At 48.9% G+C, this 71,661-nt stretch overlaps 1 pseudogene; it reads right to left on the bottom strand.

Annotated features, from left to right (window-relative positions):
* Window positions 1-51,267: 51,267 nt before the first annotated feature.
* LOC122897404 lies at window positions 51,268-51,464 on the bottom strand (annotated as a pseudogene).
* Window positions 51,465-71,661: the final 20,197 nt, after the last annotated feature.

The raw sequence follows: 71,661 nt of genomic DNA, 5'->3' as shown, positions 1-71,661 counted from the left end.
GTTGATCCTCCAGTTCTTTAAGGTGTAGAGACAGCTGGTGTGTTCTGGATTTTTCAATTTTTTTGAGCAAGGCTTGGATGGCTATATATTTTCCCCTTAGGACCGCCTTTGCTGTATCCCATAGGTTTTGGACCGAAGTGTCTTCATTCTCATTGGTTTCCATGAATTGTTTCAGTTCTTCTTTGATCTCCTGGTTGATCCAACCATTCTTAAGCAAGGTGGTCTTTAGCTTCCAGGTGTTTGAGTTCCTTCGGAACTTTTCCTTGTGATTGAGCTCCAGTTTCAAAGCATTGTGATCTGAGAATATGCAGGGAATAATCTCAGTCTTTTGGTATCGGCTGAGTCCTGATTTGTGACCCAGTATGTGGTCTATTCTGGAGAAGGTTCCGTGTGCACTTGAGAAGAATGAGTATTCTGCTGTTTTAGGGTGGAATGTTCTGTATATATCTATGAGGTCCATCTGGTCCAATGTGTCGTTCAATGCTCTTGTTTCTTTATTGATTTTCTGCTTCGATGATCTGTCTAATTCTGAAAGAGGCGTGTTAAGATCACCTACGATTAGTGTATTCATATCAATATGACTCTTTATCTTGATTAACAGTTTTCTTAAGTAATTGGCTGCTCCCATATTGGGAGCATAGATATTTACAATTGTTAGATCATCTTGGTGGATAGTCCCTTTAAGGATTATGTAGTGTCCTTCTGTATCTCTGACTACAGTCTTTAGTTTGAAGTCTAATTTATCTGATATGAGAATCGCTACCCCAGCCTTCTTTTGAGTCCCATTGGCATGAAAGATGCTTCTCCACCCCTTCACTTTCAGTCTGCGTGTATCTTTAGGTTCAAAATGGGTCTCTTGTAGACAGCATATGGATGGGTCCTGTCGTTTTATCCAATCTGCAACCCTGTGCCGTTTTATGGGTGCATTGAGGCCATTCACATTGAGAGTGATTATTGATAGATACGTTTTTATTGACATCGAGTTACCTTTGAAGTCTTTCTTTCTGTAGACTGTCTCTATATTTCTGTTCAATGCTATTCTTGGGATTTTTCCTCTTTTATAGAACCCCCCTTAATATTTCCTGCAGTATCGGCTTGGTGGTTGCATAGTCTTTTAAGTCTTGCCGGTCTTGGAAACTCTTTATCTCTCCATCCATTTTGAATGTCAGTCTTGCTGGATAAAGTATTCTTGGCTGCATGTTCTTCTCATTTAGTGCCCTGAATATATCTTGCCAGCCTCTTCTGGCTTGCCAGTTCTCTGTGGACAGGTCTGACGTTATTCTGATGGGCTTCCCTCTGTAAGTAAGGAGCCTCTTTGCCCTGGCAGCTTTCAAGAGATTATACCTACAATTATAATTTCTCAATTTGACTATCAGGTGTCGTGATGTTTTTTTGGAGTGTATAATCTTGGGTGGAGACCGTTCAGCCTCTAGTACATGAACGCTGGTTTCATTCGCGAGATTCGGAAAGTTTTCATGAAGGACTTGTTCCACGACATCTTCTAGACTTCTTTCTTTCTCCTCCCCTTCAGGAATTCCAATAATTCTGACGTTGGAACGCTTCATGGCATCACTTATTTCCCTAATTCTGCTTTCGTGGGATCTAAGCTGTTTGTTCCAGGCTTCCTCCTGATCCTTTCTCTCTATCTGTTTGTCTTCCAGATCACTAATTCTATCTTCTGTCTCAGTTACCCTAGCTTTGAGAGAGTTTAGATTGGATTGGAACTCATTGAGAGCATTGTGGACCTCCTCCCTGGTAGCTTTAAGCTCCGCCCTAACATTGTGAACATCCTGTCTGGTCGCTTTCAGTTCGGCTCTAATCAATTCTGTTTGGTCATCCATGGCTTTCTCCAACCTAGCTATTGCCTGGATAATTGTTAGCCTGAATTCTCTTTCCGACATATTGTCTATGTTGATAGCCGTTAGCTCTGTTGCGGAAGGTCCATCCTCTGTATTTTTCTTCTGTTGGGCATTCCTCCTCCTAGTCATTTTGGTGGGAGAAGACTGAACAGATGTAGCTGGATGTATCAACTCTGGTGCAGTCAAGGTGCACCCTGGAACACTTCCTGATCTCCGTCTCAGAAGCCTCAGTCTGGGTGCAGAAGCTGAATAAATTCCCCCTTGGATGCTGGCAGTGCAGGTTCCAAGTTAAAGACCCTGGGGGCGCAGGATCTTTTGCTCGTCCCCAAAGCCAAGGCAGTGGCGGCTGTCTGGGAGCTCCTGACCGCCAGAGAGGTTCCAAGCAGCGATCGCACACTGAGATTTTGCCGCTGGCCGGGGCTGGGAGTGCCCGGCTTGCGCGCACCTCTTCTCAGAGGCGGCTGTGGGTCGGGCGCGCGTCTGGGGCACTGAGAACGGGGCGCTGGTCCGTAAGCCGCAGGCTGGGCTTTTGCGCGCCTCTGTCCGGGGAAGAGTTTCGCGGGCGCGAGGCTTAGACTTTGAAACAATGGCCCGGGTCTAGAAGCGCCCCAGGGCCTTAGAAACCCAGGAGAGCTGGAGCGACGTGCACGCGCATCTCAAGCTTTGTGGTAGGGCTAGCGCGCGTTCTGCAGACCGGCTCCCATCCCCTCACAGGAGCCGGAACCCCGCGCTCTGGGGCACGCTGGCGGCTTAGGGACCAGGAGCCGGTTTCTCCGCCGCACTCTCTCTGCCTCCGCGCCGGGGAGGCCGTCTGGGACCGGGGACTCAAGCCCCTGTCCCTAGCCGCCCCGATTCCCACAATTTGCCCCCGCGATCCTTTGATCTTTTGGAGTGCTTTCAACCAGTCTCCGAGTTAATGCTGGTCCCCAGACGCAGGGCACTCTCGCTCGTATCGGGGTATTACTTTCCCACCGGTCGCCTCTGGTGGCTCCCTCCCCCTTTTGTTTATCTTCCGATCTCAGTCCGCTGTTCCCATTCCGCTTTACCTGCTCACTGGCGTCTTCTGCCCCTGTAGAGATCCAGACGTGTATAATTCTGATCTCAGGCTGATTTCATGGGTGATCAGAGTTCTTTGGTAGGTAATCAGCTCACTTTGGGGTACCAGCTGAAAAGACGCCTCTTCCTAGTACCCCGCCATCTTGTCCCCCCCTAACTTTTACCCTTTTTTAACGTTTTTTTCCCCCAATTTATTTATTTTCAGAAAAACATTATTCATTATTTTTTCAACACACCCAGTGCTCCATGCAAGCTGTGCCCTCTATAATACCCAACACCTGGTACTCCACCCTCCCACCCCCACCGCCACTTCAAACCCCTCAGACTGTTTTTCAAAGTCCATAGTCTCTCATGGTTCACCTCCCCTTCCAATTTACCCAAATTCCCTACTACTCTCTAACGCCCCTTGTCCTCCATGCTATTGGTTATGCTCCACGAATGAGTGAAACCATATGATAATTGACTCTCTCTGCTTGACTGATTTCACTCAGCATAATCTCTTCCAGTTCCGTCCATGTTGCTACAAAAGTTGGATATTCGTCCTTTCTGATGGAGGCATAATACTCCATAGTGTATATGGACCACATCTTCCTTATCCATTCATCCGTTGAAGGGCATCTTGGTTCTTTCCATAGTTTGGCGACTGTGGCCATTGCTGCTATAAACATTGGGGTACAGATGGCCCTTCTTTTCACGACATCTGTATCTTTGTGGTAAATATCCAGGAGTGCAATTGCAGGGTCGTAGGGAAGCTCTATTTTTAATTTCTTGAGGAATCTCCACACTGTTCTCCAAAGATGCTGCACCAACTTGCATTCCCACCAACAGTGTAAGAGGGTTCCCCTTTCTCCACATCCTCTCCAACACATGTTGTTTCCTGTTGTGTTAATTTTGGCCATTCTAACTGGTGTAAGGTGATATCTCAATGTGGTTTTAATTTGAATCTCCCTGAGGGCTAATGATGATGAGCATTTTTTCATGTGTCTGATAGCCATTTGTATGTCTTGATTGGAGAAGTGTCTGTTCATATCTTCTGCCCATTTTTTGATGTGTTTGTCTGTTTCGTGTGGGTTGAGTTTGAGGAGTTCATTATAGATCCTGGATATCAACCTTTTGTCTGTACTGTCATTTGCAAATATCTTCTCCCATTCCGTGGGTTGCCTCTTTGTTTTTTTGACTGTTTCCTTTGCTGTGCAGAAGCTTTTGATTTTGATGAAGTCCCAGAAGTTTATTTTCGCTTTTGTTTCCTTTGCCTTTGGAGACGTATCTTGAAAGAAGTTGCTGTGGCTGATATCGAAGAGATTACTGCCTATGTTCTCCTCTAAGATTCTGATAGATTCCTGTCTCACGTTGAGGTCTTTTATCCATTTTGAGTTGATCTTTGTGTACGGTGTAAGAGAATGGTCGAGTTTCATTCTTCTACATATAGCTGTCCAGTTTTCCCAGCACCATTTATTGAAGAGACTGTCTTTATTCCACTGTATATTTTTTCCTGTTTTGTCAAAGATTAATTGACCATAGAGTTGAGGGGCCATATCAGGGCTCTCTACTCTGTTCCACTGGTCTATGTGTCTGTTTTTATGCCAGTACCATGCTGTCTTGGTGATCACAGCTTTGTAATAAAGCTTGAGATCAGGTAAGGTGATACCGCCAGTTTTATTTTTGTTTTTCAACATTTCCTTAGCGATTCGGGGTCTCTTCTGATTCCATACAAATTTTAGGATTATTTGCTCCAGCTCTTTGAAGAATGCCAGTGGAATTTTGATCGGAATGGCATTAAAAGTATAGATTGCTCTAGGCAGTATAGACATTTTAACAATGTTTATTCTTCCGATCCAAGAGCATGGAATGGTCTTCCATCTTTTTGTGTCTTCTTCAATTTCTTTCATGAGTGTTCTATAGTTTCTCAAGTATAGATCCTTTACCTCTTTAGTTAGGTTTATTCCCAGGTATCTTATGGTTCTTGGTGCTATAGTAAACGGAATCGATTCTCTAATTTCCCTTTCTGTATTTTCATTGTTGGTGTATAAGAAATCCACTGATTTCTGCACATTGACTTTGTATCCTGCCACGCTCCTGAATTGCTGTATGAGTTCTAGTAGTTTGGGGGTGGAGTCTTTTGGGTTTTCCATATAAAGAATCATGTCATCTGCGAAGAGAGAGAGTTTGACTTCTTCATTACCAATTTGGATACCTTTTATTTCTCTCTGTTGTCTGATTGCTGTTGCTAGGACTTCTAATACTATGTTGAACAAGAGTGGTGAAAGTGGGCATCCTTGTCTTGTTCCTGATCTCAACGGGAAGGCTGCAAGCTTTTTCCCATTGAGGATGATATTTGCTGTGGGTCTTTCATAGATAGATTTGATGAGGTTCAGGAATATTCCCTTTATCCCTATACTTTGAAGCGTTTTAATCAGGAACGGATGTTGGATTTTGTCAAATGCTTTTTCTGCATCAATTGAGAGGACCATGTGGTTCTTCTCTCTTCTCATATGAATTTGTAGTATCACATTGATTGATTTGCGAATGTTGAACCATCCTTGTAGCCCAGGGATGAATCCCACCTGATTATGGTGGATCTCAAGCTTTGTGGTAGGGCCTGCGCACGTTCCGCAGACCGGCGCAGCTCCCATCTCCTCACAGGAGCCGGAACCCCCGCGCTCTGGGGCGCGCTGGCGGCTTAGGGACCAGGAGCCGGTTTCTCCGCCGCACTCTCTCTGCCTCCGCGCCGGGGAGGCCGTCTGGGACCGGGGACTTAAGCCCCTGTCCCTAGCCGCCCTGATTCCCACAATTTGCCCCCGCGATCCTTTGCTCTTTTGGAGTGCTTTCAACCAGTCTCCAAGTTAATGCTTGTCCCCAGACGCAGGGCATTCTCGCTCGTATCGGGGTATTACTTTTGCACCGGTCGCCTCTGGTGGCTCCCTCCCCCTTTTGTTTATCTTCCGATCTCAGTCCGCTGTTCCCATTCCGCTTTACCTGCTCACTGGCGTCTTCTGCCCCTGTAGAAATCCAGACGTGTATAATTCTGATCTCAGGCTGATTTTATGGGTGATCAGAGTTCTTTGGTAGGTAATCAGCTCACTTTGGGGTACCAGCTGAAAAGACGCCTCTTCCTAGTACCCCGCAATCTTGCCCCCCCTTTTTTTAATGTTTTTTAACTAGATTATCTAATATATATATTTTTTTCTTTTTTATACTTTTGTTTATTCATTTTCTTTTTCTTTAATTCTTTTTTTTTCTTTCTTTCTTTTTGAACTGCTTTTTATCCCCAAATCAGAAGAGATCCTAATCTCTTCAATCTTTTTTTTCTTAATTCTTTTTTAAATTCTTGATTGAATTTTTAATTCAATCTCTTCTTTTTAATTCTTTTTTTTCTTTCTTTCTTTTTGAACCTCTTTTTATCCCCAAATCAGAAGAGATCCCAATCAGAAGAGATTGGGAGGTCCCAACCAAAGGAGATCCCAATCAGAGGAGATCCCTCATCCAATCGTGAGGGGGGATTTCTCCCCCCTCACGATTTGGGATCTCTTCTGATTTTGTTAAAGCATATTTTCCTGGGATTCTTGCCACCCTTTTAGTATTTTACTTGCTCCTTCATATACTCTTAGCTGGACAAAATGACAAGGCGGAAAAATTCACAACAAAAAAAAAAGATCAAGAGGCAGTACCGAAGGCTAGGGACCTAATCAATACAGACATTGGTAATATGTCAGATCTAGAGTTCAAAATGACAATTCTCAAGGTTATAGCCGGGCTTGAAAAAGGCATGGATGATATTAGAGAAACCCTCTCCAGAGATATAAAAGCCCTTTCTGGAGAAATAAAAGAACTAAAATCTAACCAAGTTGAAATCAAAAAAGCTATTAGTGAAGTTCAATCAAAAATGGAGGCTCTCACTGCTAGGATAAATGAGGCAGAAGAAAGAATTAGCGATATAGAAGACCAAATGACAGAGAATAAAGAAGCTGAGCAAAAGAGGGACTAACAGCACTGGACCATGAGGGGAGAATTCGAGAGATAAGTGACACCATAAGACAAAACAACATTAGAATAATTGGGATTCCAGAAGAAGAAGAAAGAGAGAGGGGAGCAGAAGGTATACTGGAGAGAATTATTGGGGAGAATTTCCCCAATATGGCAAAGGGAACGAGCATCAAAATTCAGGAGGTTCAGAGAATGCCGCTCAAAATCAATAAGAATAGGCCCACACCCCGTCACCTAATAGTAAAATTTACAAGCCTTAGTGACAAAGAGAAAATCCTGAAAGCAGCCCGGGAAAAGAAGTCTGTAACATACAATGGTAAAAGTATTAGATTGGCAGCTGACTTATCCACAGAGACCTGGCAGGCCAGAAAGAGCTGGCATGACATTTTCAGAGCACTAAACGAGAAAAACATGCAGCCAAGAATACTATATCCAGCTAGGCTATCATTGAAAATAGAAGGAGAGATTAAAAGCTTCCAGGACAAACGAAAACTGAAAGAATTTGCAAACACCAAACCAGCTCTACAGGAAATACTGAAAGGGGTCCTCTAAGCAAAGAGAGAGCCTACAAGTGGTAGATCAGAAAGGAACAGAGACAATATACAGTAACAGTCACCTTACAGGCAATACAATGGCACTAAAATCATATCTCTCAATAGTTACCCTGAATGTTAATGGGCTAAATGCCCCAATCAAAAGACAAAGGGTATCAGAATGGATAAAAAACAAAACCCATCTATATGTTGCCTCCAAGAAACTCATTTTAAACCTGAAGACACCTCCAGACTTAAAGTGAGGGGGTGGAAAAGAATTTACCATGCTAATGGACATCAGAAAAAAACAGGAGCGGCAATCCTTATATCAGATCAATTAGATTTTAAGCCAAAGACTATAATAAGAGATGAGGAAGGACACTATATCATACTCAAAGGGTCTGTCCAACAAGAAGATCTAACAATTTTAAATATCGATGCCCCCAACGTGGGCGCAGCAAACTATATAAACCAATTAATAACAAAATCAAAGAAACACATCAACAATAATACAATAATAGTAGGGGACTTTAACACTCCCCTCACTGAAATGGACAGATCATCCAAGCAAAAGATCAACAGGGAAATAAAGGCCTTAAATGATACACTGGATGAGATGGACATCACAGATATATTCAGAACATTTCATCCCAAAGCAACAGAATACACATTCTTCTCTAGAGCACATGGAACATTCTCCAGAATAGATCACATCCTCGGTCCTAAATCAGGACTCAACCAGTATCAAAAGATTGGGATCATTCCCTGCATATTTTCAGACCACAATGCTTGAAGCTAGAACTCAACCACAAGAGTAAGTTTGGAAAGAACACAAATACATGGAGACTAAACAGCATCCTTCTAAAGAATGAATGGATCAACCGGGAAATTAAAGAAGAATTGAAAAAAATCATGGAAACAAATGATAATGAAAATACAACGGTTCAAAATCTGTGGGACACAACAAAGGCAGTCCTGAGAGGAAAATATATAGCGGTACAAGCTTTTCTCAAGAAACAAGAAAGGTCTCAGGTACACAACCTAACCCTACACCTAAAGGAGCTGGAGAAAGAACAAGAAAGAAACCCTAAGCCCAGCAGGAGAAGAGAAATCATAAAGATCAGAGCAGAAATCATTGAAATAGAAACCAAAAAAACAATAGAACAAATCAACCAAACTAGGAGCTGGTTCTTTGAAAGAATTAATAAAATTGATAAACCCCTGGCCAGACTTATCAAAAAGCAAAGAGAAAGGACCCAAATAAATAAAATCATGAACAAAAGAGGAGAGATCACAACTAACACCAAAGAAATACAAACTATTATAAGAACATACTATGAGCGACTCTACAGCAACAAATTAGACAATCTGGAAGAAATGGATGCATTCTTAGAAACATATAAACTACCAAAATTGAACCAGGAAGAAATAGAAAGCCTGAACAGACCCATAACCAGTAAGGAGATTGAAACAGTCATTAAAAATCTCCAAACAAACAAAAGCCCAGGGCCAGATGGCTTCCCGGGGGAATTCTACCAAACATTTAAAGAAGAACTAATTCCTATTCTCCGGAAACTGTTCCAAAAAATAGAAATGGAAGGAAAACTCCCAAACTCATTTTATGAGGCCAGCATCACCTTGATCCCAAAACCAGACAAGGATCCCATCAAAAAAGAGAGCTATAGACCAATATCCTTGATGAACACAGATGCAAAAATTCTCACCAAAATACTAGCCAATAGGATTCAACAGTACATTAAAAGGATTATTCACCACGACCAAGTGGGATTTATCCCAGGGCTGCAAGGTTGGTTCAACATCCGCAAATCAGTCAATGTGAAACAACACATCAATAAAAGAAAGAACAAGAACCATATGATACTCTCAATAGATGCTGAAAAAGCATTTGACAAAGTACAGCATCCCTTCCTGATCAAAACCCTTCAAAGTGTAGGGATAGAGGGCACATACCTCAATATCATCAAAGCCATCTATGAAAAACCCACTGCAAATATCATTCTCAATGGAGAAAAACTGAAAGCTTTTCCACTAAGGTCAGGAACACGGCAGGGATGTCCATTATCACCACTGCTATTCAACCAAGTACTAGAAGTCCTAGCCTCAGCAATCAGACAACAAAAGGAAATTAAAGGTATCCAAATCGGCAAAGAAGAAGTCAAATTATCACTCTTCGCAGATGATATGATACTCTATGTGGAAAACCCAAAAGACTCCACTCCAAAACTGCTAGAACTTATACAGGAATTCAGTAAAGTTCAGGATATAAGATCAATGCACAGAAATCAGTTGCATTTCTCTACACCAACAACAAGACAGAAGAAAGAGAAATTAAGGAGTCAATCCCATTTACAATTGCACCCCAAACCATAAGATACCTAGGAATAAACCTAACCAAAGAGGCACAGAATCTATACTCAGAAAACTATAAAGTACTCATGAAAGAAATTGAGGAAGACACAAAGAAATGGAAAAATGTTCCATGCTCCTGGATTGGAAGAATAAATATTGTGAAAATGTCTATGCTACCTAAAGCAATCTACACATTTAATGCAATTCCTATCAAAGTACCATCCATCTTTTTCAAAGAAATGGAACAAATAATTTTAAAATTTATATGGAACCAGAAAAGACCTCGAATAGCCAAAGGGATATTGAAAAAGAAAGCCAAAGTTGGTGGCATCACAATTCCGGACATCAAGCTTTATTACAAAGCTGTCATCATCAAGACAGCATGGTACTGGTATAAAAACAGACACATAGACTAATGGAACAGAATAGAGAGCCCAGAAATAGACCCTCAACTCTATGGTCAACTAATCTTTGACAAAGCAGGAAAGAATGTCCAATGGAAAAAAGTCTCTTCAATTATTGGTGTTGGGAAAATTGGACAGCCACGTACAGATAAATGAAATTGGACCATTTCCTTACACCACACACAAAAATATGTTCAAAATGGATGAAGGACCTCAATGTGAGAAAGGAATCCATCAAAATCCTTGAGGAGAATACAGGCAGCAACCTCTTCGACCTCAGCCGCAGCAACATCTTCCTAGGAACATCGCCAAAGGCAAGGGAAGCAAGGGCAAAAACGAACTTTTGGGATTTCATCAAGATCAAAAGCTTTTGCACAGCAAAGGAAACAGTTAACAAAACCAAAAGACAACTGACAGAATGGGAGAAGATATTTGCAAACGACATATCAGATAAAGGACTAGTGTCCAAAATCTATAAGGAACTTAACAAACTCAACACCCAAAGAACAAATAATCCAATCAAGAAATGGGCAGAGGACATGAACAGACGTTTCTGCAAAGAAGACATCCAGATGGCCAACAGACACATGAAAAAGTGCTCCATATCACTCGGCATCAGGGAAATACAAATCAAAACCACAATGAGATATCACCTCACACCAGTCAGAATGGCTAAAATCAACAAGTCAGGAAATGACAGATGCTGGCGAGGATGCGGAGAAACGGGAACCCTCCTACACTGTTGGTGGGAATGCAAGCTGGTGCAGCCACTCTGGAAAACAGCATGGAGGTTCCTCAAAATGTTGAAAATAGAACTGCCGTATGACCCAGCAATTGCACTACTGGGAATTTACCCTAAAGATACAAACGTAGTGATCCAAAGGGGCACGTGCACCCGAATGTTTATAGCAGCAATGTCCACAATAGCCAAACTATGGAAAGAACCTAGATGTCCATCAACAGATGAATGGATCAAGAAGATGTGGTATATATACACAATGGAATACTATGCAGCCATCAAAAGAAACGAAATCTTGCCATTTGCGACAACATGGATGGAACTAGAGCGTATCATGCTTAGTGAAATAAGTCAAGCGGAGAAAGACAACTATCATATGATCTCCCTGATATGAGGAAGTAGTGATGCAATATGGGGGCTTAAGTGGGTAGGAGAAGAATCCATGAAACAAGATGGGATAGGGAGGGAGACAAACCATAAGTGACTCTTAATCTCACGAAACAAACTGTGGGTTGCTGGGGGGAGGGGGGTTGGGAGAAGGGGGGTAGGGATATGGACATTGGGGAGGGTATGTGCTTTTGGGTAAATTGGAAGGGGTGGTGAACCATGAGAGACTATGGACTCTGAAAAACAATCTGAGGGGAGTGAAGTGGTGGAGGTGTGGGAGGTTCGGGTACCAGGTGGCGGGTATTATAGAAGGCACGGATTACATGGAGCACTGGGTGTGGTGAAAAAATAATGAATACTGTTTTCCTAAAATAAATAAATTGGGGAAAAAAAGTCCAGGAAACTAACAAACAAAAAACCCCTCTTAGTTAAAAGCCAAAATAATAAAAATGACTAGTCTTTTTTTTTTTAATGGAAACTTGACAAGTTTCCAACTTAAATATATATATATTTTTTACTTTGTAGGCTGTCTGCTCTTTTCGTGCTAAAAGTCTTTTGTGTTCATTCAAACTGGATTTCAACATGGAAACGCTTTTTAAAACAATCTGTAGAGGCACCTGGGTGGCTCAGTGGGTTAAGCCTCTGCCTTCAGCTCGGGGCATGGTCCCAGTGTCCTGTGATCGAGCCCCACATCGGGCTCTCTGCTCAGCAGGGAGCCTGCTTCCTCTTCTCTCTCTCTCTCTGCCTGCTTCTCTGCCTCCTTGTGATCTCTGTCAAATAAATAAATAAAATCTTTAAAAAAAAAACAATCAGTAGACTTCAGATACTTCCATTTGTCCTTTAGTAATAATTGTGTTTTGTTGTAAAATGGCTACTTAGCTAAAGGAGCTTAGAGCCCTCTTTATATATTACCTAATAAATTCTGATTGAATTCCTTTAAGATGTAATGTTTTTTTATCCCAGTAAATCTGGGAGTGAACGTAGAAGTAAAATGCCTTGCCTAGGATTAATCGTATTATGAAACAGTCATAGAATTATATAACACTAAGCAACTTACATAAAACGGTCTTGAATGTATAAAATTTCAAACATAAAAATATAACAGTGTGATGAATCTCATGTCCCCATCACATAGTTTTAACATTTATCAATTGATGAATAAACAGAGTTTCCTACTAAAGGAAACTGAAAGCTTTTTTTTTCCCAATTTATTTATTTTCAGAAAAACAGTATTCATTATTTTTTCACCACACCCAGTGCTCCATGCAAGCTGTGCCCTCTATAATACCCACCACCTGGTACCCCAACCTCCCACACCCCCGCCACTTCAAACCCCTCAGACTGTTTTTCAGAGTCCATAGTCTCTCATGGTTCACCTCCCCTTCCAATTTACCCAAATTCCCTACTCCTCTCTAACGCCCCTTGTCCTCCATGCTATTGGTTATGCTCCACAAATGAGTGAAACCATATGATAATTGACTCTTTCTGCTTGACTGATTTCACTCAGCTCTGCTTGACTGATTTCACTCAGCGTAATCTCTTCCAGTCCCGTCCATGTTGCTACAAAAGTTGGATATTCGTCCTTTCTGATGGAGGCATAATACTCCATAGTGTATATGGACCACATCTTCCTTATCCATTCATCCGTTGAAGGGCATCTTGGTTCTTTCCATAGTTTGGCGACTGTGGCCATTGCTGCTATAAACATTGGGGTACAGATGGCCCTTCTTTTCACGACATCTGTATCTTTGGGGTAAATACCCAGGAGTGCAATTGCAGGGTCGTAGGGAAGCTCTATTTTTAATTTCTTGAGGAATCTCCACACTGTTCTCCAAAGAGGCTGCACCAACTTGCATTCCCACCAACAGTGTAAGAGGGTTCCCCTTTCTCCACATCCTCTCCAACACATGTTGTTTCCTGTTTTGTTAATTTTGGCCATTCTAACTGGTGTAAGGTGATATCTCAATGTGGTTTTAATTTGAATCTCCCTGAGGGCTAATGATGATGAGCATTTTTTCATGTGTCTGATAGCCATTTGTATTTCTTGATTGGAGAAGTGTCTGTTCATATCTTCTGCCCATTTTTTGATGTGTTTGTCTGTTTCGTGTGGGTTGAGTTTGAGGAGTTCATTATAGATCCTGGATATCAACCTTTTGTCTGTACTGTCATTTGCAAATATCTTCTCCCATTCCGTGGGTTGCCTCTTTGTTTTTTTGACTGTTTCCTTTGCTGTGCAGAAGCTTTTGATTTTGATGAAGTCCCAGAAGTCTATTTTCGCTTTTGTTTCCTTTGCCTTTGGAGACGTATCTTGAAAGAAGTTGCTGTGGCTGATATCGAAGAGATTACTGCCTATGTTCTCCTCTAAGATTCTGATAGATTCCTGTCTCACGTTGAGGTCTTTTATCCATTTTGAGTTGATCTTTGTGTACGGTGTAAGAGAATGGTCGAGTTTCATTCTTCTACATATAGCTGTCCAGTTTTCCCAGCACCATTTATTGAAGAGACTGTCTTTTTTCCACTGTATATTTTTTCCTGTTTTGTCAAAGATTAATTGACCATAGAGTTGAGGGTCCATATCAGGGCTCTCTACTCTGTTCCACTGGTCTATGTGTCTGTTTTTATGCCAGTACCATGCTGTCTTGGTGATCACAGCTTTGTAATAAAGCTTGAAATCAGGTAAGGTGATGCCGCCAGCTTTATTTTTGTTTTTCAACGTTTCCTTAGCGATTCGGGGTCTCTTCTGATTCCATACAAATTTTTGGATTATTTGCTCCAGATCTTTGAAGAATGCCGGTGGAATTTTGATCGGAATGGCATTAAAAGTATAGATTGCTCTAGGCAGTATAGACATTTTAACGATGTTTATTCTTCCGATCCAAGAGCATGGAATGGTCTTCCATCTTTTTGTGTCTTCTTCAATTTCTTTCATGAGTGTTCTATAGTTCCTCAAGTATAGATCCTTTACCTCTTTAGTTAGGTTTATTCCCAGGTATCTTATGGTTCTTCGTGCTATAGTAAATGGAATCGATTCTCTAATTTCCCTTTCTGTATTTTCATTGTTAGTGTATAAGAAAGCCACTGATTTCTGCACATTGACTTTGTATCCTGCCACGCTGCTGAATTGCTCTATGAGTTCTAGTAGTTCGGGGGTGGAGTCTTTTGGGTTTTCCATATAAAGAATCATGTCATCTGCGAAGAGAGAGAGTTTGACTTCTTCATTACCAATTTGGATACCTTTTATTTCTCTCTGTTGTCTGATTGCTGTTGCTAGGACTTCTAATACTATGTTGAACAAGAGTGGTGAAAGTGGGCATCCTTGTCTTGTTCCTGATCTCAACGGGAAGGCTGCAAGCTTTTTCCCATTGAGGATGATATTTGCTGTGGGTCTTTCATAGATAGATTTGATGAGGTTCAGGAATGTTCCCTCTATCCCTATACTTTGAAGCGTTTTAATCAGGAACGGATGTTGGATTTTGTCAAATGCTTTTTCTGCATCAATTGAGAGGACCATGTGGTTCTTCTCTCTTCTCCTATTAATTTGTTGTATCACATTGATTGATTTACGAATGTTGAACCATCCTTGTAGCCCAGGGATGAATCCCACCTGATCATGGTGGATAATCTTTTTAATGTGTTGTTGGATCCTGTTGGCTAGGATCTTGTTGAGAATCTTAGCATCCATATTCATCAGTGATATTGGTCTGAAATTCTCCTTTTTGGTATGGTCCTTGCCTGGTTTGGGGATCAGGGTACTGCTGGCTTCATAGAAAGAATCTGGAAGTTTTCCTTCTGCTTCAATTTTTTGAAACAGCTTCAGGAGAATAGGTGTTATTTCTTCTTGGAAGGTTTGGTAGAATTCCCCAGGGAATCCGTCAGGTCCTGGGCTCTTGTTTTTTGGGAGATTTTTGATCACTGCTTCAATCTCGTTATTAGATATCGGTCTATTCAGGTTGTCGATTTCTTCCTGGTTCAATTTTGGTAGTTTATATTTTTCCAGGAATGCATCCATTTCATCAAGGTTGCTAAGCTTATTGGCATATAACTGTTCGTAGTAACTTCTGATGATTGTTTCTACTTCCTTGGTGTTAGTTGTGATCTCTCCCCTTTCATTCATAATTTTATGAATTTGGGATTTCTCTCTTTTCTTTTGGATTAGTGTAGCCAGTGGCTTATCGATCTTATTGATTCTTTCAAAAAACCAGCTTCTAGTTTCATTGATACGTTCTACTGTATCTCTGGTTTCTCCCTCATTGATCTCAGCTCTAATCTTGATGATTTCCCTTCTTATGTGTGGAGTTGGTTTGATTTGTTGTTGATCCTCCAGTTCTTTAAGGTGTAGAGACAGCTGGTGTGTTCTGGATTTTTCAATTTTTTTGAGCAAGGCTTGGATGGCTATATATTTTCCCCTTACGACCGCCTTTGCTGTATCCCATAGGTTTTGGACCGAAGTGTCTTCATTCTCATTGGTTTCCATGAATTGTTTCAGTTCTTCTTTGATCTCCTGGTTGATCCAAGCATTCTTAAGCAAGGTGGTCTTTAGCTTCCAGGTGTTTGAGTTCCTTCGGAACTTTTCCTTGTGATTGAGCTCCAGTTTCAAAGCATTGTGATCTGAGAATATGCAGGGAATAATCTCAGTCTTTTGGTATCGGCTGAGTCCTGATTTGTGACCCAGTATGTGGTCTATTCTGGAGAAGGTTCCGTGTGCACTTGAGAAGAATGAGTATTCTGCTGTTTTAGGGTGGAATGTTCTGTATATATCTATGAGGTCCATCTGGTCCAATGTGTCGTTCAATGCTCTTGTTTCTTTATTGATTTTCTGCTTCGATGATCTGTCTAATTCTGAAAGAGGCGTGTTAAGATCACCTACGTTTAGTGTATTCATATCAATATGACTCTTTATCTTGATTAACAGTTTTCTTAAGTAATTGGCTGCTCCCATATTGGGAGCATAGATATTTACAATTGTTAGATCATCTTGGTGGATAGTCCCTTTAAGGATTATGTAGTGTCCTTCTGTATCTCTGACTACAGTCTTTAGTTTGAAGTCTAATTTATCTGATATGAGAATCGCTACCCCAGCCTTCTTTTGAGTCCCATTGGCATGAAAGAGTCTTCTCCACCCCTTCACTTTCAGTCTGCGTGTATCTTTAGGTTCAAAATGGGTCTCTTGTAGACAGCATATGGATGGGTCCTGTCGTTTTATCCAATCTGCAACCCTGTGCCGTTTTATGGGTGCATTGAGGCCATTCACATTGAGAGTGATTATTGATAGATACGTTTTTATTGACATCGAGTTACCTTTGAAGTCTTTCTTTCTGTAGACTGTCTCTATATTTCTGTTCAATGCTATTCTTGGGATTTTTCCTCTTTTATAGAACCCCCCTTAATATTTCCTGCAGTATCGGCTTGGTGGTTGCATAGTCTTTTAAGTCTTGCCGGTCTTGGAAACTCTTTATCTCTCCATCCATTTTGAATGTCAGTCTTGCTGGATAAAGTATTCTTGGCTGCATGTTCTTCTCATTTAGTGCCCTGAATATATCTTGCCAGCCTCTTCTGGCTTGCCAGGTCTCTGTGGACAGGTCTGACGTTATTCTGATGGGCTTCCCTCTGTAAGTAAGGAGCCTCTTTGCCCTGGCAGCTTTCAAGAGATTATACCTACAATTATAATTTCTCAATTTGACTATCAGGTGTCGTGATGTTTTTTTGGAGTGTATAATCTTGGGTGGAGACCGTTCAGCCTCTAGTACATGAACGCTGGTTTCATTCGCGAGATTCGGAACGTTTTCATGAAGGACTTGTTCCACGACATCTTCTAGACTTCTTTCTTTCTCCTCCCCTTCAGGAATTCCAATAATTCTGACGTTGGAACGCTTCATGGCATCACTTATTTCCCTAATTCTGCTTTCGTGGGATCTAAGCTGTTTGTTCCAGGCTTCCTCCTGATCCTTTCTCTCTATCTGTTTGTCTTCCAGATCACTAATTCTATCTTCTGTCTCAGTTACCCTAGCTTTGAGAGAGTTTAGATTGGATTGGAACTCATTGAGAGCATTGTGGACCTCCTCCCTGGTAGCTTTAAGCTCCGCCCTAACATTGTGAACATCCTGTCTGGTCGCTTTCAGTTCGGCTCTAATCAATTCTGTTTGGTCATCCATGGCTTTCTCCAACCTAGCTATTGCCTGGATAATTGTTAGCCTGAATTCTCTTTCCGACATATTGTCTATGTTGATAGCCATTAGCTCTGTTGCGGAAGGTCCATCCTCTGTATTTTTCTTCTGTTGGGCATTCCTCCTCCTAGTCATTTTGGTGGGAGAAGACTGAACAGATGTAGCTGGATGTATCAACTCTGGTGCAGTCAAGGTGCACCCTGGAACACTTCCTGATCTCCGTCTCAGAGAGAAGCCTCAGTCTGGGTGCAGAAGCTGAATAAATTCCCCCTTGGATGCTGGCAGTGCAGGTTCCAAGTTAAAGACCCTGGGGGCGCAGGATCTTTTGCTCGTCCCCAAAGCCAAGGCAGTGGCGGCTGTCTGGGAGCTCCTGACCGCCAGAGAGGTTCCAAGCAGCGATCGCACACTGAGATTTTGCCGCTGGCCGGGGCTGGAGTGCCCGGCTTGCGCGCACCTCTTTTCAGAGGCGGCTGTGGGTGGGGCGCGCGTCTGGGGCACTGAGAACGGGGCGCTGGTCCGTAAGCCGCAGGCTGGGCTTTTGCGCGCCTCTGTCCGGGGAAGAGTTTCGCGGGCGCGAGGCTTAGACTTTGAAACAATGGCCCGGGTCTAGAAGCGCCCCAGGGCCTTAGAAACCCAGGAGAGCTGGAGCGACGTGCACGCGCATCTCAAGCTTTGTGGTAGGGCTAGCGCGCGTTCTGCAGACCGGCTCCCATCCCCTCACAGGAGCCGGAACCCCCGCGCTCTGGGGCACGCTGGCGGCTTAGGGACCAGGAGCCGGTTTCTCCGCCGCACTCTCTCTGCCTCCGCGCCGGGGAGGCCGTCTGGGACCGGGGACTCAAGCCCCTGTCCCTAGCCGCCCCGATTCCCACAGTTTGCCCCCGCGATCCTTTGCTCCTTTGGAGTGCTTTCAACCAGTCTCCGAGTTAATGCTGGTCCCCAGACGCAGGGCACTCTCGCTCGTATCGGGGTATTACTTTCCCACCGGTCGCCTCTGGTGGCTCCCTCCCCCTTTTGTTTATCTTCCGATCTCAGTCCGCTGTTCCCATTCCGCTTTACCTGCTCACTGGCGGCTTCTGCCCCTGTAGAGATCCAGACGTGTATAATTCTGATCTCAGGCTGATTTCATGGGTGATCAGAGTTCTTTGGTAGGTAATCAGCTCGCTTTGGGGTACCAGCTGAAAAGACGCCTCTTCCTAGTACCCCGCCATCTTGTCCCCGGAAACTGAAAGCTTTAAATATGATTCCACAGAAACATTTTAGCAACTTTTTATGTGAAGAAAGAACTTTTTTGTGATGCTGATTGTGGAAAGAAGGAGGTAGAACTCATCTGGCTAATTGAATATGACCCAATACCAAATCTAAAGCCAGAAAAAGCACCAGAAAAAGACAAATATGTGATGGTGTATCAGGGGACAACCAGGACACCTCCTACCTTACCCACTCACTCACTTACTCCTTCATTCAAAAATATTTGTTAGTACACTGCATGGTAGATAATTTTCCCCCTTACAATATGCATCCTAATCTGGGGAAGGAGTGAAGTCTGACTTTCCCCATTACCATGAATATCTGTCTGTATCATCATCTTTTAAATGGCTACTTAGTATTTCACCATGCAGATATATCATAATTCAAGCAGTCTCTTATGTTGAGTTTTTAAGGTGGCTTCCCATTTTGAGGTGTTTGAAACAGTACTGAGTGAAAGTGCTTATACCCCATCTAATGATATTAGGCTATTTCTAAAAGTAAAATTCTTGCTTAGAGGATCACTGGCTGGCTCAGTTGATAGAGCACGTGACTTGATCTTAGGCTCATGAGTTCAAGTCCCATGTTGGGCATGGAGTCTACTTTAAAAAAAAGAATTCTTGCTTAGAGAATATGATGGGGTTTGAGCTTTTCAATATATTGTTACCATAGTAACCTGTCAAAGTTATAAATGTTCCCACTGCCACCAGTTTCTCAGCAGTCACATCAATACACATTCAACTTTTTTGGGGGGGATTTTTGTTTATTTGAGAGAGAGAGAGACAGTATGAATGGAGGAGAGGGGCAGAGGAAGAGGGAGAAGCGGGGTCCCCACTGGGGAGGGAGCAAGGGGTGGGGCTCGATCCAAGGACCCTGGGATCATGACCTGAGCCAAAGGTGGACTTAACTGACTGGGCCACCCAGGCACCCCTACACTCAAAATTTTTAATCACTACCCATTATGATATTATTTCTTTATTCTTTTCTGTATCATCAGCATGTAATATATATCCATTTTTTCAAACATAAATAGCTCTTTAATAGGCATACACATGTATATAATTTAGTACATATTTCAGATTGTTTTTCGAAGTAGATTTTAGGAACTGCTTTAGTCAGTTAAAGGTATGCATTTTGTTACTGTTACTGCTCTAATACCTTAATACAGTTATCTATAAACCTCATAGTAGAGTACCTGCTACTGGTCAAAGTGAATACTTTTTCCTATATTTATTTACTAATGACAGATTCTTTTTGGAGAATTGGTTGTCTCAACTTGTATTTATATTTGTTGGGGTCCTACAGACTTTCTTATCTATTTGTATGCCAGTTGATGTAATAAAACATTTCAATTTATAGTTAAAAAAATTATCTACATAAAAAAATGAACCAGAATAGTGGGAATGAGTTAAAAATAAAATTTGTATTTATGAAGTAGTGGTGGTTGTTCTCTTGTTGTCTTTTTTTTTTTTTTCCTGGTTGGTATTATGGGGGATGGCCTGCATTGTGGGTTTTCAGCCAATGATGTTTCCTGAGTTGAGTCCTCCTGCTCCCTTCAAGGAGGTGGGCTCTGAGGAAACTGATTTTTCAGGCTTTTGTCCTCTGGGGGTTTTTATGTTTGTTCATTTGTTTTCTCTCGCCTTTACAGTTTTTGATGGTTTTTGGAGGTTTAAAGGAAAGAAAACTGCACCCCAACCTCCCTCTCAGAGAGAAGCCTCAGTTTGCACTCCTGTGGCTGCTGCAGAGCACATAAGTTCCCCCTCGGCTGCTGGCAGAGCAGGTTCTGAGTCGCAGTCCCTGGTGACAGAGGATCTCCTGCTTGTACGCAAAGCCACTGCAGTGGCGGCTGTCTGTGCAGCTCCAGACCGCCAGAGAGGTTCCAAGCAGCGACTGCACACTGAGATTATCCCGCTGGCCTGGGCTGGGAGTGCCTTGGTCTTTCCGGGTCAGAAAGCACTGGGCTGGCGCCTGTGCACACTTCTCTCAGGGGAGGGTGAGGGGCGCACATGTCTCAGGTTCTGATAGAATGACACAGGTCTAAGAGCGCCAGCCTGGTGCCTGCACACACTTCTCTCAGAGGAGGGTGTGGGGCGCACACGTCTCAGACACTGATAGCATGGTGCAGCATTCTGCCATCTGGCGAGGCTCCCAGCCCCTCACGGGAGTCAGACCCCATGCGTTCTCAGGCATGCAGGCAGCTCAAGGACCAAGACCGGGTTTCTCCCCTGCACTCTCTCTGCTGCACTCCCTCTCTAGTTCAGCATCAGGGGTGGCTGTCCTGGGTCCGGGGACTTAAGCCCCTGTCCCTACTGCCCTGATTCCCACAATTTCCCCCCATGATCCTTTGCTCTTTTGAGTGCTTTCAACCAGACTCCAACTTAATGCTGGTCCCCAGACACAGAGCACTCTCATATTGGGGTATTACTTTCCAATCGGCTGCCTCTGGTGGCTCCCCCCCTTTTGTTTATCTTCCAATATCAGTCCAACGTTCCCACTCTGCTTTACATGGCCACTGGAATCTTCTGCCCCTGTAGAGATCCAGACGTGTATAATTCTGATCTCAGGCTGATTTCATGGGTGATTGGAGTTCTTTGGTAGGTAATCAGATCACTTTAGTGTACAGGTTGAAATGGCGCCTCCTCCTACTTCCCTGCTATCTTGTATTCCCCCCACACACAAAGGTTGCAGAATGTGTGGGTGTCCTCCTGGGGTCATGGTGGTATCTCCTGCTGGGGGTTTTGCACAGCTCCAAATAATATGATTTCATTTTCCGTGAGAGGTGGAGTCCTATTGTATGACTCATGGGTTCCCATATGGAGGGATCAAGAGCAGGGTTCTGGATATTGATGCCTAAAAACCCAACCTAGGGTTAGCTATTAGGGACAAGGGGCATGGCAGAATGATCTGCTGACTCTGTGGCAAGCTACGTAGGTGGCTGATTAGTGGACAGGGCTCACACTGTGGGAAAGAATGTGCATTAGGGTCCAGTGTCCAGTTCGCAAATGGGTGTGACCTCAGTAGTTGTGCCAGTTCCTCCAAATCTGGGGGTTTTGTGCAACTCCAATGAGCATGGTTTCGTTCTGGAGGGTAGGCAGACCCCCATGGTGTGGTTCTGGATTTCTCTCTCTGTAGTTCTTGTGGGCTAGGGCTCTTGGAACAGAATTATGAAAATCAAAGCTAGGGTTAGGGTTAGCGCTTAGGGCATGGCAGGCCTAATCTTCAGATGCTGGGCGAGCTTCTGGGAATCTCAGGTTGAGGCGAGTGTCAGGAGGTAACTCAGGCTGGATTTTGTGTCCAGACCATGTGCCAAATTTTGGGTGGCCTCAGGGGTCCATGGAGTTTCCTCCCGCTCTGGGGTTTTTCTGCAGTTCCAAATTGTTTAGTCTATTCTGGGGGAAAGGTGGCTCTTGCTTTATGCCTCATGGATCCCCCGTAGAGAGGGATTTGAGAACAGATTTCTGGGAATGCATGCCAGTATGTTTGTTTGGGGTTAGAACCTAGTGATATGGCAGGCCTTATATACTGGCTCTGCAAAGAGCTACACATGGGGCTGTGTTGAAAATGGGGTTCAGGCGAAGGGTCACAATGGGTGTTTGTTTCCTGGCTGGATGTAAACTTGGGTATGGCCTCAGGGGCACCACAGTGTTCTTCCACTTCTGAGTTATACATAGCTGCAAAAAGCAAGTATTCCTTCTGGGGGGCAGAAGAAGTTCTGCTCTGTATCTCAGGGTTCCCCCATGTGGTGGGATACAAGAAGTGGACTCTGAGTATGGCTGCCAGAAAACCCAACCTAGGGTTATGATTAGGGCCTATGGGAATGGCAGTTCCGATGTGCTCTTTCTGTGGCCAACGGTCGCAGTGGCTGATTGGAGGACAGGACTTCCAGGTTCTGTTGGACTGCGCATTAGTGTTCAGGGTGGAGAAAGTAGGGTGGCATTGTTAGGGTCCGTGATCAAAGGAATGAGACTGATAGAAAGGGAAGGTCAAGCAAAGCTTTATTTCACGCCAAGCATCAAGAATCAAACTGACCGGTCAGGGCTGTCTCTTAGGAAAAGGCAACGAGGATGATCCTGACAAGGTCACTCCCAAGAAGGCCGCTCCAGACGAGGCTGCTCCGCAGATGAGGCTGCTCCACAGATGAAGCCACTCCATGATCAGAGCCGCTCCCAAGAAGAGGCCACTCCAGACAAGGCCACTTCCAGGACGAGGCCGCTGCTCAATGAGGTTGCTCCCCGGACAAGGCCGCTCCCAAGAAGAGGCCATTCTGGACAAGACCGCTTCCCGGATGAGGACGCTCCCAACGATGAAGAGGCAATGATGACAGCGACGATGACAAGGAGGACAACCGAGAAGACACAGACTCTACTCCCCATGATGCCACTCTGACAAGGCTGACACCCAGAGGAGGCCACCGCTGCAGACAGGGTCGCTCGTGGCTCGGGGTGGCGAGGCATTTTGTGACGAGGCTGCTGGCGGCTAGGGGCCGTTGGCATCTCAGGTCCACTGGCTCCTCGGGACTGCTGGCGTCCAGGGGCTGCAGGCGTCAGGACTGCTGACTGCTGGACTGCTGGACCACTGGTGTCTCGGGACTGCTGGCGTCTAAGGGTTGCAGGCGTCGGGACCGCTGACCACTGGACCGCTGATGTCTCTGACCGCTAGTGGCACGGGCCCGCTGGCAGCGCAACTGCCAGATGCTGCACCTCGGGGCTGCTGAAGGCAGGGCCACAGGCGGCTCGGGGCCCCTGGAGGCAGGACCACTGGAGGCTGGGCTGCAGGCAGCTGGAGGCTGCAGGCGGCGGCTCGGGGCCGCCAGAGGTGGGACCGCCAGAGGTGGGACCGCTAGAGGCGGCTTGAAGTTGCAGGTAGCTCGGCACCACCCGAGGCAGGACCACTGGAAGCGGCTCGAAACTGCAGGTGGCTCGAAGCTGCAGGCGGCTCAGCACCGCCAGAGGTGGGACCACAGGTGGCTGGAGGCTGCAGGTGACTCGGCGCCACTGGAGGTGGGTCCACAGGGGGCTGGAGGCTGCAGGCGGCTGGAGACTGCCAGCAGTGGGACCGCCGGCCGTGGGACCGCTGGCGATGGTTATAGCTCTTACAAGAGCTGTTAAAACTCTTCTGCTCCTCCGACTCTTCCTTCTGCTCCCACCACAGCTCTCCTGCTCCCCTGACCGCCTGGCACACCAACCTTTATGGGGTTGGTTGAGCTCCGCCCCTACACAGGTGGCCAAATGGATCTCAATTAACCCTAGCAGATATATGCACGCTCCACTGATTGGATGTCTCCAACCAGCCTGCCCCACCCCTACATCCAGAGTCCACAAGCAATTTCCTCTGGGAGGGGCAGGCCTTTACATTCCCCCCTTTTCTTTGGATATTAGTCAAATCCTTGACTTTTCAGATAGTTCTATCTTATATTGAGCATATAAGACTAACATTTTATCGCCCCAATTTTCTTTAGTACAGCAACAATAAACTTACAGTTTTTTTAGTCTTAATTTTAGTCCATGGTCATCAGGGTCTGTCAGCTGCAGCTCCCATCTCTGGGGGGCATCCTTACTCTCAGCTCGTTTGACGTGACCCGGATGAACCCAGGCCCTAATGCCTTATACTTTTACTGCGGTGGGGGTGGTTAGGATAATAGTAAATGGTCCCTTCCAGCGAGGCTCCAAGTTCCCCACTTGATAGTGACATATCCAAATCAAGTCCCTGGGATGTGGTTCCACCACTGTCTGTCCCAGTGTGGGCAGTTTGGATCCCTTCTTTTTAAGACAGACTGTAATGCCTGCAGTGACTGGAGTATAGACTGATCAGTCATTTCTGCTAGAGCAACCTCCTTTAGCCTAGGACAGAGCGAAGGGGGGTCCTCCCAAATATTATTTCAAATGTGGTCACTTTGTTTAAATAGGGTGTACATTGCACCCTGAGGAGAGAAAAAGGAAGGAGATCCATCCATCCACCGCCAGCCTCCAGAATTAACTTTGTCAAGGTCTCTTCGAGAGTCTGGTTCATTCTCTTTCCTTGCCCAGAGCTCTGGGGCCAGTAGGCACACTGTAGTTTCCAATTACTGCCCGCGGTCTTGACCATCTGTAGTGCCTTGCTGAATGCAATCAGCTTCGCTTTTTCGCCGAGGTCCTGTGTAGCAGGGCTGTCATCCAGAGTCCCTGATCAGGAGAAACCATCACAGCCCCTACATAACTCTTTCCACTGACCATGTTACTACTCCCTTCTGTGAACACAGTCATTTCCACATCCAGGAGGGGAGTGTCTCTGAGATCCGGCCTTATTTCTGTGACTTCGGTTAGGACATTCCCTCAGTCATGTGGGTTGTCAGCCAGCACCTCTGGTAGCAACGTGGCAGGATTTAGTACCACCGGGGGCCGGAAGATCACATTTTTTTTTCATTCAGGAGGAGGGCCTGATACCCCGTCACTTGGGCATTTGTTATCCACCGGTGTGGTGGAGTCCAGAGAAGGCCCTCAATAACGTGGGTGGTGGTCAATATGAGATTTTGACCCAGAGTCAATTTGCATGCATCCTTGACCAGGAGGGCCATGGCAGCAATTATGCAGAAGCAAGGGGGGGACCCAGCTGCTATTGGATCTAGTTTCTTGCTAAGATAGGCCACTGGCCTTCAATAAGGCCCCAGAGTCTGAGTCAAAACTCTTTTAGTCAGCCCTGCCTTTCCATCCACATACAAGTGGAAGGGCTTGGTAACATCTGGGATGACCAATGCTGGGCACATAGTAAGTCTCTTTGTAATTCCCGAAATGCTCCTTCTGCCTTAGCTGTCCACACTCTACCATAGTGAGTCCTCCCTTAGCCAGTTCGTAGAGAGGTTGTGCCATCTCCGTGAAGGTGGCATCCACAGCCTGCAGTAGCCCACCGTCCCAAGAAACTCCCTCTTGGAGATCAAAGCGAAAGCACCCACTATTCCCAGGAAGTCTTCCATCCAAGTACTAACCAGGCCTGACCCTGCTTACCTTCCGAGATCAGACGAGATCGGGCACATATAGGATGGTATGGTCGTAGACAATCATAGGGTATGTGAGTGTATGTGACACCCTGTATAACATGGAACTGTCCTCCCCTTGCTAGAGGAAGCCTAACTTTCTCATACCTTACTGTTACCTTAATCTTCCCAGGTTTGGTTAGTTATCATATTTCTCTCGTTCACAGTTACGTTGGCCCCCGGCCTTCTTGGGCTACTGATGCCTTGCAGTCATACCCATTCTGTACAAGGATGGGGTAGTGGAAGTTTTCTAAGTGCTTGGAAGAGAATGATGTTTCAGACAGATGGACATGTCCTTCAAAGATGCAGAGGTTGCAGAGAGCCAGCATATTCAGGAATGTGTCAGCAGCTGCACGTGTATCAATCGGGACAGGTCCATGGCAGCCTCCAATGGCCAAGATTTGAAGCCTCGACTCCCGAGCTCCCCCCATGGGCCCTTGTGTGGCCCATCAAGTTCAGACATCAGAGAAGAGGGACGAGCAGCTCATAGAGCTTCAGAGAGTTTTCTTCCCCTTGGAAGATGGCTTCCTAGACTCAAAGTGGACCTTCAGACTCTCGTTTTTCTAGGTCTGAAAGCCAACACAGAGGTTGGTTAGTTAGCACCACAGAGGTGCTGAGCAGAGTCCAAATTCATTGCACAGAATCTCCCCTGTTCCATCTCCCAGATTCTGGGTGGAGGAGCCCAGAAAGAACAGCTGTGGTCTGCTCTGCCATCAGAGCAGAGCTGTCCCTGGATGCTGTCCTGCTCGCATCCCTCGCGGGAACTTAAGAGTGTCTTAGCTAAGGTCTGTCCGTATAAACCCTGGATCAGGCTACTTCGTGGAGTAGATGACCGTTATGCCATATGATGCCCCGCGAGATTCAGCGTGCAGTCCACTCAGACTCCATAGCAGAAGCGGTGGAGCCATAGAGATACATTCACACAGTCAGGCACTCTTCAGATTCAAACTTTTACATATCTCCTATTTTTTACATACAGAGTTGCTTTGCTCATTTCCATCAGTCTTAATTACACTTAACAGAATTTTGTACTCTTAGAAATACCAGAACCTCTACTGAAGACTAAATATAAACCAATTGTGACGTTGTTACAACAGAATTCTTTACATGGCAAATTTATTAATCAGTTAAGCACAGAACGTGTTCACCAGCAGATTTCAAAAGTACAAACCCAGTTCCAGCAACCAGCGCCCTAGCACTTCATCCCATTTGGTTAAGATCTAGATATGCAAAAAATTTAACTCCATTTGTCATTCAAGCAACCCTTCACAGTTTCAGGTTACCAAAGACTTCAGAAGCCACTTTAATAATTATTATTAAAACCTTGAAACAGACAGTTAACCATCAGCCCAGCCATCCCTTCGCCAACAGACCTCATGTTCCACCTGGGTCCATTCCACTTCAGATGCCATGCTTTCCCTGCCAGCAAGGGGGAGGGGCTAGGCAGTCCACGTCCAGCCAGAGAAGGCAAGGAATTCACCGAAACAAAAGAAGTTTCGGCAGCTGCTTGGGAATATTCCTTAAAGTCTCTGTCTTGGGGTGGGTTCATCCCACAGTACCAGTTCTGCTTACAAAAAGTGGCCCACTAGGCACTCATATTCCACGCCTGGCTGCAATGAGCATCAGCATTGGACATCTCAACCCGGCATTTGACTAACTCCAGTTGGCTCGTTATAGTCCTTAACACGAAATGAGTGAGGGAGAAGCCCCACATCTATTATGAGGAATGGAGAGATGAAAGCCAGCGTACCCTTACTCTCTGCTTGCCACATTCCTTCAACCATAACAAACAACACAAGAGACAACCAAAAGACAAAAACAAACAAACAAACAAACACAACCCCAGCGACCCACATCCAGAGCCTGCTGCTATGGGGGACTTTCTTGGTCCCCTGCAAACACAACAAACCACACAATAGACAACAAAAGAACCAGACAAAGACAACTGCAGACCCAGTGATTCTTACCCAGAACTTGCCACTGGAGGGGGCTATCTTTATCCCCCAACCACCTAAGGGGACTCGAACCCCTCAACTGTCTAAGGGGAGGCAGGGGACTCGTACCCCCTGACTGTCTAGGGGAACTCGAACCCCCCGACCGCACAGGGGGACTCGAACCCCCCGACCGCCCAGGGGGACTCAAACCCCCTGACCATCCAGGGAGACTCAAAACCCCTCAACTGGCGGGGGACTCGTAACCCCCGACTATCCAGGGGACTCTAACCCCCTGACTGCCCAGTGGGACTCGAAGCCCCTGCTGGTCTATCAGCAGAGGGATGGGGCATCCCCGCATCCACTCCAGCCCTGGGGAGCATGGCTGCGTCCAGCTTCTCCCCGGTGGACTAGACCCTGGAGCACCAACCAGACGGACAGATAGGATTCCAATACCTCAGATCCCAATACCTCTGATCCCAATGCCTCAGATCCCAATACCTGCGATCCCCATACCTGCAATTCACAATACCTTCGATCCCAATACCTCCGGAGGCTTTTCCTAAAAATTCCGATGCTGGCTCAGTTCTCATCGTTTGATCCTGGACGAGCCCCCAAATGTTAGGCCCGTTATCAAAGGAACGAGACTGAAAGAAAGCGAAGGTCAAGCAAAGCTTTATTTTGCACCAAGCATCAAAAATCAAACTGACCAGTCAGGCCTCTCTCTTACGAAAAGGCAACGAAGATGATCCCGACAAGGTCACTCCCAAGAAGGCCGCTCCAGACAAGGCTGCTCTGCAGATGAGGCCACTCCATGATCGAAGCCGCTCCCAAGAAGAGGCCACTCCAGACAAGGCCACTTCCAGGATGAGGCCGCTGCTCGATGAGGTTGCTCCCTGGGCAAGGCCGCTCCCAAGAAGAGGACATTCTGGACAATACCACTTCCCAGACGAGGAAGCTCCCGACGATGAAGAGGCAACGATGACAGCGACGATGACAAGGAGGACAACCTGGATGACACAGAGTCTGTTCCCCACAATGCCACTCTGACAAGGCTGCCACCCAGAGGAGGCCACCGCTGCGGACAAGGCCGCTCATGGCTCGGGGTGGCAAGGCATTTTGTGGCGAGGCTGCTGGTGGCTAGGGGCCGTTGGCATCTCAGGTCTGCTGGCGTCTTGGGACCGCTGGCGTCCAGGGGCTGCAGGCATTGGGATCGCTGACCACTGGACCGCTGGTGCCTCGGGACCGCTGGCGTCCAGGGGCTGCAGGCATCGGGACTGCTGACTGCCTGTCCGCTGGACCCCTGGTGTCTCGGGACCACTGGCATCTAGTGGCTGCAGGCGTCGGGACTGCTGACCGCTGGACCGCTGTTGTCTCCAACCGCTAATGGCATGGGCCCGCTGGGAGTGCAACTGCCGGAGGCTGCAGCTCAGGACTTCTGAAGGTGGGGCCACAGGCGGCTTGGGGGCCCCAAGAGGCGTGGCCACCGGAGGCTGGGCCGCAGGCGGCTGGAGGCTGCAGGTGGCGGCTCCAGGCCGCCAGAGGTGGTTCAAAGCTGCAGGCAGCTCGGGGCTGTCAGAGGGAGGACCCCCAGAGGCAGCTCAAAGCTGCAGGTGGCTCGGGGCCACCAGAGGCGGGACCACCGGGGGCGGGGCCGCAGGTGGCTGGAGGCTGCAAGCGGCGGCTCTGGGCTGCTGGAGGTGGAACCGCAGGTGGCTTGAAGTTGCTGGCGGCTGGAAGGTGCAGGCGGCTCGGCGCGTCCAGAGGTAGGACCGCAGGGCGCTGGAGGCTGCAGGCGGCTGGAGACTGCCAGCAGTGGGACTGCCGGCCGTGGGACCGCTGGCGATGGTTACAGCTCTTCCGCTCCTCCGACTCTTCCTTCTGCTCCCGCCACAGCTCTCCTGCTCCCCTGACAGCCTCACACACCAACATTTATGGGGTTGGTTGAGCCCCGCCCCTACACAGGTGGCCAATTGGATCTAAATTAACCCTAGTGGATATACGCGCGCCCCACCAATTGGATGTCTCCACCCAGCCTGCCCCGCCCGTCATCCAGAGTCCACAAGCAAGTTCCTCTGGGAGGGGCAGGACTTTACAGCATCCAGGGCTGGAACATTTGCCCTGACCAAGGTGTTTTGTGCATTTCCATAGGGAACCTCTTATGGGGTGGCTCCAGTGTCCCCAGTCTGGAGCTCTTGCATTTCAGTATTCAAGGGAGGGAATTCAGATAACCCAAGTTCATTTTCTGGTTAGATTGATGGGCATGGATCCCCTATCTGCTGATGCTGTGGTGAGGTCTCCAGACTCTGAAGTTAGGGCGAGTGTCAGGCGTTCACTCAGAACAGAATAGAATTTGTGTCCACTAGGGCTGCAGAATGTGTGCATGTTCTCCTGGGGAGCATTTCAAGAGCAGAAACACCAAAGTAGGGTTAGGATTAGGGCCTACCGGAATGGCAGTTCTGATCTGCTGGCTCTTGGGCCAGCTATTCTGGTGGCTGATTGGAGGGCAGGACTTAGGTTGTGTCAGACTCCGCATTAGTGTCCAGGATGGAGAACGAACATGGGGCGGCATCGGGAGCCATGAACTTTTGCCATAACTGAGGGGTTTTGTGCAGCTTCATAGGGCACGATTTCTTTCTTGAGGGCACAGAGAGTCCTGTGGGATGGCTCTGGAGTCCACAATCTGGATTCCTTGCATTCCTTAATTCAAGGAATAGAATTCTGTAAGCCTAAGCTCAGCTTATATTTAAGGTATAGGGCATGGATATCCTATCTGCAGATGCTGAGGCGAGTTCTCCAGTTTCTGAAGTTAGGGCAAGTGTCAGCATTTGCACAGAACAGACTAGAATTTGTGTCCACTAAGGCTGAAGAATTTGTGCGTGTCCTCCTGGGGCCATGGAGGAATCTCCAGCTCGGGGATTTGTGCAGCTCCAAATAGTATGATTTCATTCTTGGTGAGAGGTGGGGTCCTGTTTTATGGCTCAGACATCCTCCTTGTGGAGGGATTCAAGTGGAGGACTCTGTGTTTGGATGCCTGAAATCCCAATCTAGGGTTAGGATTTGGGCCAAGAGGCATAGCAGTTCCCATCTGATGCCTCTGGTGCCAGCTTTCCCGGTGGCAGGTTGGAGGACAGTACTCAGGTTGTGTCAGACAGGGTGGAGAACGAAAGTGGGGGGCTTTGGGAGCCTTGCACCTTTGCCCTGATTTAGGCAGCTTTATCGGACATGGTTTACCTTTGGAGGGATCCAAATGGCAAGGTTTCCTTCTGTAGGACAGGGGTGATAGCTTTGATGCCCCAAGGGTCCCCCATACAAAAAGATCCCAGAGCAGGGCTCTCCATATGGATGTCTGGACACCTCACATCGTGTTCCCATTGGTGCCTGGGAACAAGGCAGATTCTATCTGCTAGTTCTGGTGCGAGGTATACAGGAGGCTGAATGGAAATGGAGTCTCATGTTGATGGGTCATAATGCGGGTTTGTGTCCAGGGAGACCTTGGAATGTGGCCATGGTTCAGGGACCATGCAGGATTCTCTAGTCCTGACGATTGGACACAGCACCAAAGAGCAAGGTTCTCTTCTGGGACCAGGACGTGTTCTGTTCTGGGCCTCCAGGAACACCATATGTTGGTTTTCGAGACCAGGTCCCTGAGGACAGATGCCTTCAAACCTAAGCTAGGCTTCAGATTAGGGCATAGGGGCATGCCAGGTTCAATCTTCTATCTCTGGGTCCACGATCTGGGTGTCTACCTGGATGTTGATGCCTAGGATGTGTAAGACTGTGCATTTGTGTTCAGGTCGCCCTATGACATTGGAGTGGCCTCAGGACACTTGCAGATGTCTCCTAATCCATAGAGTTTGGACAACTGTAAAGGACACAGTTTCCTTTGGGCAGGCAGGCACAGTCCTGCACTGTAACTCCAGAGGCCCCAGCCTCGAGGGTGTGGGTCAGGGCTCTGGGGACAGAAGTCTGAAAATGCAATCTTGGGTTAGGGTTAGGGTAAAGGTCGAGGGTATGGCAGGGAAGAAATGCAGACCCTGAGGGAAGCTCCTCAAGATCTGTAGTTAGGGCGAGTGTGAGGTGGTAGCTCAGGCTTTTGCTCTGGATTTTGTGTCTAGGCTGGCCCCGGAATATATGTGTGGCCTCATGGGGCCAGGGAAGATTCTGCCTCTCTGGGGATTTTCCAGGCTCCCAATATTTTGGTGTCATTCGGGGGAGGGGAGGAGTTGTGTTTTCTGTCTCAGGGGTCCCCCAAAAAGAGGGACTCCAGAGCAAGGCTTTGGATACTGGCACCCGGAAAACCTCAACTTGTGTCAGGATTTGGGCCTAGGGCCATGGAAAGCCCTATATGTGGGCTTTTGGTCCAACTCCTGAGAGGCTTTATTTGGAAACAGTGCCCAGGCTGAGGGTCACAATGCGTGTTTGTTCCCTAGGCTGCCCTCAGGAGTGGGCATGGCCTCCTAGTCCACGAAGGTCTCTTCTCTAAGGGTTTGACACCTGTCCCAGCAGCAAGGTTTCCTGCCATGGGCAAGGAGGAGCTCTGTTTTGTGCATCAGTTTCTTCCATATGCAGGGTTTTCAGCTAAGGTCTGGGGACAGATGCCTGAAAACCCAGGTTGGTTAGAGATTACAGCCTAGGGCCAGGGCAGTTCTGATCTGCTGGATATGGAGCCAGCTGTCTGGTGACTTTCGGGAGGTCTGGGCTTAGGCTGTGTCGGACAGAGCATTAGTGCACAGGGAGGCCTATGCAATTGGAGTGTGGTCGAATGCGGTGCAGGTGGATCCTCATTTAGGGTTTTTTGGTAGCACCAAAGGTCACTTTTTCTTTCTGCTTGGCAGGCAGAGTGCTGTGTGGTGGCTTCAGAATTCCCAGTCTGGGTGGCTTGTGGGCCAGAAGTGTGAGGAGGGAAGTCTGAGAACACAAGCTAGGGTTAAGTTTAAGGCCTAGAGCAGGACTGGTCCATTCTGAAGAGACTGACTGAGATCTCCAGCATCGGAAGTAAGGGCGAGTGTCAGACGTGCGCTCAGGCTGGATTTTGTGTCTGTAATGGCCGCCTAGTGGAGGAGCGGCCTCATGAGAACGTGGGGGTTTTCCCACTCTGGGTAATGAGGTGATCCAAATGGTAAGGTTTCCTTCTGTAGGACAAGGGGTGACAGCTTTGATGTCCCAAGGGTCCTCCATACAGAAAGATCCCAGAACTCAGGGTCCATGCAGGATTCTCCAGCCCTAAAGACTGGGCACAACTCCAAAAAGCAAGGTTCCCTTCTGGGGACAGTTGTTCTGTTCTGGACCTCCAGGTACCCCATACATTGGTTTTCGAGACCAGGACTCTGGGGACAGTTGCTGGCAAATCTAAGTTAGGGTTCAGATTAGGACTGAGGAGCATGTCAGGGTCAATCTTCTTCAATCTTCTTCTTGAAGGACATGGTCCTTGGGGTCTGCATGGAGGTGGATGCCCAGGTTGTGTCAGACTGTGCACTTTTGTTCAGGGCAGACTAGGAAATTGGGGTAGCCTTGGAGGCCTTGCAGGTGTCTCCTAATCCGGAGGATTTGGCAACTGTAAAGGGCACAGTTTCCTTTGGGTGAGCAGGCACAGTCCTTCAGTGTGGCTCTGGAGGACCCAGCCTTGAGTTCGTGTGGGATAGGGCTCTGGAGACAATATTCTGAAAACACAAACTCGGGTTAGGGTTAGGGACGAGGGGATGACAGGCCTGAACAGCAGACAATGAGGGAAGCTCCTCGGGATCTGAAATTAGGGCGAGTGTGAGGCTGTAGCTCAGGCTTTTGCCTCTGAATTTTGTGTATATGATGGCCCTGGAATGTAGGGGTGGCCTCATAGGCCATGGGAGATTCTACCTTTCTGGGGATTTTGCCTGGCTCCCAATAGTTTGGTGTCATTCAAGGAAAAGGGAGGATTTGTGTTTTTTGTCTCAGGGGTGTCCCAAAAAAGAGGGATTCCAGAACAGAGCTCTGGGTATTGGCGCCTGGAAAAACCCACCTTGGGTCAGGATTTGGATCTAGGGGCATGGCAAGCCTGATATGGGGCCTTTTGGTCCAACTCCCAAGTGGCTTTATTTGGATATGGGTCTCAGGCTGAGGGTCACGATGCGTGTTTGTTCACTAGGCTACCCTCAGGAGTGGGTGTAGCTTCCAGGGCCAGGCAGAACTCTCCTCTTCTGAGGGTTTGAACACCCTTCCCAACAACAAGGTTTCCTATCATCAGTAAGGAGGAGTTCTGTTTTGTGCATCAGGTTTCCCAATAGGCAGGAATTTGATTTAAGGTCTAGGGACAGATCCTGAATACCCAGTTTGTTTAGAGATGTGGCTTCAGGCCATGGCAGGTCCCATCTGCATGATATGCAGTTAGGTATATGCGTTGCTGACAGGAAGTTGGGGCTTGGGCTCTGTTAGACAGAGCATTAGTGCACAGGGCTGCCTATGCAATTGGAGTGCTGTTGAGGGCCATGCACGTTGTTTCTCATCTGGGGTTTCTGGGCCAACCTATAGGGCACTACTTCTTTCTGGTGGGCAGTCAGAATGCTGCCTTGTAGCTCCAGAATTCCCAATCTAGAGGGCTTGTGGTCCTGGAGTGTGAGGACGGAAGGCTGAAAACACAAGCTAGGGTTAGGTTCAGGCCCAGGGGCATAGCAGTTCCAGTGTACAGTGGCTGATTCTAGATCTCCTGCACCTGAGTATGCGTGAGTGTCAGATGTTTGCTCATGCTGAAATTTCCGTCTATGATGGCCGACTAATGGAGTGGTGGCCTCATGAGGCAATGGAGGTTTATCCATGCCGTGGCTTGTGAGCTGCTCCAAACAGCAATGTTTCCTTCTGCGGGACAGGGGAGTCAGGTGTGATGGCTCCAGCAGTAGCAGTAGCAGAGGTCTACACATGGATGTCTGGAAAGCCCACCTCAAGTTTTCATTGCAACCTAGCGAGATGGCAGGTTCTATCTGGTTGCTCTGAGGCGAAGTGCCAAGGGGGCTGAATTGATGTGGAGTCTCATGCTGATGGGTCACAATGCTTGTTTGTGTCCAGGGAGACCTTGGAATGTGGGGGTGGCTCAGGAGCAATGAAGGATTCTCCTACCCTGAGGGTTGGAAACAGCTCCCAAGAGCAAGGTTTCCTTCTGAGGACAGGAGGTGTTCTGTTTGTGGCTCAGGGACCACATATTGCACCATATGTTGGTATTCCAGAACAGAACTCTGAGGACAGATCCCTGAAAACATAAGCTAGGATTCTGATTAGGTTTTGAGGGCATGTCAGTTTCAGTCTTCTGTCTTTAGGGCCATTTACCTGGCTGTCTGACAGGAGGTAGGTGCTCAGGGTGTGTCAGACTGCACATTTTTATCCTGAGCAGGTTATGAATTTGGAGTTCACTCAGGGGCCTTGCATATTTCTCCTAATCTGAAGGGTTTTGGAAACTGGGAAGTGCAGAGTTTCCTTCAGGAGGGTGGGCACATTCCTGTGGTGTGTCTCCAGTGGCCCCTCCTGGAGGGCATGTAGCTAGCCCTTTGGGGACAGAAGTCTGCAAACACATACTCGGGGAGCGATGTAATGGCAGACCCGATCTGCAGACGATGAGGGCAGCTCCTCGGGATCTGAAATTAGGTGAGTGGGAGGCAGTAGCTCAGGCTTTTTTCTCTGAATGGTGTGTCTAGCATGGCCGTGGACTGTAGGGGTGGCCTCATGGGGCCATGATAGTTTCTCCCTCTCTGTGGATTCTGCCCAGATCCCAATATTTTGATGTCATTCTGGGGGAATGAAAGAGTCCTGTTTCCGTCGCAGAGGTCCCCTAACAACAGGGATTTCAGAGACGAACTCTGGGTCCGGGCGCCGGGAAAACCCCACTGAGGGTTTAGATTTGGGCCTGGGGAATGACAGGCCCAATATGCGGGATTCTGGTCCAGCTTCAGAGGGGGCTTGTTTGAAAACGGGCTCAGACTGAGAGTTACAATACTTGTTTGTGCCCAGCGTTCCCTCTTGAGTGACCGTGTCCTCATGGGCCATGCAGTTGGAGCCAACTCTGAGGGCATAACACCCCTCCCAACAGCAAGGTTTCCTGCCTTGGGGAAGGAGGAGAACTCTTTTGTGCATCAGTTTCCCACAGAGGTGGGGATTTGCGATGAGGTCTGGGGACAGATGCCTGGATACCCAGGTTGGGTAGAGATGCCAGACTCAGGCCATGGCACATCTGATGTGCTGGATATGAGAACTGCTCTCTGGGTGGCTGGCCAGATGTCTGATCCAGGCTGTGTCAGACAGAGCACTAGTGCACAGGGCAGCCTAGGAAATTGGGTTGCAGTCGAGGGCAGTGCACATTGATCCTAGTGGGGTTTCTGGGCAGACCCATAGGGCACTTCTTTCCAGTGGGCAGGCAGAGTGCTACGTGGTGGCTCCAGAATTAAAAATCTGGAGTGCTTTTGAGCCAGGAGTGAGAGGACAGAAGTTTGAAAAAACAAGGTAGGGTTAGGTTTCGGGCCAAGGGCATGGCAGGTCCACTCTGCAGAGGCTGAATCAAGATCTCCAGCATCTGAAGTAAGGGCGAGCATCAGACATTGGCTCAGGTGGGGTTTGTATACATCATGGCCCCTTAATGGAGGGGTGGCCTCATGATGCCATGGAGGTTTTCCCACTCTGGGGTTTAGTGCTGCTCCAACAAGCACATTTTTCTTCTTTGGGACAGGGGAACTTCTGTTTGGTGGCTCAAGGCTGCCCCATACTGAAAGATTCTGGAACATGGCTCTACAGGAGTATACCTGGCAACACCCCGTCTTGTACGAATTACAGTGTAAGAACATGAGCGTTTCGGTCTGCTGGCTCTAGGGGGAGGTACCCAAGAGACTCAGTTGAAATTGAGTCTCATGTGATGGGTCACAATGTAACTTTGAATATGGGGATTCCTTGAAATGCAGTGTTGGCTCAGTAGCAATGCAGGATAATCCTACACTGAGGCTTTGACACAGATTAAAAAAAACAGGTTCCCTTCTTGGGACAGTAGGTGTTCTGTTTTGGGCCTCTGGAAACCCCCATATATTGATATCCGAGACCATGTTTCTGGGGACAGATGCCTGAAAACCTAATCTAGAGCTCAGATTAGGGACTAGGGGCATGTCAGGGTCAATGTTTTGTTTCTAGGACCATCTACATTTGTGTATGACAGGAGGTATTTGCTCACAGTATCAGACTGTACATTTTTGTCCAGGGAAACCTGCGAAATGGGGTGTCATTGGGAGCCTTTTTTTGTTTCCTCTAAACTGGAGGTTTTGGGCAACTGTAAAGGGCAGTTTCCTTTGTGAGGGCAGGCACAATCCTGAGGTTTGGCTCCTGCGCCCCATCCTGAGGGGGTGTGGGCAAAGACTCTGGGAACAGAAGTCTGAAAAAACGCTGTCCAGGGGCACCTGGGTGGCTCAGTGGGTTAAAGCCTCTGGCTTTGGCTCAGATCATGATCCCGGGGTCCTGGGATCAAGCCCCACATCAGACTCTCTGCTCAGTGGGTAGCCTGCTTCCCTCTCCCTCTCTGCCTGCCTCTCTGCCTACTTGTGATCCCTGTCTGTCATATAAATAAATAAAATCTTTAAAAAAATTCGCTGTCAGTTTAGGGTTAGGATCGAGAGTATGGGCGGCTGGATCTGCAGTCCCTGACCAGCTCCTCGGGATCTGAACTTAGTGTGAGTGTGAGGCAGGAGCTCAGGCTTATGTCTCTGGATTGTGTTGTAAGGGCCTGTTTGGCCAGAGGGAACCATTTTGTTGCAGTGATCTTAGATTGACCCTATGCAGTGAAATTAGATTGACCCTGCCCCTCCCAGAGAAACTTAATTGCAAAGCATAGATACAAGGGCAGGTCAGGCCAGATGAAGACATCCAATCAGTTGGGTGCACATATATTTATTGAGGTGAGTTTAAATTCCATTGGCCACCTGTGTGTGGGTGGGGCTCAACCACCCCTATAAAGGTTAGTCTGCGAGGCTGAGGTTGGGGAGGAGTAGGAGAGCCGTCGGAGGAGTAGGAACACTGTCGGAGGAGAATGAGAGTGGTCGGAGGAGTAGGAGAGCTGTCATAGAAGAAGGAGAGCCAGAGAAGAAAAAGGAGAGCTAGAGAAGAAGGAAAGCCATGGTTGGAGGAGAAGGAGAGCCGTCAGAGGAGTAGGAGAGTCATCAGAGCCGGGAGAGCTATCAGAGCTGTCAGAGCTGTCAGAGCTCTTGTCAGAGCTGTAAGAGTCATGAGAGCCACCAGCGGCCCTGCGGCCCCGAGTCATGGCCTTGTCGAGTGACCTTGCGGGAGCAGTGTCATTCCGTGGAGCAGCTTCATTAGGGGAGCCACTTCCTCGACATGAGGCCTCCTTGGTGAGGGCCTAGTCAGGAGCAGCATCGTCTGGGGAGAGGCTCGTCCATAGTGGCCATGTTGGGAGCGGCCTTGCCGGGGTCATTGTCATCACCTTTTCGTAAGAGACAGCCCTGACTGGTTCATTTGATTCTTGATGCTTGGTGTGAAATAAAGCTTTGCGACCTTCGCTTTGTATAAGTCTCGTTCCTTTGATCATGGACCCTAACACTGGGGGCTTGTCCAGGATCAAATGACGAGAACTGAGCCAACATCGGAATTTTAGGGAAAAGTTTCCAGAGGTATTGGGATCTTGGGTATTGGGATATTGGGTATTGGGATACTATCTGTCTGTCTGGTTGGAGCTCCAGGGTATAGCCCACCAGGGAGAAGCTGGACGCAACGATGCTCCAGAGGGCTGGAGTGGATGCAGGGATGCCCCATCCCTCTGCTGGTAGATCGACAGTGGGTTCGATTCCCCCTGGGTGGATGGGGGGTTCGAGTCCCCCTGGGCAGACAGGAGGTTTGAGTCCCCCTAGACGGTTGGGGGGTTCGAGTCCCCCTAGACTATTGAGGGGTTTGAGTCCCCCTAGGCGGTTGGGCGATAAAAAAGCCCCCACCAGTGGCAGGTTCTGGGTAGGAATCGTGGGGGGTCTACAGTTCTCTTTGTCTGGTTCTTTTGTTGTCTGTTGTGTGGTTTTTGTGTTTGCAGGGGACCAAGAAAGTCCCCACCAGCAGCAGGCTCTGGATGGGGATCACTGGATCTGCAGTGGTCTTTGCCTTGTTTTTTTTTGTTTTGTTTTGTTTTTTGTTGTTGTTGTTGTTGTCTGTTGTGCTGTTTGTTGTATTTGGAGAAATGGGACAAAGGGGAGTAAGGGGCCTGTGACATCCCTAGGTCTTGTTCTTGAACATTTCAAGGATTTTCGAGGTGAAGCCACTCAGTCAGGTGACAAGGTTTACCCGGGAAAACTAAAAACACTCTGCCAATTAGAGTGGCCCACTTTCTCCACAGGGTGGCCACAGGAAGGAACGTTTGGCTTGACTCAAATCTATGCTACCCTGAGTGAGGTCTCTGACCTACATTGAGACCAAATACCGTACATTGTGGTTTGGTGGTATCTGATAGAAGAGCCACTGTCATGGCTCAAGTCCCACCTTCCCCCTGCTAACTAAACCATTTCTCTCCCTCTAAGGCAGGTCAGAGCACCAAAACCAGAACAGATAGATGAGGGGGAACCAGGGAAGAAGACCGTTCTACCTCCATTGGATATGGAGGATGTGGAAACCCCCCCATTTCTTCTCTAAATCTGACGCTTGGTCCCGAAATGCCTTTAGCAGTCCACCTTATGCACGGTTAGGGTCCACTTATGGGACCACCAAGCAGAGAGACCATCCTGATTCTTCCCCTTTCCTCTATCCCCCTCAGCCTCCCTTTACCTCACCAGTACTGCCTGCGTCAATGCTGCCTCTTCGTGAGGTTGCTCTACCAGACAGGAGAGTGCGGCCCTACATAAGCTATATCCCTTTCTCTTCTTCTGAAATCTAAAACTGGAAGACCCAACACAAATCCTTTTCTGACCACCCTCAGGATTTAATTAGCCTCTCAGAGACTGTCTTTCTTACTCATCAACCTACCTGGGTGGATATTCAATGGTTCCTTATGGCTCTCTTTAACGGGGAAGAGCGGGATCGCATCATGTGAGAAACCCATAAGGTGATATGCGAGAGACTTGGCTGGGACCTCGATCCCCGCCAAATGGACTACTGCCAGAGCGAATCCCACGACTGGGATCCAAACTCAGATGAAGGTAAGGAGAGCTTACGTTTCTACCATCAGGATCTACTGGGAGGCCTCTGTGCAGCTTCAAGGAGACCCACAATTTATCTAAAATTAGTACGGTGACTCAAGGTAAGAATGAGTCTCCAGGAGATTTCCTAGAAAGGCTAATTGAAGCCTATAAAATGTATAGCCCAATCGATCCTGAGGCACCCGAAAATCAGAGGGCAGTGAATCTTCCTTTTGCCAGTCAGTCAGCCTCAGATATAAGGAGGAAATTTAAGAAAATTGAGGGATTTTAAGGGAAGAATCTGACTGAGTTAGTGGGAATAGCAGAAAAGGTGTTTAACAACAGGGATGCACAAGAGGATGAAAAACAGACAAAAAAAACTGGTTAAGGTTTTGGCATGACATGAGGCGGGGAGGAGACGGGTAGGGGATAGTAAATGGAAGGAAAAGCCTAAGCACAGAGAAGGCAAGTGGGAAGACTTAGATTCAGATCAGTGCGCTTACTGTAAGGAAAAAGGAAATTGGGCCAGGAAGTGCCCTAAAAGGAAGACAGCAATGCTTGCCACCAGAGACTGAAGGGGCCATTGTTAGGAGCCCCTCCTCGAACCTCTGGTAAAAATTGAAGTGGAGTGGAAATCAGTTGATTTTTTGGTGGACACAGGAGCCCAATTTTTATCATTACTTAAACCTTTGGGAAAACTACATGGAGAGGAAGTTTGGGTACAAGGAGCAAATGTCACGGAAAGACATAAATTGACAACAGAAAGGACTTTGAATTTGGCCTCAGGAGTAGTTAAACATCGATTTTTGGTCCTCCCTAATGCCCCATATAACTTGATGGGAAGAGATCTCCTCTACAAGTTAAGAGCTGGCATTCAGTTCTCAGAAGGAGGCATGACTGTAACCTTGAGAAAACCAACTGTACAAGTGATTATGGCAGCAGTAGATGAATACCTCCTTTACGAGCCAGTCTCAAAACCAGAGGAAACAAAGGCGGGGTGGAAGCCTTCTCCAAATCCTACAGGACGAGTTTCCCCAGGTCTGGGCAGAAGGGAAGCCCCCTGGCTTGGACAAGGAAAAACCTCCAGTGGTGGTACAATTAAAGGCGACAGCTACGGCTATTTGCATTTGGCAGTACCCCCTTCCCCGTGAAGCAAAGGAAAGGATCAGAAAACACATTAACCACCTCCGAGAGAGATAGGATCCTAGTTCCTTGCAAATCTCCATGGGACACACCTATGCTGCCCATTGAAAACGCCGAAACTGGGGAGTACCAACCAGTCCAGGACTTGCTGGAAGTTAATAAACGGTTTGAAGATATCCACCCAATGGTACCTAACCCCTATACCCTACTCTCCCTTCTGGGCACACAAAGAACTGTGTATGCATTCTTAGATCACAAGGATATATTTTTTCTATATCTTTAGCAAAGGAATCTCAACCCCTTTTTGCTTTTGAGTGGTCCGACCCACAGAAAGTGTTTTAAGGCCAGTTCTCCTGGACAAGACTTCCCCAAGGGTTCAAGAATTTGCCCACTATCTTCAGCGAGGCCTTACATGAGGATTTGCATGAGTACTGAAGCTCCAGCCCAGGAGTCACTCTGTTACAGTACGTTGATGACTTGCTAGTAGCTGCTGAGAACTATGAGTCACGTTTGCAGGGGATGAGAGCTCTCTTCCAGACTCTGCAGGAAAAAGGGTATTGGGTGTCAGTGAAGAAAGCACAGCTCTGTCAGAGCCATGCCACTTATCTGGGCTTTGTTCTCCATGAGGGAGTGCATGCACTGTCTGAGTCCAGGAAACAGATGATCACCCAATACCCCCGCCCCACCATGTCCCAACAAGTGAAGGAGTTTCTTGGGATGGTGGGCTACTGTAGGCTGTGGATACTGCGGTTTGTAGAGATTGTCTGACCTCTCTATTAACTGGCAAAAGGAGGGCTCACTATGATAGAGTGGACAGTTGAGGCAGAAGGAGCATTTTGGAATTACAGACAGCCTTGCTGAGTGCCCCAGCATTGCCCATCCCAGATGTTACCAAGCCCTTCCAATTATATGTGGATGAAAAATCAGGGATGGCCAAAGGAGTTTCAACTCAGTCTCTGGGGCCTTGGCGAAGGCCAGTAGCCTATCTTAGCAAGAAACTAGATCCAGTAACAGCTGTATTTCCCCCTTGCCTCCGCATAACTGCTGCAACAGCCCTCCTGGTCAAGGATGCAAGTTAATTGACTTTGGGTCAAAATCTCATCATAACCACCACCCATGCTATTGAGGGCCTTCTCTGGACTCCACCAGACCAATGGAAGATGAACGCACGAGTGACGGGATATCAGGCCCTTCACCTCAATGAACCAAGAGTGACCTTCCAGCACCCAGCGGTGCCAAATTCAGCCACATTGCTGCCAGAGGAGCTAGCTGACCATCCATTTGACTGTGGGGAGGTCCTAACCCATGTTACAAGATAAAGGCTGGATCTTGGAGACATTCCCCTCCCCGATGCCATGATGACTCTGTTCACAGATGGGAGTAGCAACATGGTCAATGAAAAGAGGTATGCAGGGGCTATGGTGGTTTCTCCTGAGCAGAAACTCTGGACAGCATCCCTGCCACATGGAACTTCGGCACTAAAAGCAGAACTGATTGCTCTCACTAAGGCTCTCCTCAAGGCTATTTGGGACCCAAAAAATGCAGCTGTTATGTATTGCCCAAGACACCGAAAGGGGACTGATCTGATTTCGAAAGGAAACCACTTAGCAGATCAAGCCACAAAGCAAGAAGCCCCATAAACAGTGCAAGAACTGGTTACACTCCTGGAACCACCCCTACCAGAAAAAAAAAAAAAAGAACTATTCAGAAGAAAATTTAAAGTATTTACAGAAATGAGTTAAATTGGACTATGAAGGGGATTGGGCTAAGCCTGAAGCAGGAAAAATAATTCTTCCTCAAAAACTAGGTAAGAAGTTAGAAGACCAGATACATCAGGGTACTCGTCTGGGGATACACAAACTCAAGCACCTTATAGGCAAGCAATTTCAGGTTTCTAAATTAGTGCATATGGTTGAGGATGTAGTTGATAAATGTGCTCAATGCCAGGCAGTTAATGTGGGAAGAACTAAAATGGGAAGAGGGAAAACAGAAAGAGGTAAGGAACCAGTAATTTATTGGGAAATAGATTTTACAGAAATGAAATCCAGAAAATATGGGCACAAATATATGTTAGTTTTTGTAGATACCTTTTTAGGCTTGGTAGAGACTTTTTCCACCAAACATGAGACGGCAAGAGTGGTGGCCAAAAAGCTACTAGAAGAAATAATGCCTAGGTTTGGGCTGCCTCTCGCGATTGGGTCAGACAATGGTACTGCATTTGTCGGTTCAGTCTTACAGGCACTGGCCAAGGCTGTGAGCACTAATTGGAAACTACATTTTTCCTATCAGCCCCAGAGTTCCAGGCAAGTAGAGAGAATGAACCGGACTCTTAAAGAGACCTTGACAAAACTAATTCTGGAGACTGGCGGTGGATGGGTGGATCTACTTTCCTTGCTCCTATTTTTACCTGTTTATGTAAAGTATAGGTGGGAAATTAGATGAACAGAATTAGGAAAAATGGAAAAGGTTATACAAAGCATTGAATGGCTAACTTATCAATCGACTGTGTACTACTGTTACTTTTATGGCCCCTGTAATATAAACGCCCTAATGTCATTTATACCAAAGAAAATTAGAGCTATAAAATGTTAGTATTACATGCTCAATATAACATAGAAATGGCTGAAAAATCAAGGACTTGACTAATCTCCAAAGAAAAGGGGGGAATGTAAGGGCCTGGTTGGTCAGAGGGAGCCATTTTGTTGTAGTGAACTTAGATTGACCCTATGCAGTGAACTTAGATTTACACTGCCCCTCCCTGAGGAACTTATTTGCAAAGCATAGATAAAAGGGCGAGTCAGGCCAGGTGAAGACATCCAATCAGAGGGGCGTGCATATATTTATTGAGGTGAGTTTAAGTCCTATTGGTCACCTGTGTGTGGGCGGGGCACAACCACCCCTATAAAGGTAAGTCTGCGAGGGTGAGGCTGGAGAGGAGTAAGAGAGTCATCGGAAAAGTAGGAGAGCCATCAGAGGAGTATAAGAGTCGTCAGAGGAGTAGGAGAGTCGTCTGAGGAGTAGGAGAGTCGTCAGAGCCTAGAGAGCTTTCAGAGCTCTTGTAAAAGCCGTCAGAGCCGTCAGAGCCATCAGAGCTCTTCTAAGAGCTGTAAGAGCCGTCAGAGCTGTAAGAGCTGTCAGAGCTGACAGAGCTCTTGTCAGAGCTGTCAGAGCTGACAGAGCTCTTGTCAGAGCTGTCAGAGCCATCAGAGCTGTGAGAGCCGTCAGCGGCCCTTTCGCCAGTGGCCCCACCACCCCGAACCTCGGGCTCAGGGAGTGGTCTCGCCAGAGCAGCCCCTCTCCAGAGAGCAACAGTGACTGGGGAGCAGCCTCGTCCAGAGCGGCCACATTGGGAGAGGCCTTGCCGGGGTCATCGTTATCACATTTTCGTAAGAGACAGCACTGACTGGTCAGTTTGAGTCTTGATGCTTGGTACAAAATAAAGCTTTGCTTGACCTTCGCTTTGTATCAGTCTTGTTCCTTTGATCATGGACCCCACCACTGGGTCTGGGTGCTGCCTCACCCAAACAAGGCTTAGGATTTGGGCCTAGGGGCATGACAAGGCCCGCTCTGTTGGCTCCTGCTACAACCACCTCAGGGGCTTCTTTGAAAGGAGTCTCAGGCTGAGGGTCACAATGCCTGTTTGTGCCCAGCTGCCCCTTCAGAGTTGGAGTGGCCTCATGAGCCATGCAGCTGTCTCCCACTCTGAGGATTGGACAACTATCTCAACATCCAGTTTTCCTGCCATGGTGAAGGAGACATACTTTTTTGTGCTTCAGGTTCTGCCATGGGCAGGAATTTGAACTATGTTCTGGGGATAGGTACCTGAATACCCAGGTTGGTTGAGATGACGGCCTCGGGCAAAGGCAGGTCTCACCTGCAGGATATGGGGATCGCTATCTGGGTGGCTGACAGGAGGTCGGGGCTTGGGCTGTGTCACACAGATCACTAGTGCACAGGGCGTCCTATGATATACGGTGCTGTTGAGAGCCATGCAGGTAGATCCTCATGTGGGGTTTCTGGGCCGACCCATAGGGCACTTCTTTCTGGTGGGCAGTCAGAAGGCTGTGTTGTGGTTGCAGAATTCCCAATATGAAGGGCTTGCAGATGAGGAGTGTGAGGATGGAAGTGTGAAAACACCAGCTTTAGGTGAATTTCAGGGCCGAGCGAATGGCAGTTCCAATGTGCAGTGGCTTTTTCAATATCTCCAGAACCTGAGTATGGGCAAGGGTCAGATGTCTGCTCAAGCTGGAATTTGTATCCATGATGGCCAAGGAATAGTGGGGTCGCCTCCAGAAGCCTTGGAGGCTTTCCCAAGCTGGAGCTTTGGAGCTGCTCCAAACAGCAAGGTGTCCCTCTGCAAGACAAGAGAAGTCCAGTTAGAGGGCTCCAGGGTCCCCAATATGAACATATTCAATAGCAGAGCTCTCTGAATGGAGGACTGGAAAGCCATCCTTGCATTACCATTGCAGCTGAGGAACAGGGAAGGCTTTATTCACTTGCTCTGGGGACTATGTTCCAAGTGATCTGAGTTGATGGATGTTCTTATTCTGACAGGTCACAATGCTGCTTGGTGTCCAGAGAGACTTTAGAATGTGGTGGTGGCTCTGGGGCCATGCAGGATTCTCCTACATTCAGGGTTGGATGCAGTTCCCAAGAGCCAGATATCCTACTCGGAACAGGAGATGTTTTGTTGTATGGCTCAGGGACCACATGTTGGACCACATTTTGGTTTTCCAGAACAGGTCTCTGGGGACACAGGCTTCAAAACCTTGCCAAGGATCCAGTGAGGTCCTAGGGGCATGTCAGGTTCAATCTTCGGAGTCAGGGACATGTACCTGCCTGCCTTTCTGGAAGTCTGTGCTGAGGATGTGTCAAACAGCGCATTTTTTTTTCCAGAGCGACCTACGAAATTGGTGTGGGCTCAGGGGCTTTGGAGGTTTCTCCTTATATGGAGGGTTGGGCAACTGAGACGGGCAGATTTTCCTCGGGAGAGCAGGCCCAGTGATGCGGTGTGGTTCTGGAGGCCCCATCCTGGAAGGCATGTGAGTCAGGACTTTGGGACCAAAGACTTCAGACCCAAACTCTGGTAATGGTTAGGGGCGAGGTGATGGCAGGCCATATCTGCAGGGCCATATCTGCAGACCCTGAGGTCAGCTCCTCGGGATTTGAAATTCGGGCAGCTGGGAGTCAGTAGCATAGACTTTTCTATTGGGCTTGTGTGTCTAGGATGGCCACGGAATGGACGGTGGCCTCATGGGTCCATGGCAGATGCTTCCAATCTGGGGATTCTGGTCTGCTCCCCAAAGTTTGGTGTCTATCTGGGGGAAGGTTTGAGTGCTGTTTTCCGTCTGAGTAGTCCTGCACAAACAGGGATTCCAGAGACAGGTTCTGGGTCTGGGCGCCTGGATAACCCCAACAAGGATTAGGATTTGGGCTATGGGCATGAGAAGCCCACTCAGTGGCCTCCTAGTCATGCTCCTGAGGGGGCTTGTTTGAAAGGGGTCTTAAGCTGAGGGTCACAATGCCTGTTTGTGCCCAGCTGCCCCTCCTGAGTGGGTGTGGTCTCATGCACCATGCAGCTGGCTCCCACCCTGAGGGTTGGACAACCATCTCAACTTCCAGTTTTCCTGCATGGGGAAGGAGGCGAACTCTTATTTGCTTTAGGTTCCCCCCGGGCATGAATTTGAGTTATGTTCTGGGGAAAGGACCTGAATGCCCAGGTTGGTTGTGATGACAGCCTCAGTCCAAAGCAGTTCCCACCTGCAGGATATGGGGCCCGCTATCTGGGTGGCTGACAGGAGGTCGAGGCTCGAGCTGTGTCACACAGATCATTAGTGCACAGGGCGGTCCATAATATTCGGGTGCCGATGAGGGCCGTGCAGGTGGATCCTCACCTGGGGTTTCAGGGAAAACCCATAGGGAACTTTCTCTTTTTGGTGGGAAGGCAGAAGGCTGCGTTCTGGCTCCAGAATTCCCAATATGGAGGACTAGCAGGCGAGGAGTGTGAGGACCAAAGTCTGAAAACACTAGCTCCGATTAAGTTTAGTGCCAAACGCATGGCAGTTCCAACGAGCAGTGGCTGTTTCAAGATCTCCAGCACCTGAGAAAGGGCGAGTGTCAGATGTCTGCTCACACTGGAGTTTGTAAGCATGATCCAACAAATGGCGGGGTGGCCTCAAGAATCCTTGGAGTCTTTCCCAAGCTGGAGCTTGTGAGCTGCTCCAAACAGCAAGGTGCACTTCTGCGGGACGAGGAAGTCCGGTTAGAGGGCTCCAGGTTCACCCATATGGAATGATTCAACAGCAGTGTTCTCTGAATGGATGCCTGAAGAGTCCTACTCGCGTTACCATTGCAGCCGAGGAGCAGGGCAGGCTTGATCCAAAGGCTCTGGTTTGAAGTTCCAAGTGATTTAGGTAGACAGAGTTTCTCAGCCTGATGGGTCACAATGCTGCTTAGTATCCAGGGAGACCTTAGAATGTGGCGGTGGCTCTGGAGCCATTCAGGATTCTCCTACACTGAAGGTTGGACCGAGTTCCCAAGAGCCAAGTTTCTTTCTCGGTAAAGGAGGGGTTCTGCTGTATGGATCAGGGACCACAAGTTGGATCATACGTTTTTTTAAAACAGGCTTCCAGGGACTCAGGCCTGAACACCTAAGCTAAGGATCCAGTGAGGTCCTAGGGGCACGTCAGGTTCAATCTTCAGACTCAGGGACATTGACCTGCGTGTCTTCCTGGAGGTATGTGCTGAGGATGTTTCAGACTGCACATTTTTTTTCCAGAGCGGCCTACGAAATTGGTGTGGGCTCAGGGTCTTGCAGGTTTCTCCTTATCTGGAGGGTTTGGGCAACTGAGACGGGCAGATTTTCCTTGCGAGAGCAGGCCCAGTGATGCAGTGTGATTCTGGATGCTATCCTGTAGGCATGTGGGTCAGGGCTTCAGGATGGAAGTCTTCAGAACCAAACTCGGGTAAGGGTTAGGGGCGAGGTGATGGCAGGCCTCATCTGCAGACCCTGAGGTCAGCTCCTCGGGATTTGAAATTCGTGCAGCTGGGAGGCAGTAGCACAGGCTTTTCTGTCTGGATTGTGTGTCTAGGATGGCCACAGAACGGATGGGTGGCCTCATGGTTCCGTGGGAGAGCTTTCCTGTCTGGGGATTCTACCCGTCTCCCAAGTGTTTGGTGTCTTTCTGGGGGTAAGGACGATTGCTGTTTTCCACCTCAGGAGTTCTAGCAAAACAGGGATTCCAGAGATGGGTTCTGGGTCTGGGCACCTGGATAAACACAGCAAGGATTAGGATTTGGGATATGGGCATAAGAAGCCCACTCTGTGGGCTTCTAGTCATGTTCCCGAGGGAGCTTTTTTGAAAGAGGTCTCATGCTGAGGGTCACAATGCCTGTTTCTGCCCAGCTGCCCCTCCTGAGTGGGTGTGGTCTCTTGCACCATGCAGCTGGCTCCCACTCTGAGGGTTGGACAACCATCTCAACATCCAGTTTTCCTGCTTGGGGAAGGAGGCATATTCTTTTGTGCTTTAGGTTCCCTCCTGGACAGGAATTTGAGCTACGTTCTGGGGACACAACCTTAATACCCAGCTTTGTTGAGATGACAGCCTTGGTCCAAAGCAGTTCCCACTTGCAGGATATGGGGCCTGCTATCTGAGTGGCTGACAGGAGGTTGGGGTTCAGGCTTTGTCACACAGATCATTACTGCACAGGGTGGTCTTTGTTATTGGGGTGCCAATGAGGGCCGTGCAGGTGGATCCTCACGTGGGGTTTCAGGACAAACCCATAGGGCACTTCATCTTTCTGGTGGGCAGGCAGAAGGCTGTGTTGTGGCTCCAGCATTCCCAATATGGAGGGCTTGCAGGCGAGGAGTGTGAGGATGGAAGTCTGAAAACACTAGCTCCAGTTAAGTTCGGTGCCGAGCGAATGGCAGTTCCAATGTGCTGCACAGTTCCAATGTGTTTCGAGATCTCCAGCACCTGAGAAAGGACGAGTGTCAGATGTCTGCTCACACTGGAGTTTGTATGCATGATCCAACAAATGGTGGGGTGGCCTCAAGAATCCTTGGAGTCTTTCCCAAGCTGGAGCTTGTGAGCTCATCCAAACAGCAAGGTGCCCTTCTGCGAGACAAGGGAAGTCCGGTTAGAGAGCTCCAGGTTTGCCCATATGGAAAGATTCAACAGCAGTGCTCTCTGAATGGATGTCTGAAAAGCCCTACTTGCTTTACCATTGCAGCCGAGGAACAGGGCAGGCTTGATCCGAAGGCTCTGGTTCAAAGTTCCAAGTGATCTGGCTAGACGGAGTTTCTCAGTCTGATGAGTCATAATGCTGCTTAGTATCCAGGGAGACCTTAGAATGTGGCAGTGGCTCTGGGGCCATGCAGGATTCTCCTACACTGAGGGTTGGACCCAGTTCCCAAGAGCCAGGTTTCCTTCTCGGGACGGTGAGTGTTCTGTTGTATGGCTCAGGGACCACATGTTGGATCATATGTTGGTTTTTGAGAACAGGACTCCATGGAACATGCCTGAAAACCAAACCAGGGATCCAATGAAGTCCTAGGGACATTTCAGGTTCAACCTTCGGAGTCAGAGACATTTGCCTGTGTGTATTCCTGGAGGTATGTGCTGAGGATGTTTCAGACTGTGTGTTTTTTTTCCAGAGCGGCCTACGAAATTGGTGTGGGCTCAGGGTCTTGCAGGTTTCTCCTAATCTGGAGGATTTGTTCAACTGAGACAGGCACATTTTCCTCGGGAGAGCAGGCCCAGTGATGTGCTATGGTTCTGGAGGCCCCATCCTATAGGGCTTTTGTGTCAGGGCTTTGGGACGGAAGTCTTCAGACCCAAACTCTGGTAAGAGTTAGGGGCGAGGTGATGGCAAGCCATATCTGCAGACCCTGAGGTCAGCTCCTTGGGTTTTGAAATTCGGGTGGGCGGAGTCAGTAGCACAGGCTTTTCTGTCTAGATTGTGTGTCTTGGATGGCCATGGAATGGACGGGTGGCCTCATGGGTCCTTGGGAGATGCTTCCTATCTGGGGATTCTGCCTGGCTTCCAAGAGTTGGTGTCTTTCTGGGGGAAGGGAAGTGTGCTGTTTTCTGTCTCAGGAGTCCTGGCCAAACAGTGATTCCAGAGATGGGTTCTGGGTCCGGGCACATGGATAACTCCAGAAAGGATTAGGATTTGGGCTACAGGCATGACAGGCCTGCTCTGTGGGCTCCTAATCATGCTCCCGAGGGGGCATGTTGGAAAGTGGTCTCAGGCTGAAGGTCACAATGCCTGTTTGTGCCCAGTTGCCCCTCCTGAGTACTCATGTTCTCATGCGCCATGGAGCTGGCTCCCACTCTGAAGGTTGGACAACCATCTCAACATCCAGTTTTCCTGGCATGGGGAAAAAGGCGCACTTCTTTTGTGCTTCAGCTTGCCCCATTGGCAGGAATTTGAGCTACTTTCTGGGGACAGGTACCTGAATCCCAGTTTGGTTAAGATGATGGCCTCAGGCCAAGGCAGGTCCCACCTGCAGGATATGGTGCCTGCTATCTGGGTGGCTGACAGGAGGTCGGGGCTCAGGCTGTGAAACACAGATCATTACTGCACAGGGCAGCCCATGCTATTGGGGTGCCAATGAGGGCATGCATTTGGATCCTCATGTGGGGTTTCAGGGCAAGCCCATAGGGCATTTCTTTCTGGTGGGCAGGCAGAAGGCTGTGTTGTGTCTCCAGAATTCCCAAAAAGGAGGTCTTGCAGGCGAGGAGTGTGAGGATGGAAGTCTGAAAACATTAGCTCCAGTTAAGTTCAGTGCCAAATGCATGGCAGTTCCAATGTGCTGTGGCTGTTTTGAGATCTCCAGCACCTGAGAAAGGGCAAGTGTCAGGTGTCTTCTCACACTGGAGTTTGTATGCATGATCTAACAAATGGTTGGGTGGCCTCAAGAATCCTTGGAGGTTTTCCCAAGCTGGAGCTTGTGAGGTGCTCCAAAGAGCAAGGTGCCCTTCTGTGAAACAACGGAAGTCCAGTTAGAGGGCTCCAGGATTCCCCATATAGAATGATTCGACAGCAGTGCTTAAGACCCAGAATTGGGTTAGGGTTAATGGACGTAGTGTTGGCAGGCCACATCTGCACACCCTGAGGTCAGCTCCTCGGGTTCTGAAATTTGCTCAGCTGGGAGGCAGTAGCACAGGCTTTTCTGTCTGTATTGTATGCCTAGGATGGCCATGGAATGGACCGGTGGCCTTATGGGTCCATGGGAGAATCATCCTATCTGGGGGTTCTTCCCTGCTCCCAAGAGTTTGGTGTCTTTCTGGGGGAAGGGAAGAGTGCTGTTTTCCGTCTCAGGGTACCCGCCCAAACAGGGTTTCCAGAGACGGGTTCTGGGTCTGGGCGCTGCCTCACCCAAACAAGGGTTCGGATTTGGGCCTAGGGCATGACAGGCCTTCTTTGTGGGCTCCTGCTCCAACCACTTCGGGGGCTTGTTTTAATTAGCAATAATCGCGCCTCGGATAAACCTCATTGGCTACGATACTGCCACTGCGCAAATCTCGGGGGCTTGTTTTAAAGGGGTCTCAGGCAGAGAGTCACAATGCCTGTTTGTGCCCAGTTCCCCCTCCTGAGTGGGTGTGGTCTCATGTGCCATGCAGCTGGCTCCCACTCCGAGGGTTGGACAACCATCTTAATATCCAGTTGTCCTGCCAGGGGGAAAGAAACGTACTGTTCTGTGCTTCAGGTTCCCCCATGGGCAGGAATTTGAGCTATGTTCTGGATACACGACCTGAATTCCCAGGTTGGTTGAGATGACGGCCTTGGGCCAAATCATTTCCCACCTGCAGGATATGGGGCCCGCAACCTAGATGGCTGGCAGGAGTTCATGGTTCGGGCTGCGTCACACAGGTCATTAGTGCACAGGGCGGCTTATGATTTTGGAGTGCTGCTGAGGGTCGTGCACGTAGAGCCTCAGGTGGGGCTTCTATCCAGACCCATAGGGCACTTCTTCATTCTGGTGAGCAGGCAGAAGGCTGTGTTGAGGCTGCAGAATTCCCAATATTGAGGATTTGCAGGCATGGAGTGTGAGGACGGATGTTTGAAAACACCAGCTAAGGTTAAGTTCAGGTCCGAGTGCATGGCAGTTCCAATATACAGTGGCTGTTTTCAGATCTCCAGCACCTGAGTAAGGGCAAGGGTCAGATGTCTGCTCAAGCTGGAATTTGTATCCATGATTGCCAAGGAATGGTGTGGTCACCTCAAGAATCCCTGCAATTGCACTCCTGGGTATTTACCCCAAAGATACAGATGTTGTGAAAAGAAGGGCCATCTGTACCCCAATGTTTATAGCAGCAATGGCCACAGTCGCCAAACTATGGAAAGAACCAAGATGCCCTTCAACGGATGAATGGATAAGGAAGATGTGGTCCATATACACAATGGAGTATTATGCCTCCATCAGAAAGGATGAATACCCAACTTTTGTAGCAACATGGACGGGACTGGAAGAGATTATGCTGAGTGAAATAAGTCAAGCAGAGAGAGTCAATTATCATATGGTTTCACTTATTTGTGGAGCATAACAAATAGCATGGAGGACAAGGGGCGTTAGAGAGGAGTAGGGAATTTGGGTAAATTGGAAGGGGAGGTGAACCATGAGAGACTATGGACTCTGAAAAACAATCTGAGGGGTTTGAAGTGGCGGGGGGTGGGAAGATGGGGTACCAGGTGGTGGGTATAATAGAGGGCACGGCTTGCATGGAGCACCGGGTGTGGTGAAAAAATAATGAATACTGTTTTTCTGAAAATAAATAAATTGGAAAAAAAAAAGAATCCTTGGAGGCTTTCCCAAGCTGGAGTTTGTGAGCTGCTCCAAACAGCAAGGTGTCCCTCAGTGAGACAGCGAAGTCCAATTAGAGAACTCCAGGGTCCCCCATATGGAAACATTCGATAGCAGAGCTCTCTCATTGGAGGGCTGGAAAGCCCACCCTGCATTACCATTGTAGCTGAGGAACGGGAAAGACTTGATCCACTGGCTCTGGGGAGGAAGCTCCAAGTGATCTGGGTTGATGGAGGTTCTAAGTCTGATGGGTCACGATGCTGCTTGGTATCCAGGGAGACCTTAGAATGTGGCGGAGTCTCGGGGGCCATGCATGATTCTCCTAAGCAGAGACTTGGACACTGTTCCCAAGAGCCAGGTTTCCTACTTGGGACAGGAGGGGTTCTGTTGTATGGCTAAGGGGCCCACGTGGGATTATATGTTGGTTTTCCAATACAGGCCTCTGCGGACAGAGGCCTGAAAACCTAAGCTAGGTTTCTGATGAGGTCCTAGGGGCATGTCAGGTACAATCTTCAGACTCAGTGCCATTGACCTCCATGTCTTCCTGGAGGTAGGTTCTGAGGGTGTGTCAGACTGTGCATTTTTTCCAGAGCATCCTATGAAATTAGGGTGGTCTCAGGGAACTTGCAAGTTTCTCCTAATCTGGAGGGTTTGGGCCACTAAGATGGGCAGATTTTCCTCGTGAGAGCAGGCCCAGTGATGTGGTGTGGTTCCGGAGGCCACTCCCTGGAGGGCAAGTGGGTCAGGGCTTTGGGATGTGTTAGGGTCCGTGATCAAAGGGACGAGACTGATACAAAGCGAAGGTCAAGCAAAACTTTATTTCGCGCCAAGCATCAGGAATCAAACAACCAGTCAGAGCTACCTCTTACGAAAAGGCGGTGACGATGAACCCAACAAGGTCACTTCCAAGAAGGCCACTCTGGACGAGGCCGCTCTAGATGACGCTGCTGCTCCGCAGATGAGGCCGCTCCATGATTGGAGCCGTTCCCAAGAAGAGGCCGCTCCCAAGACAAGGCCACTGCTCAATGAAGTTGCTCCCCGGACAAGGCCGCTCCCAAGAAGAGGCTGTTCTGGACAAGACCATTTCCTGGATGAGGCCACTCCCAATGACGAAGAAGCAACAATGACAAGGAGGACAACCCAGATGACACAGACTCTGCTCCCCACGATGCTACTCTGACCAGGCTTCCACCCGGAGGAAGCCACCACTGCGGACAAGGCCACTTGTGGTTCGGGGTGGCGAGGCATTTTGCAGCGAGGCTGCTGGTGTCTAGGGGCCGTTGGCATCTCAGGGCTGCTCACGCCTCCAGACCGCTGGCATCTAGGGGCTGCAGGTGTCAGGACCGACTGCTGGCCTCTAGGGTCTGTAGGCATCAGGACCGCAGGCGTCGAGGGACCGCTGACAACTGGACCGCAGATGTCTCAGGACCGCAGGCGTCGAGGGACCGCTGACAACTGGAATGCTGGGCCGCCGCTGGAGGCTGGAGGCTGGAGGCTGCAGGCCGCTGCCGGAGGCTGGAAGCTGCAGGCGGCGGCGCTCGGGGCCGCCGCCGGAGGCTGCAGGCTGCAGGCGGCGGCACTCGGGGCCGCCGCCGGAGGCTGAAAGCTGCAGGCGGCGGCGCTCGGGGCCGCCGCCAGAGGCTGCAGGCGGCGGCGCTCGGGGCCGCCACCGGAGGCTAGACCGCCGGAAGCTGGAGGCTGGAAGCGGCGGCGCTCGGGGCCGCCGCCGGAGGCTGGAAGCTGCAGGCGGCGGCACTCGGGGCCGCCGCCAGAGGCTGCAGGCGGCGGCTCTCGGGCCGCCGGAGGCTAGACCACCGGAAGCTGGAAGCTGCAGGCGGCTCGAGGCTGCAGGCGGCGGCTTGGGGCCCGGGGGAGACTGGAGACTGCAAACATGGTTGTAGCTCTTACAAGAGCTATTACAGCTCTTCTATTCACCGTTGACTCCCCTGCTCTCCGCCGACTTCCACCGCTCTCCGCACCGCTTCACCGCTCTCCGCCGACTTCACCGCTCCTGTAGCAGCCGCTGCTCTCCTGCAGCAGCCCCGCCCCCCTCGACAGCCTGGCAGAGTAACCTTTATGGGGGTGGTTAAGCCCCGCCCCTACACAGGTGGCCAATTGAATTCCAATTTTCCCAGTGGATATACATACGGCTTACTGATTGGATGTCTCCACGCAGTCTGCCCCACCCTTACATTCAAGGTCCACAAGCAAGTTCCTCTGGGAGGGGCAGACCCTTACAGGATGGAAGTCTTCAGACCCAAACTCGGGTAAGGGTTAGGTTTGAGGTGATGGCAGGCCATATCTGCAGACCCTGAGGTCAGTTCATTGGGATCTGAAATTTGGGCGGCTGGGAGGCAGTAGCACTGGCTTTTCTGTCTGTTTTGTATGTCTAGGATGGCCAGGGAATGGACGGGTGGCCTCATGGGTCCATGGAGATTCTTCCTATCTGGGAACTCTGCCCTGCTTCCCAGAGTTTTGTGTCTTTCTGGGGGGAGGGAAGAGTGCTCCTTTCTGTCTCAGGAATCCCAGCCAAACAGGAATTCCAGGGACAGGTTCAGGGTCCTGGCGACTGGATAACCCCAGGAAGGATTAGGATTTTGGCGATGGGAGTGCAGAAACCTGCTCTGTGGGCTCCTAGACATGATCCGGTGGGGGCTTGTTTGAAAGGTGTCTAAGGCTGAGTGTCACAATGCCTGTTTGTGACCAGCTGCCCCTCCTGAGTGGGTGAGGTCTTATGCGCCATGAAGCTGACTCCCACACTGAGGGTTGGACAACCATCTCAACATCCAGTTTTCCTGCATGGGGAAGGAGGTGTACTCTTTTGTGCTTCAGGTTCCCCCCTGGGCAGGAATTTGAGCTACGTTCTGGGGAGAGGTTCCTGAATACCCAGGTTGGTTGAGATGACAGCCTCGAGCCAAAACAGTTCTCACTGGCAAAATATGGGCCCCGCTATCTGGGTGGCTGTCAGGGGGTCAGGGATCAGGCTGTGTCACAGAGATCATTAATGCACAGGGCGTCCAATATATTGGGGGGCCGGAGAGGGCCGTGCAGATGGACAGTCACATGTCATTTCAGGGAAAACCCATAAGGCACTACTTCTTTCTTTTTTGGCAGGCAGAAGGCTGCATTGTGGCTACAGAATTCCCAATATGGAGGGCTTGCAGGCGAGAAGTGTGAGGACAGAAGTCAGAAAACACTAGCTACTGTTACGTTCAGTGCCGAACGCATGGCAGTTCCAATGTGCAGCAGCTGTTTTGAGATCTCCAAAACCTGAGTATGTGTTAATATCAGATATCTGCTCACGCTGGAGTTTGTATGCATGATCCAACAAATGGTGGGGTGACCTCAAGAAGCCTTGGAGTCTTTCCCAAGCTGGAGCTTGTGAGCTTCTCCAAACAGCAAGGTGCCTTTCTATGAGACAAGGGAAGTCCAGTTAGAGGGCTCCAGTTTCGCCCATATGGAAAGATTCGACGTCAGTGCTCTCTGAATGGATGCCTGAAAAGCCCTACCCCCGTTACCATTGCAGCCAAGGAACAGGGCTCGCTTGATCTGAAGGCTGTGTTTCGAAGTTCCAAGTGATCTGGGTTGACAGAGGTTCTCAGTCTGATGGGTCACAATGCTGCTTGGTGTCCAGGGAGACCATATAATGTGGCAGTGGCTCTGGGGCCATGCAGGATTCTCCTACAGTGAGGGTTCGATCGTGTTCCCAAGAGCCAGGTTTCCTTCTCGGGACAGAGCGGTTCTGTTGTATGGGTCTCATGGGCCATGCACCTGGCTCCCACTCTAAGGATTAGACTGTCATTTCAGCATTCAGTTTTCCTGCCATGGGGAAGGAGTAGTACATTTGTGCTTCAGGGTCCCCCGTGGGCAAGAATTTGAGTTAAGTTCTGGGACGGGTAACTGATTACCCAGGTTGCGTCAAGATGACAGCCTCGGGCCAAGGCAAGACCCACCTGCGGGATATGGGGCCCACTGTTTGGGTGGCTGGGAAGAGGTCAGGGCTAGAGCTGTGTTGGGGCTTCAAGATGATGGCCTTGGGCCAAGGCAGGAACCACCTGCCAGATATGGGGCCCACTGTTTGGGTGGCTGGCCAGAGGTCGGGGCTTGAGCTGGGGTGCCGTTGAGAGATGTGCACCTGGATCCTCATGTGGAGTTTCTGAGCAGACCCATAGGGCACTTCTTCTTTCTGTTGGGCAGGCAGTAGGCTTCGTTGTGGCTCCAGAATTCCCAATATGGAGAGCTTGCAGCCGAGGACTGTGAGGACAGAAACCTGAAAACACTAGCTATGGTTAAGTTCAGTGCCGAGCACATGGCCTTTCCAATGTGCAGCTGTTGTTTCGAGATCTCCAGCACCTGAGTATGGTCGAGGGTCAGATGTCTGCTCACGCTGGAGTTTGTATCCATGATGGCCAACTAAAGGTGGGGTTTTCTCAAGAAGCCTTGGTGGTTTTCCCAAGCTGGAGTTTGTGAGCTGCTCCACACTGCAAGGTGTCCTAATGCGGGACAGGGGAAGTCCACTTAGAGGGCTCCAGGGTCACCCATGTGGAAGATTCGATAGCACAGGTCTCTGAATGGAGGCCTGGGAAGCCCAACTTGCGTTCCCATTACAGCCGATGAGCAGGGCAGGCTTGATCCACTGTCTCTGGTTCCAAGTTCCAAGTGATCTGAGTTGACGGAAGTTAGTCTAACAGGTCCCAATGCTGCTTTGTGTCCAGGGAGACCTAAGAATGTGGTTGAGGCCCTGGGGCCATGCAGGATTCTCCTATCCTAAGGGTTAGACCCAGTTCCCAGGCCTATCCTAAGGGTTAGACCCAGTTCCCAGGCCTATCCTAAGGGTTAGACCCAGTTCCCAGGAGATAGGTTTCCTTCTCGGGACAGGAGGGTTTCTCTTGTATGGCTCACGGACCACAGGTTGGACCATATATTGGTTTTCCAGAACAGGCCTCTGAAAACAGTGGCCTGAAAACCTAAGCTAGGGTTCTGATGAGGTCCTAGGGACATGGCAGAGTCAATCTTCGGACTCAGCACCATTAACCTGCGTGTCTTCCTGGAGGTAGGTGCTGACTCTGTGTCAGACAGTGCATTTTTTCCAGAGCAGCCTATGTAATTGGGGTGAGCTCAGGGGCCTTGCAGGTTTCTCCTAATGTCGAGGGTTTGGACAACTGAGACGGGCAGAGTTTCCTCCGGAGAGCAGGCCCAGTGATTGCTGTGGTTCTGGGGTCCCCATCCTGGAGGTCATGTGGTTCAGGGCTCTGGGACCAAAATCTTCACACACAAAATTGGGCAAGAGTTAGGCGCGAGGTGATGGCAGGCCCGATCTGCAGACTCTGAGGGCAGCTCCTCGGGATTTGAAATCGGGCGGCTGGGAGGCAGGAGCACAGGCTTTTCTGTCTGGATTGTGTCTAGGATGGCAATGGACTGGAAGGGTGTCCTCATGTGCCCATGGGAGTTTCTTCCTATCTGGGGATTCTGCCCGGCACACAAAAGTTTGGTGTCTTACTAGGGGAAGGGGAGACTGCGTTTTACCATGTCAGGGTTTCTGCCAAAACATGGATTCCAGAGATGGTTTCTGGGTCCTCTTGCCTGGATAACCCCACCAAGGCTTAGGATTTGGGCCTAGGGGTGTGACAGGCCCACTCTGTAGGGTCCTGGTCCATCACCTGCGGGGGCTTGCTGGAAATGTGTCTCAGAGTGAGGGTCACAATGCCTGCTTGTGCCCAGCTTCTCACCCTGAGTGGGCGCTGTCTCTTGTTCCATGCACCTGGATCCCAATCTGATGGTTGGACAACCATCTCCACATTTAGTTTTCCTGCCATGGGGAAGGAGGAGTACTCTTTTGTGCTTCACAGTCACCCACGGGCAGGAATTTGAGCGATGTTCTGGAACATAGCTGGAATACCCAGGTTGGTTCGAGATGAAAGACTCAGGTCAAGGCAGGTCACAACTGCAGGATATGGGACCCGCTACCTGTGTGGCTGCCAGAGGTCAGGGTTAAGGCTGTGTCAGACAGAGCATTAGTGCACAGGGTGGCCTATAATATTGGGGTGCCATAGAGGGCCCTGCAGTTGGACCCTCATGTGGATTTTCTGCGCAGACCCATAGGACACTTCTTTTTGGTGGGCAGGCAGAAGGCTGCATTGTGACTCCCAAATTCCCAGTATGGAGGGCTTACAGACAAGGAGTGTGGGATATAAATCTGAATAGAAAAGGTACATGAAAGCTCAGTGCTGAGCACATGGCCATTCCAATATGCAGTGGTTTTATCGAGATCTCCAGTACCTGAGTATGTGCGAGGTCAGATGTCTGCTCACGATGGAGTTTGTATCTATGATGGCCAACGAACGAGATATTCAGCACTTGAATAAGGGCAGATGAATGATGTTTGTTCACACTGGAGGTTGTGTCTATGATGACCGACAAATAGAGAGGTGGCGTCAAGAGGCAATGGAGGATTCCCCATGTTGATGCTTGTGAGATGCTCCAAACAGCAAGGTTGTTTTATCTAATGACAGGTGGTGTCTGGTTTGTTTGCTCCAGATTCCCCCACGTGGAAAGTATGGATGCAGAGTTCTTCCACATGGATGCCTATAAAGCAAACCCTGAATGACCAGGGCAGCTGAGGAACATGGCAGGCTCCTTCTGGTGGCTCTGGGGTGAAGTATCAATGACTTTAGTTGACTTTGAATCTCTTACAGATGGGTCACAATGCTGGTTTGTTACCAGGGAGATCTTAGAATGTGGTGGTAGCTAAGGTGCCATGCAGGATTCTCCTACCCTGAGGGTTTAACACAGGTCGAATAGCTGTGTCCCCTTCTGGGGACAGGAGATGTAGTGTTGTGTGGCTCAGGGACCACATTTTGTATCATAAGTTTATATTCCAGAACAGGCCTCTGAGGGCAGATGCCTGAAAACCTAATCTAGGGTTCCAATGAGGTCCTAGGCACATGTCATGTTCAATCTTCAGACTCAGGACACTTGACTTAGGTGTCTGCCTAGATGTATGTGATCAGGGTGTTTCAGACTATGCATTTGTGTCCAGAGCAGGCTCCAATATTGGGATGTGCTCAGGGGATATGCCGGTTTCTCCTAATCTGGAGGGCTGGAGGGTTGGGAATCTGTGATGGGTACAGTTTCCTAGGGGATGGCATGTCCAGTGCTGTGGTGTGTTTCCAGAGACCTGACCCTGGAAGGCATGTGAGCCATGGTTATGGAGAGAAGTCTGCAAACACAAACTCGGGTTAGGGATAGTGGCGAGCTGATCACAGTCCCAATGCGAGAACTGGTGGGCAGCTCATCAGGAACTGTAATTAGGGTGACTCAAAGGCGGTAGCACAGGCTTTTATATCTGGATTCTGTATCCAGGATGGCCTCGGAATGCAGGTGTGGTCCCATGAGTCCTTGGGAGATTTTACTCTCTAAGGATCCTGGGGTATCCCAATAGTTTGGTGGATTTTTCGGGAAAGGGAAGAGTGCTGTTTTCCATCTTAGGGGTGCCCCAAAACAGGGATTCCGGAGACAGGCTCTGAGTCTGAACGCTTGGAATATCCCACCAAGGGTTAGGATATGGGCCTAGGGGCATCCCTAGTCTACAAAGCGGGATCCTGGTGGTGCAACTGAGAGGGCTTGTTTGGAAGCATGGTCCTGCTGAAAGTCACAATGACTGTTTGGGCCCTAGGCTGCCCTCATGCGTGGGTGTGGTCTCATAGGTCATGCAACTGGCTCCAACTCTGAGAGTTGGACACCCATCCCAACAGTTAGGATTCCTGCCATGGAAAAGGAGGAGTTCTCTGTTGTGCTTCAGGTTCCCCTATTGGCAGGGATTCCAGCAAATGTCTGGGGACAAATGCCTGAATACCAAGGAGGAGTAGAGATGATGGAGTAAGTCCATGTTTGGTCCCACATGCTAGATACGGGTCCGCTCTCTGGGTTGCTGACACTAGGTCGGGGCTCAGGCTCTGAGAGACACCATACGAGAGGACAGGGCAGCCTATAAATCGGGGTTCCCTCGAAGACCTCACAGACTGATTCTCATGTGTGTTTTCTGGGCATACTCACCAGGCACTTCTTCTTTCTATGGGGAAGGCAGAATACTGTGTTGTGACTCTAGAAATCTGTATCCAGAGAGCTTGGGCACCAGTAGGCTGAGAATGGAATTGTAAACACAAGCTATGGTTAAATTCAGTGCCAAGTGGAAGGCTGTTCCCATCTGCAGCGGCTTCTGTGAGATATCCAGCACCTGAGTAAGGGATGATGTCAGATGTTTGCTCACACTTGAGTATGTGTCTATGATGACCGACAAATGGAGAGGTGGCGTCAAGAGGTCATGGAGGATTTCCAAAACTGGGGCTTGTGAGATGCTCCAAACAGCAGGGATTCCTTCTACTGAACAGGTGGAGTCTGATTTGTTTGCTCCAGAGTTCCCCATGTTATAAGTTAGGTAGTAGAGTTCACTCGGATGGATGTCTGGAACGCGCAACTCCATTGACCATTGCAGCTGAGGAACACGGCAGGATCTTTCTGGTGGCTCTGGGGAGAAGTACCAAGGCCTTGAGTTAACCTGGAATCTCTTGCAGATGGGTCACAATGCTGGTTTGTTACCAGGGAAATCTTACAATGTGCTTGTAGATAAGGGATCATGCAGAATTCTTGTACCCTGAGGTTTTCACACAGGTCGAAGAGCACGGTGCCCTTCTGGGGACAGGAGAAGTTCTGTTGTGTGGCTCAGGGATACATGTTGTATCATGAGATGATATTACAGAACAGGCCTCTGAGGACAGATGCCTGAGAAACTAATCAAGGGTTCGAATGAGGTCCTAGGAGCATGTCAATTCCAATCTTATGAGTCAGGACCATTAATGGGTGTTGACCTGGATATAGGTAATCAGTGTGTTTCAGACTGCGCATTTGCATCCAGTACGGCTTACAGTATTGGTGTGGGCTCAGGGGCCTTGCAGGTTTCTCCTCATGTGGAGGGTTTACACAACTTTGATGGGCTAAATTTCCTTGGGGATGGCAAGCACAATCCTGTGCTGTGGCTCCAGAGACCCAATCATAGAGAGCATGTAAGCCATGGTTATGGAGAGAAGTCTGCAAACAGAAACTCAGGTTAGGGTTAGTGTTGCGGTGATCCCAGGCCCAAAGCGTAGACCTGGAGGGGAGCTCGTCAGGAACTGTAATTAAGGTGACTCAAAGACGGTTGCACAGGATTTTATATCTGGATTGTGTGTCCAGGATGGCCTCAAAATGCAGGTGTGGTCTCATGGTTCCATGGGAGATTTTTCCTCTCTGAGGATCCTGGGGTATGCCAATAGTTTGGTGGCTTTTTCGCAGAAGGGAAGAGTGCTATTTTTCATCAGAGGGGTGCCCGGAGACGGACTCCGGGTCTGGGTGCCTGGAAATCCAACCAAGTGTTAGGATTTTGGCCTAAGGGCATACAGGGTTGTAATGTGCGATCCTGGTGGTACACCTGAGGATGCTTGTTTGAAAGCATCCTCAGGCTGAGGGACACATGCCTGTTTGTGCCCAGGGAGGCCCTCATGAGTGGGCGTGGTCTTATTGGCAATGCAGCTTGTTCTCACTCTTAGAGTTGGACACCCATCAGAACAGAGAGGTTTCCTGCCCTGGAGAAGGAGGAGTTCTCTATTGTGCTTCAGGTCCCCCCATTGGCAGGGATTCCAGAAAATGTCTGGGGACAGATGCCTGAATACCAAGGATGAGTAGAGATGACGGAATTGGGCCATGGCTGGTCTCAATGACTTTAGTTGACTAAAGTGGAATGCAGGATATGGGACCTGATCCCTGGGGGGCTGACACTAGGACGGGACTCAGGCTCTGTCAGACACAGCACTAGTGGCCAGGATAGCCTATAAATTGGGGTTCCATTGAGGTAAGAGAAGATGGATCCTCATGTGGCGTTTCTGGGCAGACTCACCAGGAACAACTTCTTTCTATGGCAAATTCAAATGCTATGCTGTGGCTCCAGATTTCTCTATCAAGAGGGCTTGGGGACCAGAAAGATGAGGATGGAATTGTAAACACAAGCTACGGTTAAATTCAGTTCCAAGTGAAAGGCAGTCCCAATATGCAGCGGCTTATAAAGATATCCAAAACCTGAGTAAAGGCGGATGTCAGATGTTTGCTTACACTGGAGTTTGTGTCTATGCTGACCAACAAATGGAGGGGAGGCGTCAAGAGACGTCAAGAGGTGGATTTCCTATGCTGAGGCTTGTGAGATGCTCTAAATAGCAAGGTTTTCTACTACTTGAGAGGTGGAGTATTGTTTGTTTTCTCTGGAGTCCCACATATGGAAAGTTTGGGTAGCAGAGCTCTCCCACATGGATGCCGGGAAAGCACACCTCCATTGACCATTGTAGCTGAGGAACATGGCAGGTTCGTTCTGGTGGCTCTGGGGTGAAGTACCAAGGTCTTGAGTTGACTTGGAATCTCTTGCACATCGGTCACAATGCTGTTTTGTTACCAGGGAGATCTTAGAATGTGCTGGTGGATAAGGTACCATGCAGGATTCTCCTACCCTGAGGATTTGACACAAGTCCAAGAGCACGGCTTTTTCCTGGGAAAGGAGATGTTCTGTTGTGTGGCTCAGGGACCACATGTTCTATCATAAAATTCTATCCCAGAACAGGCCTCTGAGGAGAGATGCCTGAAAACCAAATCTAGGGTTCGAATGAGATCTTAGGCACATGTCACATTCAATCTTCTGACTCAGGACCATTGACTGGGGTGTCTGCCTGGATGTACATGATCAGGGTGTTTCTGACTGCGCATTTGCATCCACAGCAGCCTCCATTAGTGGGGTGGGCCCAGGGGCCTTGCAGGTTTCTCCAAATCTGGAGAGTTTGGGCCACTGTGACTTCACAGTTTCCTTGGGGATGGCAGGCCCAGTCCTGTGGTGCGGCTCCAGAGACCCCATCCTGGCGGGCATGTGAGCCATGGTTTTGGGAGAGAAGTCTGCAAACACAAACATGGGTTGTGGTTAGAGGTGAGGTGATCGCAGTCCCAATGCATAGACCTGGAGGGAAGCACATCAGGAACTGTAATTAGGGTGACTCAAATGTGGTAGCACAGGCTTTTGTACCTGGATTGTGTGTCCTGGATGGCCTTGGAATGCAGTTGTGGTCTCATGGGTCCATGGGAGATTTTTCCTCTCTAAGGATCCTGGTGGTTCCCAATAGTTTAGTGGCTTTTTCCGGGAATGGAAGAGTGCTGTTTTCCATCTTAGGGGTGCCCCAAAAGAGGGATTCCAGAGATGGGCTCTGATACTGGTGCCACGACATTACACCAAGGGTTAGGATTTCGGACCAGAACTGCAATGGGGTGTCCTGGTGGTGCAACTGAGAGGGATTGTTTGAAAGCCTGCTCAGGCTGAGTTTCCCAATGCCTGCTTGTGCCCAGGGCGGCCTCCAGGAGTGGACATGGTCTCATTTCCCATGTAGCTGGCTCCCACCCTATGGGTTGGACAACCAATCCAACAGCCAAGTTTCCTGCCCTAGGGAAGGAGGAATTCTCAATTGTGCTTCAGGTTCCCACATTGGCAGGGATTCCAGCAAAGGTCTGGGGACAGATGCCTGAATACCAAGGATGGGTTAAGATGACAGATTTGGACCATGACAGGTCTCACATACTGGATACTGGCCCCGCTCTCTGGGTGGCTGACACTAGCTCTGGGCTCGGGCTCCTTCAGACACAGTACTAGGGGCCAGCGCAGCCTACAAAACAGAGTTCCCTCAAGGACCGAGCCGATGATCCTCATGTGGGGTTTCTGGGCAGACTCACCAGGCACTTCTTCTATGGACAGGGCAAACTGCTGTCTTCTGACTCCAGAATTCCCTATCAAGGTGGCTGGGCGACCAGTAGGATGAGGATGGAATTGAAAACACAAGCTACGGTTCAATTCAGTGCCAAGCTGAAGGCAGTTCCAATATGCAGTGGCTTATTCGAGATATCCAGCACCCGAGTAAGGGCGGAGCTCAGATGTTTGCTCACACTGGAGTTTGTGTCTATGATGACTGTCAAATGGAGGGTGGTGGTGTCAAGAAATCATGGATGATTCCCACGCTGAGGCTTGTGAGATGCTCAAAACAGCAAGACTTCCTTCTGCTGGGAAGGCAGAGTGTGGTTTATTTGCTCCAGGGTCCCCTATGTGGAAAGTTTGGTAGCAGAGCTCACCCGCATGGATGCCTGGAAAGCATACCTCCATTCACCATTGCAGGTGAGGAACATGACAGGTTCTTTCTGCTGGCTCTGGGGCGAAGCACCAAGGCCTTGATTTGACATGGAATATATTGCAGATGGGCCACAATGCTGGTTTTTTTACGAGGAAAATCTTAGAAAGTTCTGGTGGCTAAGGTGCCATGCAGGATTCTCAACCCTGAGGGTTTGGCACAGGTCGAATTCATGGTTTCGTTCTGGGAAAAGGGCAAGTTCTGTTGTGTGGCTCAGGGATCAAAAGTTGTATTATAAGGTGGTATTCCAGAACAGGCCTCTGAAGACAGATCCTGGAAAACCTATTCTAGTGTTCCAATGAGGTCCTAAGGGCATATCTGGGACATTTTTCTACCTCAGGCCCATTGACTTGGGTGTTTGCCTGCATTTATGTGATCAGGGTTGTTCAGACTGTGCATTTGCTTCCAGAACATCCTCCAATATTGGAATTGGCTCAGGGTCCTTGCAGATTTCTTCTAATATGGAGGGTTTGTGCAACTGTGACTGGCAAAGATTCCTTGGGGATGGTAGTTCCAGTCCTGTTATGTGGCTCCAGAGACCCCATCCTGGAGGGCATGTTATCCATGGTTTTGGGAGAGAAGTCTGCACACACAAACACGGCTTAGGGTTAGTGGTGAGGTGATCACAGGCCCAAGGCTTAGACTTGGAGGGCAGCTCATCAGGAACTATAATTAGGTTGACTGGAAAAAGGTAGCACCAACTTTTTATCTGGATTGTGTGTCCAGGATGGCCTTGGAATTCAGGTGTGGTCTCATTGGTCCATGAGAGACTTTTCCTCTCTAAGGAACCTGCTGGCTCCCAATAGTTTGGTGGCTTTTTCAGGGAAAGGAAGAGTGCTGTTTTCCATCTTAGGCGTGTACCAAAACAGGGATTCCAGAGACGGGCTCTGGGTCTGGGTGCCTGGAAAATCCCACCAAGGGTTAGGATTTGTGCTTAGGGGCATACCAGACCTGCATTGCTGGATCCCGTTGGTGCAACTGAGAGGACTTGTTTGAAAGCATGCTCAGGCTGAGGGTCACAATGCCTGTTTTGCCCAGGGAAGCCCTCAGGAGTGGGTGTGGTCTTATTGACCATGCAGCAGGCTCCCACTCTGAGGGCTGGACATACATTCCAACAGCCAGGTTTCCTACCATGGGGAAGGAGTAGTTCTCTATTGTTCTTCAGGCTCTCCCATAGGCAGGGATTCCAGCAGAGGTCTGGGGACAGATGCATGAATACCAGTGATGTGTAGAGATGATGGACTTGGGCCATGGCCGGTCTCACATGCTGAATATGAAACCTGCTCTTTAGAAGGCTGACATGAGGTCGGGGCTCAGGCTCTGCCAGACAAAGTACTAGTGGCTAGGGCAGCCTATAAATTGCTGTTCCCTCGAGGGAGGAGAAGATTGATCCTCACGTTGGGTTGCTGGGCAGACTAACCAGGCAATTCTTCTTTCTTTGGGGAAGGCAGAATGCTGTGTTGTGGCTCCAGAATTCCCTGACAAGATGTCTTGGGGAACAGAAGGTGAGGATGCAATTGTAAACAGCAGCTACAGTTAAATTCAGTGCCAGGCGGAAGGCAGTTCCAATTTGCTGCTTCTTATTCGAGATATCCAGCACGTGAGTAGGGGCGGATGTCAGATGTTTGCTCACAATGGAATTTGTGTCTATGTTGAACGACAAATGGAGGGGTGGTGTCCACAGACTATGGAGGATTTCCCATGCTGGGACTTGTGAGATGCTCCAAACGGCAAGGTTTCCTTCTACTGGACAGGTAGAGTCTGGTGTGTTTGCTCCAGGATCTCTGATGTGGAAAGTTTGGGTAGCAGAGCTCTTCAACATGGTTTCGAGGAAAGTACATCTCCATTGACCATTGACACTGAGGAACATGGCAGGTTCAATCTGGTGGCTCTGGGGCGAAGTACCAAGGCCTTGAGTTGACATGGAATTTCTTGCACATGGGTCACAATGCTGGTTTGTTACCAGGGAGATCTTAGAATGTGCTGGTGGCAAAGGGGCCTTGCAGGATTCCCCTTCCCTGAGCGTTTGACACAGGTCCAAGAGCAGGGTTTCCTTCTGGGAATAAGAATTGTTCTGTTGTGTGTCTCAGATTCCACATGTTGTATCACAAGTTGGTATTCCAGAACAGGCCTCTGAAGACAGATGCCTGAAAACCTAGTTTAGGGTTCGAATAAAGTCCTATGGGCATGTCAGGATCAATCTTCTGACTCAGGACGATTGACTTGGGTGTCTGCCTGGATGTAGGTGATCAGGGTGTTTCAGACTGTGCATTTGCATCCAATGTGGCCTCCAGTTTTGGGGTAGACTCAGTGGTCTTGCAGGTTTCTCCTAATCTGGAAGGTTTGGGCAACTGTGACGGGCAAAATTTCCTTGGAGATGTCAGGCACAGTCCTGTGGTGTGTCTCCAAAGACCAGATGCTGGGGACATGTGAGCAATGGTTTTGGAGAGAAGTCTGCAAAGACAAACTTGGGTTACGTTTAGGGTTTGTGGTGAGTCAATCACAGGCCCAATGCACAGACCCAGAGGGCAGCTCGTCAGAAACTGTAAATAGGGTGACTCAAAGGCATTAGCACAGGCTTTTATATCTTGATTGTGTGTCCCAGATGTCCTCATAATACAGATGTTGTCTCACGGTAACATGGCAGATTTTTCCTCTCTAAGGATCCTAGTGGCACCCTATAGTTTGGTGGCATTTTCGGGGAAGTGAAGAGTGCTGTTTTCCATCTTAGGGTTACCCCAACACAGGGATTGCAGAGATGTGCTATGAGTCTGGAATATCCCACCAAGGGTTAGGATTTGGGACAAGGGGCTTTCCAGGCCTGCAATGCGGGATCCAGGTGTTGCAAGTGAGAGGGCTTGCTTGAGGGCATGCTCAGGCTTAGGTCACAATGACTGTTTGTGCCCAGGGAGGCTCCCATGAGTGACCATGGTCTCATGGACCATTAAGTTGCTTCCCACTCTGATAGTTGGACAACCATCCCAACAGCCAGGTTTCCTGCCAACCGGAATGAGGAGTACTTCTTGGCTTCAGCTTCCCCCATAGGCAAGGATTTGAGCTACGGTCTGGGGAGAGATGCCTGAATATCCAGGTTGAGTAGATGTGACAGCTTCAGGGCACAACAGGACCCACTGAAGCATATGGGGCCCACTGTCTGCATGGCTTACTGTGTCCAGGCTGTCAGACAGAGCCTGAGTGCCCATGGTGGCCTATGATATTAGGGTGCCGTCGAGGACCATGCAGGTGGATGCTCATGTGGATTTTCTGGGCAGACTCACCAGGCCCTTCTTCTTTCTGTGGGGCAGGCAGAGTGCTGCATTGTGGCTCCAGAATTCCCTATCAAGAGGGCTTGGGACCAGGAGGGTGAGGATGGAATTGTAAACACAAACTATGGTTAAATTCAGTGCCAAGTGGAAGGCAGTTCCAGTGTGCAGCGGCTGATTCTAGCTATCCAGCACCTGAGTATGGGCGGATGTCAGATGTTTGCTCACACTGTAGTTTGTGCCTATGATGACCAACAAATGGAGAGGTGTTGCAAGAGGCCACGGAGGATTTCCAATGGGGTGACGTAAGATGCTCTAAACAGCAAGGTTTTCTTCTACTATACAGGGCGAGTCTGTTTATTTTTGCTCCACCATACTCTATATGGAAAGTTTGGGTAGCAGAGCTCTCCTGTATTGATACATGGAAAGCACACCTCCATGGTCCATTTCAGCTGAGTAACATGGCAGGTTTGATCTGGTGGCTCTGGGGATAATTTCTAAGCAGCCTGAGTTGACATGGAGTTTCATGCTGTTGAATCACAATGCTGGTTGGTATCCATGGAGAAATTAGAATGTTGATTTGTCAGAGGGCCGTGCAGGATTCTCCTACACTGTATCTGGGACACAGATACCAAGATGAAGGTATCCCACTGGGGACAGGAGGGGTTCTTTAGTGTGGCTCAAGGACCACATGTTGGAATATAAGTTGGTATTGGGGAACAGGCCCCTGTGGATAGGCACCTGAAAACCTAAGCTCGGGTATAGATGAAGTCCTAGAGGAATGTCAGGTTCAATCTTCTGACTCAGGGCCTTTGACTTTAATGTCTGCTTGGAGGCAGGTGCTCATTGTGTGTCACAATGTGCATTTGGGTCCAGAATGCTCTTCAAAATGGAGTTGGGCTCAGGGGCTTTGTACTTTGCTCTTAATCTTCAGGGTTTGGGCAACAATGAAGGGCAGAATTTCCTTCGGGAGGATAGGCACAGTCGTCTGGTGGTTCTCCAGAGGCCCCTTCCTGAGGGCATGTGGGTCAGGGCTTTAGGGACAGAAATTTGCAAACGCAAACTAGGGTTAGGGTGAGGCCCGAGGTAATCACAGGCCTGATCTGCAGTCCCTGAGTGCAGCTCATATTGTACTGAAATTAAGGTGTCATGGAGGCAGTAGCACAGGCTTGTATGTCTGCATTGCGTGTCCAGGATGGTCGCAAAATGTAGGGGTGGATCATGGGGCCATGGGACATTCTTCATCTCAGGGGATTCTGCTCGGTTCTCAAGAGTGGTTTCTCTGGGGGAAGGAAAGACTGCTGTTTTCGGTCTCAGGGGACCCCCAAAAGAGGAATACCAGAGACAGGTTCTGGGTGGGAGCCTGGAAATAATGGAAGACGGTGAGGATTTGGCCCTAAGAACATGGAAGTCCCACTCTGCAGGCTCCTGGCCCAGCTACTGAGGGGTTTTGTTTGAAATCAGGCTCATGCTGAAGGTCACAACACTTGTTCATGCCCAGGGTGGCTCCCATTAGTGACCGTGGTCTCATGGCCCATGTACCTGGTTCCACTCTGAGGGTTGGACACCCATCTCATCATCCAGGTTTCCTGCCATGGGGAAGGAGGAGTCACCTGGGCTTCAGGTTCCCCCATAGGCAGGGATTTGAGCTACAGTCTGGGGAGAGATGCCTGAATATCCAGGTTGAGTAGATGTGACGGCTTCATTCCACGTCAGGTCCCTCCTGCAGGATATGTGGTCCACTGTCTAAGTGGCTGTCTGGAGTTTGTGGCCCAGGCTGTGTAAGACAGAGCCTGAGTTTCCATGGCCGCCTTTGATATTAGGGTGCCATCGAAAGCCATGCAGGTGGATCCTCATGTGGGTTTTCTGTGCACACTCACCAGGCACTTCTTCTGTGGGACAGGCAGAATGCTGTGTTCTGGCTCAAGAATTCCCTGTCAAGAGGGCTTGGGGACAAGGAGATTGAGGATGGAGTTTTAAACACAAGCTATGGTTCAATTCAGTGATAAGAGGAAGGCAGTTCCAGTGTGTCACGGCTGATTTGAGATATCCAGCACCTGAGCAAGGGTGGATGTCATATGTTTGCTCACACTGGAGTCTGTGTCTATGATGACTGCCAATTGGAGGGAAGGCGTCATGAGGCCATGGAGAATTTCCCACCCTGGGGTTTGTGAGATGCTCCAAACAGCAAGATTTCCTTCAATTGGACAGGGGGAGTCTGGTTTGTTGGCTCCAGGGTCCCCCATATGGAAACTTTGGGTAGCATAGCTCTCCCTCATGGATGCCTGGAAAGCACACCTCCATTGACCATTGTAGCTGAGGAACATGACAGGGTTGATCTGGTGCCTCTGGGGCGAAGTTCCAAGCGGCCTGAGTTGACATGGAGTTTCATGCTGTTGGATCACAATGCTGGTTAGTATCCAGGGAGACGTTAGAATGTTGGGGTGGTCAGGGGGCCATGCAGGTTTCTCCTACACTGAGTCTCTGACACAGCTACCAAGAGCAAGGAATGCTTCTGGGGACAGGAGGGGTTCTGTAGTGTGGTGCAGGGACCACATGCTGGAATATAAGTTGGTTTGGGAGATAAGGCGTCTGGGGACAGGCGCCTGAAAATCTCAACTAGGGTATTGATGAAGTCCTAGAGGCATGTAAGTTTCAATCTTCTGACTCAGGGCCTTTGACTTGGATGTCTGCCTGGATGCAGGTGCTCATTGTGTGTCAGAATGTGCATTAGGGCCAGGGAATTCTTCAAAATTGTGGTAGGCTCAGGGGCTTTGTACTTTGCTCCTAATCTTCAGGGTTTGGGCAACCGTGAAGGGAAGAATTTCCTTTGGGAACGTAGGGACAGTCGTCCAGTGTGGCACAAGAGGCCTCATCCTGGAGGGCATGTGGGCCAGTGCTTTGGGTACTGAAATCTGCAAAAGCAAACTAGGGTTAGGGTAAGGGCCATGGTGATTACAGGCCCGATCTGCAGGCCCTGTGGGCAGCTCATAAAGTACTGAAATTAATGTGTCATGTGGCTGTAGGGCAGGCTTCTCTGTCTGGATTGTATGTCTACCACGGTCGCAAAATGTAGGTTAGTCTTCATGGTGTCATGGGAGATTCTTCGTCTCTGGGGATTTTGCCCAGATCCCAAGAGTTTGTGTCTCTGGGGGAAGGCAAGACTGCTATTTTCCGTCTTGGGAGACACCCAAAAGAGAGATTCCAGAGATAGGTTCTGGGTGTGGACGACTAGAAGTCATGAACGCAGGTGAGGATATGGCCCTAGTGACATGGCAGTCCCATTCTGCAGGCTCCTGGTCGAGCTACCAAAGGGGTTTGTTTGAAAGCAGGCTCACGCTGAGGGTCACAATGCCTGTTTGTGCCCAGAGAGACTCCCATGAGTGACCATAGTCTCATGGGCCATGCAGCTG

This window comes from Neovison vison, chromosome 1 (genome assembly GCF_020171115.1).
Source record: "Neovison vison isolate M4711 chromosome 1, ASM_NN_V1, whole genome shotgun sequence".
Lineage (NCBI taxonomy): Eukaryota > Metazoa > Chordata > Mammalia > Carnivora > Mustelidae > Neogale > Neogale vison.
The sequence above is the reverse complement of the archived record's forward strand: the minus strand, read 5'-3'. Positions and strand labels throughout refer to the sequence as shown.